General features: G+C 41.0%; 1 protein-coding gene, 2 long non-coding RNA genes and 1 gene segment (V, D, J or C); 1 reads left to right on the top strand and 3 right to left on the bottom strand.

The window, feature by feature from the left end:
* Positions 1–17,751: 17,751 nt before the first annotated feature.
* On the bottom strand, positions 17,752–27,240 carry LOC107319274. The gene is made up of 4 exons (XR_001557719.2): positions 27,000–27,240; positions 23,500–23,580; positions 20,031–20,171; positions 17,752–19,018 (listed from the first exon to the last, which is right to left on the bottom strand). It is a non-coding gene; the product is annotated as an uncharacterized LOC107319274 (long non-coding RNA).
* An 11,356-nt stretch (positions 27,241–38,596) lies between these two features.
* Positions 38,597–40,479, bottom strand: LOC107319185. Its single transcript, XR_001557657.2, has 5 exons — positions 40,157–40,479; positions 39,731–39,751; positions 39,532–39,583; positions 39,025–39,051; positions 38,597–38,710 (listed from the first exon to the last, which is right to left on the bottom strand). It is a non-coding gene; the product is annotated as an uncharacterized LOC107319185 (long non-coding RNA).
* Positions 40,480–55,164: 14,685 nt separating this feature from the next.
* LOC107319251 lies at positions 55,165–56,563 on the top strand. The segment is given in 2 exon segments: positions 55,165–55,435; positions 55,877–56,563. Coding segments are annotated over 2 exon segments (345 nt in total).
* Positions 56,564–61,141: 4,578 nt separating this feature from the next.
* Positions 61,142–62,917, bottom strand: LOC107319225 (trypsin I-P38). The gene is made up of 3 exons (XM_032447182.1): positions 62,869–62,917; positions 61,994–62,159; positions 61,142–61,448 (listed from the first exon to the last, which is right to left on the bottom strand). The coding sequence occupies exons 1-3, from the start codon at positions 62,906–62,908 to the stop codon at positions 61,142–61,144; spliced, it is 513 nt and encodes a 170-aa protein (XP_032303073.1). The 5' UTR covers positions 62,909–62,917.
* Between the last annotated feature and the right edge of the window lie 2,459 nt (positions 62,918–65,376).

Raw genomic sequence — 65,376 nt, 5'->3', positions numbered from 1 at the left:
GTGGTGTAATCTGCAGCCCCTCGAACTTAGTTTCATCCCACTGCTGCCTCTTTCCCTCGCAGCTGTGCTTGTATCACTCTCACCTTCCTGCCTTGTCTTTTTTTTCCTGCTCTTTCCAGTTTTTGAACAGCCTCCCTAAGTGTCTTTTTAGTGATGTTTCTGCTCTTTTGCAGTTTGCCATGTAGTCATAGTTAATTATTGCCTCTGCCTTGTGTCCTTCATTCCCTACGAGGTTCAAGCATCGTGCACCTCCATCTTCTCCACTTTCCTCAAGTTCAGCTTTGCTAGTCTGTGTTCACAGAATCACAGAATTGTAGGGGTTGGAAGGGACCTCTAGAGATCATCGAGTCCAACCCCCCTGCCAAAGCAGGCTCCCTACACCACGTCACACAGGTAGGCGTCCAGGCGGGTCTTGAATATCTCCAGAGCAAGTTCCTTGGCAAGGCACTTCTTAGGTCTAAACTTTCTGGCATGCCTGGGCCTCATTGAGTGAAGAGGAATTGTCTTGGACTGCGTATGATGTGTATATTATAGCTAATATATGTAAGTAACAAAACTCCTTTTATCTTTTAGTGAAGCATTTTGAGAAGGAGAACATCAAAACAGAACTAGTGGGATATTTGACCTTGGTTTTGTGAAACAAATGCATCAGTGCCTGGTTCACTGAAAGTGGTTGCAGTTCTTAGCGAATTCTTGGGGTGTTCGTCAAAGATTCTTGATGAAATTTTGCTCTTCCTGTACTCCAGCCTTGACAACATGTGTATACTGCCAAAAAGTGATGACATGAATAAGGTGTGATTGTGAAGCGAGAGCTATTTTTCTCTGGTAGGATCCGTCTGATGAAGCCTTTTGAGTTGAATATCTGATTACAATTCCATATATTCCATGTGAATCTTTGCAGGTGATGGACATCGACTGAAAATGGAGTTGTGCGTATACCAAAAAATTGATTATTTTTTTGGCAATCCTGAAACCTATTCTGTGATTCTGTTATGAGGATGGAAAGCATGGCTGCATGTTCACTGTTCACAGAACCGTGTTCAACCAATGTCTCAAAATGCATTAAACGTGCCAGAACTTGAGCTTGCCATAATTTAAATTTCATTTTAAATGCTGTTATGGTTTGAAACATAGCACAGATAAGTTGATTTTCACCTTGAAGATGCATGTTTAACTCATTTAAATGGGTGGTCATTGTAGTCAGAGCTGCTGTGTTGGACAAAAGTGTTCAGGTTTTACTCTCAGAAGGAAACTGAAATGCATTTTGCAAAAGCTGCAAAGTTATGCAAGGAAAAGTTAAGAAATACTAGAACTGAGATTACTTTTAAGCTTGAAATTCAGTCCCCCTTTGAGTAGGAATAATTATACATTTCTTAATTAGATGATCACACCTTCCTCTTCTCTCAGAATCTTGCCTTTATCAGTGAGTGAGCTGCTTTTCAGAAATCCATTTCAGCCTCCTCACTCAACACGCAGATCAAGCTATTATTTAATACATATTATATTAACACTTAGAATAGATGCAGAATTTATTGGGACTGCTTATTTAGCATCTTTATTCATGGTCTTGATGAGAGGATTGAGTGCATCCTCAGTAAGTTTGCAGATAACACCAGGTTGGGTGGGAGTGTTGATCTACCAGAAAGGAGAAAAGCACTACAGAGGGACCTGGATAGACTGGATCGATGGGCCAAGGTTAACGGCATGAGTTTCAATAGGGCCAAGTGTCGGATCCTGCATTTTGGTCACAACAACCCCAGGCAACCCTACAGGCTTGGGGAGGAATGGCTGGAAAGCTGCCTGATGGAAAGGGACCTTGGTGTGCTGATGGACAGTTGGCTGAAAATGAGCCAGCAGTGTGCCCAGGTGGTCGAGAAGGCCAGTGGCATCCTGACTTGTGTCAGGAATGGTGTGGTGGGCAGTCATCCTGCCCCTGTATTCAGCACTGGTGAGGACTTACCTTGAGTATTGTTTTCAGTTTTGGACATCTCAATACAGAAAGGACACTGAGGTTCTGTTTATACCCTGACTCCAGGTAAAGCTGCTTTTGCAGATCCTGAGTGAGATATGTCTTCTGACCATGTCAGGCTGGAAGCCTGCCCTTCTTGTAGAGTTGGGCTTTGAACCCCACTTTTTCTCTTGCTCTTTTACACTGTTGAGCATAGGTCATCATTCATTGTGTGCGGTGTTTCTCTCCTCAGGTTACTGATTCTTCCAGTGTTCCATGTGGGCTTCTCAGGGAATTGCAATCCATGTTTTGGATCCCCCAGGTACCTGCTTTCGACTTGAAAATACTTTGTGATTTTTGTGACCAATATTACACTTTACCCCCAGGGCTCTCATTCATAACTGTTGCCTCTCGAGTCCTATTATAACCTGAAAATCTGTGCTTGCATTCCTTTGTACAAAACTTGCTTAATCCACACTAGCTGTAGAAAAAGTATTGCTTTAAACATAAATCATACAAGAGATTAAAAAGTCATTCTTTATTTTTTTAAAATAAAGATTTTAAACCAATCTGTGCAATTTTTGTGTTACTGAAATTTACAGTAGTGTGACATAAGAATTCTAGAACAGGTAGATGGAGTCTATTGGATGATTTGTGGAGATGAATACTATTTTCTGTTTATAAAGTAGCTTTTTAGGGACCATAGTTTCTACTGAAGATTTTAAGAGGAAAATGGGAATTCTGAAGATTTTGCATAGTATGTGATATGCAGATTGAGCTAACAAGTTTGGTAATTAGAAAATGTGTTAAATGAAGCTGAAATATCTGGGGATGTAAAATAACTTCTGCAGTGTATTTCATGGGGGGAAAAAAAAAAGATGACTTTCAGTGAAGTGGAATGGGTTTTTTTCAACAGTTGCAGAGAGTAATATTTAAATACAGAATATCCAAATGATTTCATGAACAGAAATTATTTTCTGTAATATGAATTTAAAAAGATATTTTTAATAGTAAGCAGTATTTATTTATTTTTTTTTTCCCCTGGGGACATGTTTCATAAAATGCAGAAATTAAGAAATACCCCTTTTTCTTCCAGTTTTGGAAAATAAACACATTCAAGGCTGAAGAACTGACTTCAAAATGGAAAACATTCATCTTCCCAGGTCTAGTTGGAAATGTAAGAGACTCATTGCATTTTAATTGAGAATTTAAACCACAGATTCAGGGTAGAATGTGTCCTACAGTACACTCTTACACACATGCTACCATATTTAGGACCTTATGTTCACTACATCTGGTATTCATGTTGATGTCCTAACATTGTTAGTACAATGAACTGCCACATTTGAACTCTTCTCTTTACCTTCCATATTGAAAATTTAAGGTTATGGCATTCATGTAACAACAGTAACAACAACAAAAATTAAAATGTGCATTAAAATGCAAGGTTTGGTCCACTGAGTCAGTGGAAGAATTTGTTTGTGATTCAGCCTGAAGTGTATGATTGGATCTAAAATGTAGAGGATTGAATTACTGATATTATTTAATTTTACATCACAGTTTTCTGTAATCAATAGGTACTTCTCAAACACCTTCTCTGATATTGGTTTGAAGTCAGTTTGTTGACATTCTACAAAATCCAGCCACTTTGGCTTTGGGATATCTTGATGTTATATTTCTTGGGGAGCGAGGGGTGATGTTTTATTTGTTTGTTATTGAAAGACTTTATTAGAAAATATTGATAGCCTGTAAGACCTTTAATCTAGAAGGAAACAGAACAGTCTGTAGATAAAATACCCTCAGGACACAGCAGATGAAGGCAAAATGTTGCTCCATCAGCCTGTGTTCAGGGTACCTTTCAGTAATGACATAGGAGAGAAGCAAAGAATATCTAACAAGTATTCCACATTGAAACTATGGTAGTCTCTCTTAGAAAGTATAACAAAGTTTCAGTGGTAGGAAAGCAAATTATTCACTCCAGTAATCATTTTCCCTTGATCTTCATATTTTCCTGTGAGAATCTTGAAGCCCATTCTGAGAAACTTGATACTGAACATGGGACTTTTTTTTTTCCAGTGGACAATTTATCAGAGAATACAGTAAAATTGGATTATGTTTATCAATGTATTTACCCAAAATAAAATTAACAAAGTACATACAAAGGTTAAAGAATTCATTTGAATGTGCTAAATGTCTGTGTTGACAGCCTATGTTACACTGCTTCAGCATAGCAAATGAAGAACAGTCCATCGCAAAACAGCCCGTGGCTTCACGCTGTGCTAGGAAGTGTTGGATCAAAGGGCTGACACGCTCTACCAGAAGATATGTTTCAAATTTGGTTACAGTATCTGAGAATTACTGCCTATAAATAATGTTGGATACTTCCAGGTGGAGGGACTTCTTAAATGGGCTGATAGTGTTTCCAGCAGGACTTATATGTGACAAAATGCAGAAAAGCTTATGAGCAAAGTAATTTTGACTCTTTGCCTATCTCTGAAATGCCAAGAACCTGATTGCAGGCCAGAGCTGAAAGACAACACACTTGAGAAAAAGATGCTGCTTCCAGGGAATAAGAATTTCTTTGCTAAGAGATCAAGGATCAGACCAGTGGTCTTGCAAAGACTGCGGAAAATTCTCTGTTGATAGACTTGCATTTAAAAAAACTTTGATCAGTTCCCAAGTCTGTCAAAAACTGGATAGTTGACAAGGCTAAAATATAAGACTGTATTACCATGCCAGTATGCCTTTTAATGAAGAAACCAAGGAAAGAATTTAGCACAGGATTGCTAGAGTTGTTCTCAGGCTCATTCAGTCCCCAGAATACCTCTGTTGACCCATTACCCTCACTCACCATCCCAGTTTTGTACTGTCCTTCAGAAGAGGGCTCAGCTCTATGCAGAAGCTTATATTCCAGGATAATTCATACCCTTCTCTACAGTGGAGTATTTTCAAAGCATGCTTTAAAAAAAAAGTGCAAGCATTTGCATGCACAGACTAAAGAAGACACTGTGTTAATTTTCTAGAAGAAGAACCTTAAAGCCAACTGAACTGCACATACATCCACTGAACCTTCTTTTGTGTCTCTGGCTCCTTTCTAGGCTACTAAATAGTAGCTAATGCAGGGAAAGCCTGTTTGCCTACTTGTGACCTCCTGTGTCTTTTCCTTGCTGCACACACAGAACCCATCCTTTCCTTCTGCCCTACCTAAATCTACATAGGCTTCCTCCTCCATTCCTTTTTTTCTGGATGCTCCCTTTTATCACTTATCCAGCTAAGGCTTCATTGATTAATGTTCACATGGATTAATATTACCTAAAGTGAATTCACAATAGAATGTGTTTTTCTAACCGACTATTCAGTATATCTGGAAAGTCTTTATCAAGGTGAGGAATCTATTCACTCAAGCACTGAACTGTGAGGTGACAGTCATGCTGATTTTTTTCCATATATTTTATTATTTACCATTTTTAAAACACTGGATGAATGCTGGCTGTTGGCTGAAAGGAACAAGGTGTCTACAGGCTTGAGCTCTGTGATTCTCCTCCAGTCAGGGCTGCTCTTCAGAGACAACTTTTCTCGTATTCCTCTGAACCAGGTCCCAGTAATGGTAGCAAGTATACAAGTATCCTTTCTATTTACTTGAAAAGGAGCTTAGCGAGAATATTTAGCATCTATGGATCTTTAAGAGTCTGGAAAACTGTAGTGGTTTTGTTATTTTTGTGTAATTTTAATGGTATATTTTTATTCACATTTTGAAAATAAACATTTCACAGTAATTTCTACCTGCCAAAATTATTATTGTTTGCCACCAGTAATTCAGTATCTGTACTTAAAAGCTGACAGTGAATCAAAGTGACTTAAATGAGAAAGGAAGACAGACCTTCCAAGTGCAGCAGAAATGATGTTTGCATTAAAACTTGTAGCTCTTACATACATAGTGTAAAACAGAAAAATGTTTAAGGGCCAACGATGAATCTTTCAGTCATAGCCAATAGGTGGCAGTAAAAGTCGAGGAATAATGAAGATTAAACCTGTAATATAGAAATGGCTTGTGAATTCTCATTTCTATGCAGGGATTTTATTGGTGTCCTGGTACACTATTGTTTTCAGTGAGACTCAGAAGACTGCACTACATGGTTTTTTGGAGATCTATTTTTCCTTGTGATTTGTATCTTTCTCCTTAGGTTTTTTGGATGCATGGGAAATGTCAACATATCTGTACAATAAATGTTAACAGTTTAGCTCCACACACAAGACTCCTTGTAGAAATGTTGCAAGCGCAATGACCAGCTTATAGATAGAATCACCCACAAACTGCTGAAACTCAGCTTCCCCTCAAAGGCCCATTAACTAGTAGGTGTGATCCATCAATAGAACAACAGCTCATGGAGAAAGTGAAGACTACAGCCTGCTGACATACAGATAGCCAGTGGAAGCAACTGGGAGCCCATTTGTCCACAGTAATGTCTGGTCAGCGTTTGGATTAGCAAATTGAGTATAGCAAAGAAAAATAATCCCAGGACCTTAAACAAGTGCAGTGGTCAAAGCCCAGGCTGTGCATTTTATACAAAGCAAAGCCTTGTGCAGCAGAATACTGCATAGGCATGCATTGTGTGAAATGAATGAAACACTCAGCATTGTAGCTTGTGCTAGTTACAATGTCACTCTGCAATAGCTGAGCACTTCCCACCTGGGCATTAAGGGACATGACTATCTTCTGCCATAGCAAGAGAGGTGAAACATAGGGGTATCAACCTGGGGGGAATCCAGGGTCCCTTATGTTCTACACTGACTTTGCAGGTATTCTAACCATGTTACATCTCTGGAAGATTTAACACATTCTATCCTTAAACTAGTTTGTTTACCTTCTCCTCCTCCCCAGAATGTCTTTTAGTTATCACCTGTAGTGTTTCATACTTCTATGCTGTGCTCTGCTCCAGCTATAACATATAACCATATAAACTGCAACGAACATAAAGTAATTATGCTAATACAATATAGAAAATAGAGAATTAATGACATCTAAATCTGAATAATAAGATGTGCAGTTCAGATTGAAAATGGTTTGACATCTTTTCACACCTTTTCCAATAAGAGAAAAATTAATTGAGAGTTCTTCAAAATATGAACATTTTTTGACAGATAAAACTTTTCAATGAAAGTAGAAGCATCCATTCTACAGAAAAGTTTTCTCAGGGAAAAGCCATTTAATCACAAGCTCTATATAACACAGGAAATAGCATCCTTTGTTGAATCACTAGCTACCACAAAGACTCCTCAGTTTTCTATAGTGGTCCTGTCCCTGCTGAGAGTGAGCGATTCCTCATGTCCATGGCCCTGCAAGGGTTTAAATTAGACCTACCTTACACACATTGTGGGAGGCTGAATTTAATTTAATGGCTTCAGCCCAAAATCCAGAGGGGTACATGTTCTCTGAAGACGCTTCCACAAGACACTTTGGTAAGTACCAATTTGTTTGAATTTCTCCTTGAAATGTACTATTTATTGTTCCTTTGCCTTTCCTTTTTCACAATCATCTCCATTTTAAAGCACAGAAAAATTTATGTGGGAGGAAGGTTATCTAGTTCAATTCTCTGCTTAGAGTGGGGCAAACTTCAAAGTTTGATCAAGACACATAGATTTTCTTGTAGAGCTGAGAAGTGTAATACAATGCTGTAACTAAGACAACTGAAAAGCTCATTGAATGGCAAGGAAATTGTCGTGTTGTTTATTCAAGGCAGAATTGAAGGCATTCAGTGACACACCATTATTAATATAGTGCCTTGTTTCCGTTTCAGCCTCTACAAAGAACCAGTATAAACTGCACATGATTCCCCTTCCTGCTTTGTTTAAACTGGACTATGAGTTTACATCAGACTTGTGTAAGTTAGAGTGTATACAGCAGTAATGCATGGAGACACCCAGACAGATCTTTATTGATGGTATTAATTTCTTTCTTGTTTAATGCCATGAAAACTGTCTGCAAGTTCTGTTCACTGCCTAGTAAGGAGGTGGCTTTCTCTTGCCAAGTACTTTTTGCACTTAGATCTGGAGGTCAGTAGTTCTCTAGAGGAGTGTTAAAACTGAATACCAAATTAAGGTATGAATCACAGGGGAACTCTTGTGGAGTTGAATTACACCTACCCACGGGTGCTGAAAGAGATGGTAAAGATGATCACCAAGCCAGTTTTCACCATCAGTATTCCTAGTCAACCAGAGTGGTCGCTGAGGATTGGCAGCTTGCCAGTGTAGCTCTTATCTACAAGGAGGCTGGCACTGTGACCAGTCCTGTTTAATGTCTTTATTGATGATTTGGATGAGGGAATTGAGTGCACTCTCAGTAAGCCTGCAGACAAGTTGGGAGGAAGTGTCAATCTGCCTGAGGACAGGAAGGCCCTACAGAGGAACCTGGACAGGTTGGATCAATGGGCTGAGGTCAGTGGGATGAGATTCAACAAGACTAAGTGTCAGGTCCTGCACTTTGTCCACAAAATCCCCAGGCAATGCTACAGGCTTGGGGCAGAGTGGCTGGAAGACTATGAAGAGGAAGTGGACCTGGGGTCTTGGTGATTCTTGTCTGAATATGAACAAACAGTGTGCCCAAGTAGCCTTATGACTTTCTCCATCTCCCTGAAAAGAGATTGTAGTGAGGTGGGGATTGGCTTCTTATCCTGTGTAACAGTGATAGGATGAGAGGTGGTGGCCTTAAGTTGTGCCAGGGGAGGTTCAGGTTGAATATTAGAAAAAATTTCTTCTCAGAAAGAGTGGTCAGGTACTGGAATGGGCTGCCCAGGGAGGTAGTTGAGTCACTGTCCCTGGAGGTGTTCAAGAAACATTTAGATGTGGTACTAAGGAGCATGGTTTAACAGGGAAATATTAGTTGTATGTGGATGGTTAGACTAGATGATCTTAGTGGTCTTTTCCAACCTCAGTGATTCTATGATACAAAGTTTGTGTTTGAATAAAATCTGCCTGGAGATAGCTTGATAATGCTGTTATAGCAATACCTTGGACAAGCCTTATGTTTGCAGAAATCACAGCTACATGGAACAGTTTTAGAAACCTCCTGGAGCTAATCTACATTTGTATGTAAACTGAGTGAACTTATTTGGACAAAGGGCCAATTCAAATCTTCTGAGTACTGCAGGCAAAGTCATGTTTTGTTGTCCCAAATTAAGGTGCAAGAACCAGACTGCTCTTGACTTTGGATGTGGAATGTGGAAGGGAAAGGTAAGGGATAGAGTGCACGAGAGCTGTACTTGCCCATTCTGTCCGGGGAGAATGGCACCTGCTTCCCACTGGCACAATCATGTCAGCAGCAGCTCCCAAACCATCCTTAATGGAATACAACAAAACAACAGCAAGCCTGTTTTTTCTGTGCTGCTCCTGGATACTTCCTCCCCCAGGATGTTTGTCTTTGCTTGGGTCTATGACTGTTCTTGTGCATACTGTCTATGTGTTGTCAGCATCTGCAAGAAGTAAATGCTTCACTTGTGTTTGGTTTAGTGCTTGTCTCCTCTGTGGGAATAATTTCAGTGTGTCTGCAAAACAGCAAGGTATGGGATTACTCTGTGCAAGGGGTACAGGACCATCTCACCTACATCTAGCCTTCACACTTCAAGCTTCATGAGTAGCAAGCCGTTCCTCCAGCAAGCACCGGCAGCCAGGATGAGAGCTGATAAAAGGGGATGCTGGGATTCTTTCACCACCAGCTTTAGCCAGAGGCTCCATGTCTGTCCTGCCAAGAATATCAGTCCCAAGGACTTCTGGGAAGTCTGTTGCTCCTGTGTGGCTGAAATTCTCCATATTAATTTCTCCTATCATGGTATTTTCATCAAGATTTACATTTTCACTTAAGTGTTGTCTATAGAATGTGGTTTCAAATTGTTCTTTTTCAAAAGAAGACACAGGGATCATATTAAGAACCATTTTGTTGGTCTCTGAAAAAGTGTGGATAGGTTCAGTTGCTTGAATACAGCCATGTAATTCATCTGGGATTACTGCTGTTTCTGAGACAACTATACAGAATTGGCAGATGTTTTGCAGGATCTACAGAAGGTCTTTTCCTTCTGTGGAGGCTGACAGAGGCAGGATGTTGTACAAGATGGCTCTAGATATTTATATTTAGGCACCCCACTGGTAAACTGCATATGATTTTCATTTCTTCAGGATAATGTCTTCAGGAATCAGTTTGCTAATTTCAGAAATGAACAATTTTGCAGTAATTCAGTCTCAGATGGCTTTGAGCTCAGCCCTATTCCTGCTTCTAGCCTCCTTCTAGCTTCAACCTTGCAGCAACTTACAGGCAGCCACCCAGCTGTGATTACTATCTCTGGCCACCACTGGGTTGCCATGTTAAAATGGCCACTTACAAGGCTGAGGGTTGGGCTGTGAGCCTGGGAGCTTATTGCTTTACACTTCAGGCATTTGTAAGAAGCTGATTAACTGTTCTGGGCTGTCTGACCCTTTGCTGCAACCATGACTCTGTCATTTACTTTATTCCTAAGTTCTCAGTGACCCAGGTAGAGAAGAGCTAGAGGGAAAATAAAAGGGCTGGAAACAAGTTTTTGTATCTACAAATCCTTCTATATCCTAGAACTATATTTATCTGATAACTATTCTGTATTGACTCATCCCAGTACTCAGCTTCTGACACATGCCTGTGAACTGACAGGAAGAATATCTACCCATGTGTCTTCCAACCCACTGCTCTCCTTCCTATAATGTAGCAGTGCTTCAGAACATGAGAGAAACAGAACAGAATTTCTTTTTAACAAGACCCAGTGATACCAATGCAACAACACGGCGGTATGTTCCACTGGCTCTTTAAATAATGAGGATGTACTGAAATTTTCTGAAAATTGAAGTGAACATGAGTGGCATTGCTATAATCTAGAATAGCTAGACTTCTGTAGCACAGCTAATACGGTCCTAAACCAGAGACTGAAAGTGATTTGGTAAAATTATCTCATGTTCAGTAAGACCATACTTGAATAGTCTTCTTCCCTGTAGCAGATCTATGTATAGGCTTGCTCCTTCCTCAAACTGATTCAGACTCTTTTAAAAGGGCACAAATAACATGCTTGCCTTTGAAATTCATACACTGTGAATTTCCCAGCTTGATATTCCTGAGTATCAGTTCAGTTGAATATTCCCCATGATACTGTTTCTCATGTTACTTACGCTGGATTTCTTTAGATAATAGCTGCCTTCCTATCACCAAAGTATTATAGAATCACTTCCATTGATAAATCATTTTCACTATGATTTTTAAGTATATGTTATCATTGTTATACAGCTCTTTTTACAAGATCTGCATAAATATTCTCTTCATTTAACCACAGACTCCAGGTACAGACATTTTAAATAGGAAATAATTCCCTAGTTCAGTCTCTTGTCATCTTTACATGATGGATCTCCTCCAGCAGTTCCTGAACACCTCAACCAACAGGGATCCTCTACATCCCACAATTCCCTTTCACTAAAGTTCTTTTCACTTTATATGCCTTCTAGCAGCTACAGTCTAAACTTTGTGTAGTATCACTCATACGCAAGGATTTTGGACTACACAGGATTTTCCTCGGGTAAACTGAGAAAAAATTTCTTATATATATACTTGAGCCTCACTTTATAAACACTGCCTGGGAATACTCCTCATATTAACCAGTGAGATTAGTACTTAATTCCTGTAAGGCCTGAGAGCAAACTGGTAAATTAGGGATTCAGTAAAATACTATTCCTAAATGTATTATCCTTTTACCTCGTGACTTATCGTGTTTGTTGTATTTAGAGGTCGTGGTTAGGTACATCACTGTGACAAAGGAAGAATCTTTCCCTTTTTTCCCCCACTAATTATTATTGTCCAGTTTGTTTCTTTTTGTCTCCACTGTCTTCTCGTTCTTAGAATCCATGATAAATTCAGGAACTAGTCAGGATCAGAACAAGTAGCAAATGTGTGCTTTCTTTCCTAAGATAATAATAGCATTAAAGAAAGAATGCAAAAACAGCTGGCATGTATCTGTTTTCCTTCATTTATCCTTACTCTGAAAACTCTGAAATGATCATCTTTTGGGAAGAAGAAATATGAATTTCTAGTTAAAAAGATTTGGTCCAGGTTATCAGCATTTCTTTTGTCTTTCACCTTGTGATCAGTTTTACCACCTCTTCTGTCTGAAACATCAAAGCCTGTTTTCCTCTTCTCTTAAACACCACAGAGAATGCCCACATGGCCTTCCTCACAGGCCCAAATTAATCTCTCTGGGTGACAAAATTACATGTAGCATCTGAAAGGCTTCTTGCTTGGGGAGGCTGTCTTGAGTGTTGGGGAGGGTCAGAGCCCACATTACCTTTCTACCTTCCACCACAGTTGGTCTACTTTATCTTACATATACAACCATAGTAATTACAGAGACTGTGAAGGAGAATGCAAACTTTCTGTAAATGCCCACTATGAAGTGTGTGAAACCTTACAATCATAGAATCATTAAGGTTGGAAAAGACCTCTAAGATCACAAAGTCCAACACCAATCCATCCCCACCATGTCACTAACCATGTCCTTCAGTACCACATCTCCATTCCTTAACTCTTCCAGGGACAGTGATTCACCCACCTCCCTGGGCAGCCCATTCCAGGGCCTGACTACTCTTTCTGAGAATAAATTTATCATAATATTCAACCTGAATCTCTCCTGGCACAACCAGACTAAACAATCCCAGTTCTCTCAGACACTCTAACTTTGAATGCCTAGCTGTACAATGCAAAAGGCACTCATCTAAACTGAAGCTGTTGTGAGGAAAAAAATGTATATATATTAACACACACATTTTCCAGGTGTGTTTATATAATGTTGTGAATGAACTCCCACAACACTGGCAATAAGATGTCAGCTTTATAGCCCTAGAAACTCTCTGAGAATAAAAAAATCCTTCGAGTTGGAAGGGAGATTTAAATGTAATTTAGTCCAACTCCCCTGCAATGAACAGGGACATCAACAGCTTTATTAGCTTGCTCAGATCCTGGTCCAGCCAGGCCTTGAATGTTTTCAGGAACAGGGTTACCACCATCTCTCTCAGAAGCCTGTGCCAGTGCCTCACCACCCTCCCTGCAAAAGACCTTTTCTTCATATCCAACCTAAATCTATGTTCTTTGTGTTTGAAACCATTTCTCCTTGTCCTATCACCACAGACTCTGCTAAAGAGTCTCAATTACATTAAGAGGACTAACAGCACAGACTCTACTAAAGAGTTCGTTCCCTTCCTTATTGTAGCTCCCCTTTAGATTCTGATAGGCTGCTATCAGGTCACCTCAGGGTCTTCTCTTCTCCAGGCTGAGCAGCCCCAGATCTTTCAACCTGTCCTGGTAGGGGAGGTGTCCCCTCACTTGGATAATTTTTGTGGCCCTTCTCTTGATGTGCTCCAACAGATCTATGCCTCTTCTGTACTGAGGACTTCACATCTGGATGCAGCACAGCAGGTGAGGCCTCACCAGCACAGAGTAACTTGGCCAGATCACCTCTCTCCCTTATGGCCACTCTTCTTTTGATGCAGTCCAGAGTACAGTTGGCTTTCTGGACTGTGAGGGCACAAATGAATAAAGTGATATGAGTATACTGTGTTTGCTATTTAGCCACTTCTCCCAGAGGTTATGAGGTATTTGACCTACTTTTTGTTGCTTTGTTTTTTCAGCAGGCAAAGATACAGCAGGTAGTGGTATCTTCTCAATTGCATTAAGAGGACTAAGAGAACAGAGATCTCAGCCAGTGGAGGGCAGCAACAGCTGTGCCTTTACACAACAGTACCAGCTGAAAAGTGCTAAGTTTGCAGTTCAGCTTCAGGACACTGAGAAATATTTTAATACTGCTAGTGACTATTACAAAACCTGTTTATGTTTCTAACCTATGAATGAAGAGATGGACTTACAGACAGCATCATGGCTGCTTTTTGCAATGTGCTATTTACCCTTGTGCTATCACTATAAAACCACGTAAAAAGTTGATCCCCCTCCTGCTTATAAGTTCCCTTCAAGTACTGGAAGGCCACAATCAGGTCCTTCCTGGTACATTCTTTTTTTCCAAGCTGAGCAAGCCTAGCTTCCTCAGTCATTCTTCATAGGAGAGGTGCTCCAGCCCTTTGAAATCTTTGTGGCCCTCCTTTGGACCTGCTCAAGAGCTCCACATTATTCTAATGCTGAATTGTGCAAGTTCACAAAGAATGAAAGCAACCACTTACATCTGAAAACAAGTTTTGCTATAGCTTGTTATATCTTATATACTTTGAATGATCTGAAAAATGTGTAGAGAGTGTGTAAATCCCATGAATACTGAATTTTTAGGATCATAAAAACAAAATCAAACTGTTAAGAAATACTAAGTAACTAGGACTAAGTCACTAGAGAGTGAAGCAGCAGATGGCATTAATTGTTGAAAAATGGAAAGACATACATCAAGGAAAACAGTAATACACAGACAGATGGATTGGCTCTGAATTGTGGTCAATTAGGAAAAAGATGTCAGTCTAAAAACATTTGTGTTATAGTTGCAGTACAGGACATTCCTAGTTAGCAATTTTGGCATATATTAATTCATCAGATGGCAGGGCCAAGATAGAAAACATTGTGAACTTTTTGCATTTCATTAGAATACACTGTCAACTTGATTACAAAATGATGTACAAGCCCCAAATCTACATCTACAATAGGTAACTACATAAATAGGGTGAAAATCCTTTGATTTTGTAGATATAAATATGCAAATCTTTATATGGAAAGTCATTAACATATCACCATTAGGATGAGAAGCAGTATCGCTGCAGAATTACCCCATCCTTATCTTCCCTCCGTATCTGCTTTTGGCAGCTAAGTGAGAGAACATTCCAACAACGTAGGTAGATATACAAGGGCACTATGGCCCTCCTTGTACACAGCTTGCTGTATATCAAAAGTACATTGCTACTGACAGATACAGACCATCTGAGTGGCAGTGTAACCTTACGTGAGGGATACCATCACCAACTCAGACCAGGAAAAATGCTTCCTACAAAAGGAAACAAAACAAACATTAATTTAAATCCTGTCCAAGTTGCTGACATTGAATTTGTGAATGTTTTTTCCTCATTTCACAGACAGACACTGAAACTCATAGCATGTGAGTGTTAGAGAGTGTTAGTAACACATCACAGATTCAGGAGAAATTTTCATTGACTGGCTTATTTGAAAATAAAGCTAATAGGTCTGTCCCAGAACCTGTGACAGCCATTACTCACAGCCACCAGACTGTGCTGTATAGCAGCATCTTGATATCTTAAAAGATCTTACTACATTCTTCCATCATCTGTTTGCTTATCCATTCTTGCTGGTGCTCCTAGAGATGATGAAGCACTCTTACATCACCAAACACAGGATGAGAGGAAATGTTCCCAAGTTCTGCCAGAGAAGGTTCAGTTTAGATATTAGTAGAAACTCTGAAAGAGTGGTCAGGTGCTGGAATGGGCTGGCCAGGGAGATGGCTGACTCATGTCCCTGGAGGTGTTCAAGAATAGTGGAGATGTGGTACTAAGGAACATGGTTTAGTTGGATATATTGGTAGTAGGTGAATGGTTGGACTAGATGATCTTAGAGGTCTTGTCCAACCTTATTGATTCTGTGACTCTGTAATTACTTTGGGAGACTACATTTTCAATGACTTTTTGACTTGTTCATAATTTCTGTTGGTCCTTTTCAGTATCTAGAACCACACTCTTGTTCCTCCTTGCATAGGTTTCAGGCTATGTCAGCAAAGAGAAATAAGCCATACTGAAGATCAGATCTGGGCACAGAAGCTGACAGGTATCTTAGTTTCAGCTGAGAATGAATTGTTTTCTTTGGTGTGTCCAATATGATGCTACATTTTGGTTCTAGGAGAAAAACAATGCTGACAACACAACAATGTTTATAACTGCCTGCTAAGCACTATATAGAACCAAGGCCATCTGCAGCGAAGGGTCAAAGAAGCTGGGAGGGAACAGAATTAGGGCAGCTGACTTGAATTGGCCAAAGGGATAGTCCATATCATATGGCATCAAGTGGAAGAAGTTCTAAGGGGAGTAGGAGTTCATCTCATTTTTTTCCTTTGCTCAGGGGGCATTGGTCAGGTAAAGGTAAGTAATTTCTTGTGTGCCACTTGTTAAATACTTTCATTTATATATTTGTCATAATTATTATTTTGTTTTTCTCAATCTTAGTATATAGTTGTCTCAAAATAAGTACCCACAGACATATTTCTTTCCTTTGCTTTTGTTTTATGTACACTGCTTGCATCTGCTACAGACTTGGAGAATCTGTGACAAGAATAAAAATTGGTAACATGCAAGCTGTACAGCAAACAAAATTGAAAACTGTGTCAAATGAGGATATTTGGATACTTTTAAATGGGGTTTTTGGAGTTCTGTTTAAATTGATCTTGTTTCTATGGCATACAGCTAGAGAAAGTAAATAGATACAAACTTTCTCTCACTTCCAGCTTAATATAGCATACTAAAAGTAACAAATTCATCCCTGAGAGCTTCAAGAAGTTTTCTTACTAAACTAGGAGACCAGACTTAAAATGTTTAAATATTTTTAAGATGAAAAAATAGGAAGGAAGCAGCAAACAAGTTCAGTCCTCCTGCCTCTCATCATACTTCACAAATACGAATACACTAAGAAAGTTTTCTTCCTTCTTTCTATATGCCATAGCACACCATAGGAATCTAAGATGCGTGAGTATATGTGTGAGACCACTGGCAAAGTTATTTACATATAGAAGGGTTAAAGAAACAAGTCACTGGATGTACTGGATGGGAACAATGATTATAAGGAATAATTATAAGAAATAATTATCTTTTGTATGCTCAGAGTCATGCTTTCCAGAAGCCTTCATCTCCACAGAAAATTCCCAGCACTCTTCATTGTCTTGAAAGACATTCAACTGTGGGTCAGTGAGAGCTGTTTTGATCGAGGTCTGTCTCAAGCATGTGCAGTAACAATAACAGCAGATTTTTTATCAGTGCTTCCCAACAGCACCCTGGGTCTGTGGCTTGCCACAGTCTGTGGCAAACTGTGCTTGCATTGTTCTTTGCTCAGCTGCCTACAGCACCTGGAACAAGAGCTAGAAGAATCTCCTCTACAGATAAAATCTTAACAAGGATTCACCTATTGCAACATTTATCTCAGCTGTTTGTTTGGTGCTGTCTTATAAAGTACATCCTTGTGATGATGTGTTCTTTTAATTGTCTCCTTCAGTGTTCATATATACATCATGGAGTCCATGAACAAAAGGGACAAGGGGTAAGAGAATGTGTGAAAAGCCAGAAAAATCAGGAGAGCAGGAATGAGTGTCACTTAAGGCTCCAGGATATTCCTGAAGTAAAAGGTAAGGAGAGTGCAGAGAAGGAGGAGGAATCAAACAGTCTCCAGGGAAAGCTAAAGGGAAAAAGAGCAAAGGAGAGTGGCAGCTTTCTAGTGTCAGATTTACAGTCATGTTATATATAACATATGTAATGTGTATATAACCAGTGACCAGGCAACCTTGTTTTAATGATTCCGTGACTGATAGGTCACTTCCCCCTCAAACTGAATCTAAGAACCATGTGGTTGAGAGCAGGATCAGACCAAAGGTTGTTAGATTTGCCTTAAATAGTCTAGTGGGCTCATTGTCAAAACCACAAGTCAGTGTGCAGAGTTCTCAGTAAACAGCAAAGTAGTCACTTCAATTTTTAGAAGTTAGTTACTTCTCACTTTAAATAAACTACTTTATCTCCTTCAGAGTTACAAAGCAACATACAAAGCATCGCATGCACGCTTCTTACTCAGTTGTCTATGCAATGCACCTCTCAGATGGTAGGGTCTGCCACTGAAGTTCCCAAAGATCTGCTATGATTGCATTGTGAGGCAAGGATTCTGTCTTTAGAAAGGACTCATCAGATTAGCACCTTTCTTCATGATGGAAGCTCAGAAATGCTACAGTCATAGTCTTGCTAAATTTCTAACTACTGTAAGAATAAACATGAGTATGTCAAGTGCTTTGCTAGATTCCTTTACTGATTTTTGGTAAATATATGATAAAAACACAGAATCTTAACAACAGCAAAAACATAGCCTATGTACAGATAATCTTAGCCATAGGGAACAGTTCTACAATTATTTGCTATACTATGTAGTCCCTTCTATTCAGTAATTGCAAATCATTGACAACAGCATGTCTCAGAGGAATTATAATGGATGAAAATTCAAAATAAAGAAAAACAGACACCAAAATACTAATTACAAACAAATTTGTTTGAATCTGAGGTGGTTTAGCACTATTGAAGGACTCTGACTTAACTGAAGCTACAACATTTGGGAAAAGAATGGAAAGAAAAAATGAACTACTGCTCCAAGACAGAACCAACGTACTGTGACTCTGTGAAACACTCCTCTGGACAAGAAGAACAGAATAATTTTATTCATTCCTATGGGGGAATGAGACTGAGACTTCTCTGATGAACTAATTAAGTTCCTTCATCTTCAGTACTCCACTCTTATAAATCTCATCAAAACCCATCAGAACAGTAAAAATCACATATGGGTATGGATCTCACTAAGAAAAACACCCACATAGTGCAACCACTTACATTCTCTATTTTATCCATGTATTTTTGCACTTGATCATATCAAAACCTAAAAGCTTATCTACATGACAGATTACTGTAAATTCAAGTCATGTGAAATAAAAGTGAGGTTTCCAAAGGGTCCTCCTGGTCATTTGTGTAGGCAAGACTTAGATCCAGCTTATGATGCAGTAGCTTGAGCTAAAGCCTTGTTACATGCACTGATACCAAGTGGTGGTTGCTGGTATTATTACATCAATAATATATATATATATATATATATATTTTCCCATATACAGAGAGGTTAAAGGTTTCATGAAAATCCTGGAAGAAGTAACTGAAGAGTGGTCAGACTGTAGGCATGTCTTCTTCCATAGAAATCTATGCAGAGGAAAAAACATCATAGTTATTCTTGTCTTATTTTGTCTTGTTTTATTGAAGAAGCAGAGCCTTTCTGATCTGAATTTCCTGGGAAAACAAAAACAAAAAGAAAAACATAGCTAATAGAACATCTTACTGAAGGATCCTCTTAAATAAAGGAAGGGCACTTGTGCATTATGGGGACCATGGGTAAATGCACCACGCCTTGACATGGAGGCCTGGTAGAGCAAATATGATGGTGAGCCACTGCCCCTCCTGTTGTGATTTAGTTGCAGTGAAGAGAACACTGCTCAGTGGCAGGGGCACTGCTTTCAGCACAGGATCTGAGATGGAGTCCTCAGCATAGCTATTGACAGCTGCCAGGGAGGGCAATGCAGTGTAGTGATTAAGCACGCTTTATAGCTCTACAAGGAGTGTGTCTTAATACTAGATCTGCTTGCCATGCAATGTGTCCTTTTCCCAAATGATTTACCAAAAGGTTCCCAAAAAGCACGAACGTGAGATAGGCACGGATGCTTATGTTTGCTCTTTTTTATCCATATGTCCCATATCAGCTATGTTGGCATGAAGGTGTCATTGCTTTTCCAGTGTTGCCCACAGAGGACCCTGGTAGCTGTTCCCTGCCATTTCTGGTCCAAATTGGACAATTGTTCTTCAGGTTTCCTTCAAAAGTCAGACTGATCAACAGAGCTTGTTTATCTCATGCCATTCCAGTAGGTCCCTGTTCATCCTGGCCTGAGCAGCCATTGTAGGCATCCTCTCCATCTGCACCAGCAATTTGTTAACTTTGCTTCATGGAAGGCTGGTGGGGTTATTTCCCTACACAACTGAGAGGTGCCTATGATTAAACAATGAGGCAAAACTGAAGACCTGCTCTGAAAGGCAGTTCTGCCAAAGCACTTGGCTATTAAAATGTGCTCAGTTACATGCACTATGTATCATCAGCAGGGAGCTAGAGATTACCTAGCATGACTGTGAATTGCTAGCTGGGTGGAGTTTTGACAGAAACTTTATCATACAGGTAGAATGCTTCCTTTTACCTCTTCTGGTAGTGTCAAAGTATTAAATGAAAATACAAATATGGATAGAAATGTCTTACCCCATTTGTCAACAGTGCCATATCATCTGTCTCAGGGCTAACATTTCAGTGCTAAGAGGACCACAGTGATGAGTTGAATCACTGCGAGGAAGTACAGGACGATGGCAACGTAACACCATTGCGCATTCTTGGAGCAGGCTGCTAGTGAAGAGAAAAGAAAGAAAGCTCTCACAACAGACAAAAGCAACTGAAGTCTTTTCTCCAAGTTATGTATTGTTCATGGTGAGGAGAGAGAGGGCTGGGGGAAAGAGTCTTGCTGGAGGGAAGCTGTCTTGTCACTGTGATCTACACATCTAGTGCCTGTAGAAAGTGAAATTTATAAGGATATCTACAATGTGCTGTAGATACAATTGAAAAAGTTGGGTTTGCTTTTTGTTATTTCCCAGTTAAATGTATTTGTAGAAACTTAATATTCATTTTGAAAATATTTTTATTAATTTTAGTTATAGCTATAACTTCAGTTATTAAGTGAAAATAAAACCCTTATTTATGTATGCTTATATATAAACTCACATTTTCAGGATCAAAAGAAACTGGCTAGTTCTAGTTTTTGTCGTGCTACATGCTGAGAAGATGCCTAAAAACATGACCTCCCATTTTCTGAAGCTGTGCACAGCTTTGCCAGCACTCCCACCTTACTCTGCAGTTCATCAGCTGTGGCAGCACAGCTCTGCCAGTGCATTTTGCTCAGCAGTGTACCTACCTGTACCTACCTGTTTTGTTCCTGAGTAACCTTCGGAAAATGGCTCATAACAGGGGTGCTAATGTGGTTTATTATTCTGAGTTTATACAGCTGAAGACTCAGAAGGAAATTATGATGTCCTCCTTCAAGCTTTTTGAAAAAGCTTTCATAGGTAACTCAGAATTCTACAGACTGCTTTTCCAGATAGGCTCTTACCACTAAAACCAAATATGTGTTTAATTAGTTCTTGAATCCCTGCCTCCATCATTTTCTGCTTTTGGCACTATAATCCTGCCCTGCTTGTGTTCTTCTGATCCCTATTCCTTCACACTTTTCATACGGATCTGTATGATTAAAAAAAAAAATAGTATAATATAAATAAGAATTAGAACAGGCACCTGATTTCCCTAGGGCTCTATTTGAGAAACAGTTCTCTTTAATATTTTCATAAATGACTGGGATAGAAGGATGTTTTGAGTATTTTTGCTGGCAATACTGATTTAGTAGTGGAGTATTAGGAGTTGCTGATTCTGTCGAGGGTGGAGAGGCCTTGCAGAAAGATTTAGACAAATTAGAGGGCTGGGCAATCACTAACTGCATGAAGTTAATTTAAGAGCAAGTTCCAGGTTCTGCACCTGAGAAGGGGCAATCCTAGCTATGTGTACAAAATAAGGGATGAGATTCTGGAGAGCAGCCCTGCTGAAAGAGATTTGGGGGTCTTGGTCAGCATCAAGTTGAACATGAGTCAACAGTGTACCCAGGCAGCCAGGAAGGCCAACCATATCCTGGGGTGCATCAAGCATGGCATTGCTAGCTGGTTGAAGGAAGTGATTGTCCCACTCTACACTGCACTTATACAGCCTCATCTTGAGTACAGTGTGCGGTTTTGAGTGCCACAGTACAAGAAGGACATTGTTACTAGAAGATGTCCAAAAGAGGGCTAAAAAAAGGGGAATATGGTAATAGGGGAAGAATATGAGGATCAGCTGTGGTTCCTTGGCTTGTTCAGCCTAGGGGAGACCGAGAGTAGACCTCATCATGGCCTACATCTTCCTCACAATAGCAAGCTGAGGGGTAGCACCGATTTCCTCTTTCTGGTAACCAGTGAGAGAACCTGAGGGAAAGCCATGAAGCTGAGACAGGGGTAGTTCATGTTGGTTCAGATAAATGTTCTTCACCAAGAGGGAAGTCATGAACAGCCTCCCCAAGAAAGTGGTCATGGCACAGAGCTTGCCAGAGTTCAAGAGAGTCTGAACACTCTCAGACATACAGTCTGATGTTTGGATGGTCCTGTGTGGAGCCAAGAGTTTGACTTTGTGATACTCAAGGGCCCCTTCCAATTCATGTTATTCTATGATTCTATAACAATTCTCTGATTCTAAAATTCTGCAGACCTGGAAATATGGATAGCATAGGCAAAATCAGAGAAGAAAAGGAAGTGAGGACCGAAGTATAAAAAGGCAGTCAACAAACATAAGATGACAAATAATCAAAACAATACATTGCATCACTTACAATAGTTATGATTCTGCAGTACAATCCCAAATTCAACAACACAAAATAAGAGTGAATTTAAAAGAAGCCAGTAAACTGGTTTTATCTTTATGACAGCAGGACTGAGATATGCATATAATCCACTTTTCTTTCTCACTGACTGCCACTTTTAGTAACAGACATTGCCTGAAACTTTCAGTTTCTTTTTCCCTCTAGTAAGGCCAAATTAACCCAGCAATGGGAACATTTGTTCTCACTTAGCACTTTCTGCAGCTAACATTTTTTTTTTTCCCTAAAAATAGCTTGCTGTTCTGCTGTGTTGCATGAGTGCAGATATTTTCTTTCCATCTCTTACTCGTTTTCACCTCAGATCCGTGAATTAAAACTCATACCCAATATATTGTTTCACTTTGAGAAACAAAATTTACTTCAAGGGCAGGTCCCAGTTTTTGAAAAAATAATGCAATGTATCTTAACATTTGCACTTCAGAAATCCTCGGATCTACTCGCTAAGGGCATGAGACAGCAGTTTGTCTGCCACTTGCTGTGCTTCAGGTCCTGATTTTCCAGCAGACTGCAATGCTGCACATTCATTTGCTTCTTGGGTCCTTCTGGGATGATCTAACTGGATCCTTCTGGGAGGAATCCCAGTTATATTTCACAGAACCACACCCTTTTAATTGTGCAGACAGGAACAGTGACAACTCCTTCTCCCCAGAAGTGATCTACAGCACTATACCATAAGGATATTACCATACGACCATATTACCATACCATATTACCATGTGAGAATGTCATTCAGTTCCTGGCAGCATGTTACAGTGTGTTCTGTGCCATGCTGTAGAAGCCAACCAACCCAACAAAACTCATCCAAGTAAATCACCACCAAACAAACAACAGCAACAAAAACAAGCACAGAAAACAAATAAAACAGACAAGCAAGCAAACAAGCAAGCCATACTTTTTCAGTGTTTAAATTTAGACATTTCTGAACCAAAACACAACTGAAGAAGGCAGATCAGAGGCCAGAGATTCTACTGAGCTGGTGTGTTCCAGGCTGCATGTAGTGAACAACAGAGGCACAACACTGTCTACAGCAATGTGCCCTAAGGTCACCTCTTGCTCCCAGGTGAAATGCACCTAAACTTAAATTTACCTAAACCATACCTACATCTCTCTGGACATCTAACACCAAGCAACTCTTCCATTACATGTAAATGTGTAATTACAAAGATAAACAAAGCAGATAACATGTAATGAAAAAGTTTTAGACTTCCTGCTGTGTTGCAGTACTTTGATGCGTAGTCTTTGGTACACTGTCCGAGGTGTCAGATTTACGCCTCCTTTTCACCTCAGCGTAGGTTACTTTGTCACCTGCAGAAACAAGAAGTACTCCAGTTAGAGGAGCTGCCTGAGACTAAACCATTGTGGTTCTCATTGGATCCAGCACCCTCCACCTTCCTGCGTCAGGCTTTCTTGGAGAAAATGATAAGAGCAAGAACACAGACCAGAAGTTGTTTTTGTTTTATTTTTTTCTGGTAAACTTTTTGTGTCACCAGATGAATTCGTCAAAAAGGAAGTACTAAAAGAGCTTTCACAAATAATTGTTCCATTGGGCAGATTTCCAAATAAGTACAGTAGAAGTTAGTCAGATATTAAGTTTTAGGAAATTTTAAAGAAGTTAATACTCCTATACTTCCATATCTTATCCACACATGTATGTTTTCTGTTGGCATTTAAGCAACATGGCAACATGTGGGGGGCTATTTTTCTTTCTGTGTATTTCTTAATAAACCTTTTATTCCTGGTGATATTGGATCTTTGACAGAGAGGCAAGCTATTTTCCCTTATGAATTAAATATCACTTCCAACAGTTGATTGTGTAAAATCACGTTAAATATTATGTAAACTGTAAGCAAACTATTTTCATTTCACCCACAGATTATTCTTCCTTAAATTCTTTCTTCCAGGTATTTAAAACTACCTGGTTTCAGCAGACTGCTTGCAGATATTGGCTGCAATGAAAGAATTGACTTGAGCTGACAACATTTATGCAAAACAAGCTATGACTTTTCTCTTACTGGGAAGCTACTTCCATGAACAATAGTATTTCTTCATGTTACGCATAGATTCTCCAGTGTTTTGTATGGCACAATCTCACATTAGGTTTTCAAAAGTGACATAGCAGAGGATGGTGCTCCCTGCCACTCACTGCTGGAAGTCTCCCTGTTCCATGCCTAGTGGTCAGTCAGTAGGGAACTCACAATTGTCCTCTCTGAAGAAAGAGAACTGTTTGCTCAGATTGTTTAGCCTTAACTTCACTGTACTCATAACCTTTAGAGACCTTGCCTACAATTGTCAGTTATCTTCAATGAATGTTTAAGCTAGCATCTCCATAACATTTGACATCTCTTTCACTGTAATAGTGTCATTTCAGTAACAAGTGCTAGACATCACAGTCAAAGCAGTCAAAGATGTTTAGGTACTTGATTTCTACTTCCATCATGTTTTCTTTCTGCATCATTTAAACAGTGCTTTAAAATTCATATGCTTATATGTATGCTGGGAAGACATCTGTCTGCCTAGACTCTGCACAGACCCATTGACCCAATTAAGCAACATCGTAAAATAAGAAAAGCTCACAGTAACATATATAAGGGGTTAGATAAGTTAGATCTGACTTCAGATCTAACAAGGTGAGGAGCTGCCCTATGGCACATTTTCTCTTCCATCTTCTGTTATTAAATCCATCCACAGATTGTCAGAGTAGGAGGGAGAGGGAAAGCAGAGGATGACAAGGACATACCTGACAGACCTCTGCAGTTTTCTATAGATGTGGCCATGGAAAGAAGAGAGGAAGAAACTGTATTTTTTTTTTTTATCAACTGCAAGTTGTTTATTTTGCATCTTTAGTCCTGTTTTCCCAGTTTGCGTACAGAAATAAAATACTTTCTTAAGAGAGAAATCAAAGAGATTTTTTCTCTGGAGTGCCATGGAGAAGATGAACAAGTGAAAATTTCAGCAGCACAAATATAGGACTCAAAGTGGAGACTAATAGCTCTTGCCATAACATGCAGAACTCCAAGGCAGCAGTGCTGCTGAGGATAAAGGCAGAAGAGAAGCAGGGTACAAACTGGTGGGAATTGGGCATAGTGCTCACAGGGCAGTAGGCCAGACCTAGTGTTCTTTAGTAAGGAAAGACAGCTCAAAGGTATCCTTCAGTACGAAAACCCTTTTCTTTGGCTTCTAAGTTATTATTCCTGTGTTATAGGAGCAACTTTGTTCTTTTTCATGTCATATCTATGATGTAATATAAAACGTACGTGGAGTTAAGATGGCAGCTGCTGCTTCTTTTGCACATTGCCAGGGAAGCATCTGGCCTCACAGAAGTATGGCAAATACCAAGCTTTTGACTAAAGGAAAGCATCGTCCTCAGAGTGCTAGAGCTTCTGAGGTCAGTGTTAGGCTTATGAAAATTTGTGAGTCTAAACCATATTAATACTAAGCATTATTAAATCGGTCATGTTGAATGCAACATCTTTCTCGCACAGAATGTGGGGAGTGACAAGAGTTCACAGCACCTAGCACAAGAGGAGGGCCACAATTTCCTCTGCTGTGCTGTTCTAACCATTGAAAGCAAATGAGCACATGTATAAATCAAAGATGGAGCCCATAAAAATATGTAATGGGTATGTATGTACGTGAAAACATGAAAGAAGAGTATTAGTTAAATCTATCAGCTGTTTTTTCTCCACTATGTCTCAGTAGGATGCATGGATAATAGGTGGTAAATTCGAGACTGATTTAAAGCATTTCTTTATGCGAGATCATGCAGCCTAATGGACAAACAGACTTAACATATGAAAGCTGAAGATAGACCACTAATTCAGATATTTTTAGTACTATGTGCAAAACGGAAAACCAACAGAATTTATTTTTATAGAATAAAAGCTGCTTTTATTCTGTAAACATTTGACTTCCATGCTATCACCTCTAAATATAATCTTATATAGTTTTTTTTCCGTGTTTAGTTGTCTCATAGCTAACAAAGGTCCATTTTTTTTTACTGAAATAATAAAAAGTAACTAGATATGTTTGTTATAAAACATGAGTGATATCCATTAGTGGATATCTTTGGCACTTTATTGAAAATACATTTTTGAAGAAATGTAGTTTTATGGTGGAAGGCATCAGTAGGTCATAACACATATGATCATGTTACAGAAATATCTCTTGATTCTTGACTTGTGTTTTTCTCAACGTACAACTTGCAGAGAAGGAAGAATGGCACTCAGACAAGGAAAGAGAGAGAAAGAATGAATGAAAGAAAACAAAGGAAGACATTGTTTTACAATTAAAAATGATTTCTGGCATTTAAGAAAATTAATCAAAGTAAAATTTCAATTGTAGCTTATGCTGTAGGAGAAAGAAATAGATCCAGTATCCTGAGTACACTGTAACTGCACATGTTAATGATTTGTATTAATATTTTGCATTTCTGTGTATTTCAGAAGCAACACTTTTCAGCCATTCTACTGTAATCCAGAATGGGATTTTAGAGGCAAGTCTTTACTTTTCATGAAATTCAGTCATTCTCCTGATAAACAACATAGATGTTCCAAGTGGATTAATATGTAATAGACAGATAAATAGGAATATTTCTAAAAATGCTTAGAATAAGATTTCAGCATGTTATGGATGTTTCAATTGAAAAGAAGAAAGTTTTAAGAACATATTGCTGAAGAAAAAAGAAATATATATAAGTAAGTAATATTAAGATAGCCATTTGTTACCTGCATTTGCAGTCGGTGAAGTATAATGCACTCTCTGCTCAGGTGATAACTCTGCATAAATCACCTTATTTGCCATTTTGAAGAAATGTCTTCAGATCTGCGATCGAAATGGACACACTGAAGCAGTAATACCCCGTATGACATCCTTTCTGGCCTCCTCCCACCCATCACACCACAGCAGGTCAAAATAGAAGTTTAGCCGTTCGTAAAATGGAAGGAAACTGAGATGCTTTTCTTTTTTCTCATGTAAATTCTCACATTTTATCATTATTTATAGCCCCTCCTGTTGATATATCTCCAATAAAAACACCACAGTTATGATTTTTAACAACTTGCTTGTTATTTGTGACCTTCAGCCCACTCATAATTTTAATCTGGGACGTGACATGCCATTGTGCAGAGCATGCTCATATCCTGTTCAAACCAACTGGGCAGTTAAACCTTTTCTAACAGAAAGAAAAAAAAAAAATCAGTATGTGATTTTCAAGTCACTTCCCCCTAAATTTTGCTAGTTTAAAATTGAAACCAGAAAGTAATGATGAAGGAAGAAAGACATTGATGAAACATCTCATATATTGATATATTTTTCTGCTTCATTATTCTATAATGAATAAAATTTGGATTTGAAAGAATGCAATCCTATTATGTCCACTCTTTTTTTTATTTTTAGATTTTCCTCCACACATAAATTTCTTCTTATTCTTTTTTATGGTTGTATGGTAATTTAATATGTTGCCAAATCTTTGAATTCTTTGCCCAGAGAAATTTCTTCTCTTCAGTCAGCTGTAGATGATGTGCTGATACCTATGACCCAGGTGTATTATTAAGATCAGAACTGAATAAGAGCTGAGTCTGCCCCATGAGTGCTTTGCATGTGGCTCATCAAATGTTCCCATTATTGACAGTCAACATCCTAGTTTTGTTTAATCCCCTTCTATTAGAAGAGTGCATTCAAGATGAAGTCAATGGAGTTATCATGATAGTAAGTTAAGAAGCTCGATATTCTGCCCTCTTGGGACCAGCCATGAAAGGATATTGGCTTTTTCAGCCTAGATCATTAAACACTTTCAAAAATGGGCTGTCATGCTGTTAATTACCCTAGTAACAAAAAGACCAAGTGTAATTTCCTTAAGAGGATTTGTCATCTCTGGGTCAAACCTCCAACTGTCTCATGATGTCACAGGTACACCTATGCTGTTCAAGGATAACTTCTCTGGAGGGACCTGAATGTATTCACCCTGCCTGTTAGCTGGTATAACTGTTTGCACTCTGCTTCTTGTATTCCACAGGCTTCTCCAGTTTGTACCACCCTAACAACTTACCTGTATCATGCACTAAGATTTTGTTCATTCAGTAGGATGTTTAAAGGTGAGTTTACACTTGATATCATACCATCTTTGAGCAGTCTGTAGGGGAGGGGAAACTCATTTGAGAAGGGCATTTTTAGTAGCTTGACCTATCACTAGTCTAAGCCATGTATAGTTTAGGACAGTCATCCTCTACAGAAAGGTTTTTAACAAGAAAAATGAGCGCCATTAGATTGGCCTGCTTTGTTTTATGCACCTGGGATGATAAGCAGTGCACTTACTTTGAAGACAGCTCCTCTCCTTTAGCACCTCTTTCTCCTGTTGGGGACATTCAGGGGTCATTCATTTTGTCTGTAAGATAAGATTATAGTACCCTGGAGGCACTTTCTCTCTACTGATTGGAAAGTAAGTACAAGTAAACAGCTTAGACGTCAACACCCTTAGGCACCTAAATGAGGAAGCAGACAATCTCAAGATGACAGCATTTCTGTTGAAAGGAGCCAACTCCTCCTTCCCTGCCGCAAGTGATGGTTCAATTGTTACCTGATGTTGCAGTTAAGATATTTCAAGGCAAAGTCTTTACTTCAGTAAAATAGTGTGAGGAATGTATTTGTATTGGCACTTTGGCACTAAACTGTGCCCTTGCTGCCAGTGATGTAAACCCAGATTGACTGGAAAAAGGAGAAAATAGGCTTTGGAAGCTCAGAAACCAGTGACATTTGGTCACTGTTTTCCTGTGCACAAAACTGACAAAATTACTTCATCAGAGGATTTGGGAAAAATATGTTAAGATGTATGTACCATTAAAAGGCTAATTCAAGGATTTAGAGAAGGTTTTTTACCTCTTACAGTTGTCCTTTTTATTTAAATAATACAAAATAGTCACTAGATGTCTCCACTTCACCACAAAATGTATTACATTCCATTTAAACCAAGGAAATGTTTGTATGCTTACACAGCCTTTAAAAAAAAACCAAAAAACTATTTCTACTAAATAACTTAATGGAGATAACTAGAGTGTAAAAAATAAAAAGGCAAATAAGACGAGTATTGGATACAAATTCCTGAAGCACAGAAGACAGACACAGGCATTTTCTAACTGATAATAGCAGAATAAAAGAACTGTAGAGATACTGAGATACAAGTGCACACCTGTAACTGTCATATCACCTTAATTAAACCACCTGAAATTTAAACCAGTCCCAACAGAGGGACAGGAGGAAGAAATGGGTGGCCAGTATTGCAGATGAATGAGGAATAGCCATCTCCTGTGATTAGTTATGATAGTGGTAGAGGTGGTGGAGGGTGTAAAAGATCACAGTACATGTCTCAAGACATTTGTCTAAGCAGATCCTGAAAGTGGTGGCAAGTCTTCAGCTACAACAAAGAAGCATGGCACAGCAGGCAGCATGCTGGCAAAGGTCAGAGAAAAGCAAGCTGAAGATAACTGCCCTCAGGCTACTCTCTGCCACAGGCAGCAACACCCTTTCATCCTAAAACTGACTCATTTGATTTCTTGCATATATTTTCGCTCTCTTCTGGGACTTAAAGCTCCCACATAACAAGTTGTTAAAGAAAATCCCTTGTTTTAGGCTTGTTTTATTTTTTTCCTCCCTGAAATAGGTAACATTAAGTTATCACTGTTTCACTAGGACAGAGCAGTAACATGACAGTTTACAGAAGCCCTTTCACAGCCCCTCCTTTTTTTTTTTCCCAACATTTTTTAAATGATTTTTCCTTGATTTTGAACTCTACATCAGGGAGAATTAATTCATATATGTTTGTATACATTATACAAACATACCCAAAAACAAAGGTATAACTTAAAATTGTAAATCTCAATGGACACAAGCTACTGCATCACTTTAAATCTTCTACTTCTGAGCACAAGCTGATGAACTAATTAGAGCTAAACAGGTGCATATGACAGAAGAAGCTTATAACAGTGCCTTCTAATGGAATACAGGCACTATAGAGCAATAGCAGGTAATAAAGAAGGAAAATTGGCTCACTCCTTCCAACAACTAGTAACAGCTCAAGAGGAGCTCAACTTATAAAAAAAGCTGCTACTCCCTTAGCTAGTAACTCTTAAATGAGCGTGAGGAGTGATTGATTCAGTATCAAAGTATAATAGACAATGTTTTGGTTTTATTTATTTATTTATCTATTTTGCACATGTGGTGTTGGGTAGAAATATCTCTTTATCATCTTAATCAGCTTCCACATTCTGAAAAATGATACCTGTGTTTTTTCCTAGCACTATCTGAAAGCCTTCTAAAAGAATGATTATGAGTATCCACTAGACATGGAAGTGTTAGAGTTCAAACACTGCAGCAACTCTAAATGTTCAGCTGTGCTGCACCCAAATTTGATATTCTCCAACAACCTTTACAGTATGAACATTGCAGCCCTCCCAGGTCAGGTCTCCAATGCTGTCTTTCACGGTGAATAAGGAGTAGTGAAATAGAACCTGTCTCATTTGTAGTTTCTTCCCTTATGTCAGGGATGAAGTCTATTCACACCCACAATTTCTCTTCCTTCCTCTGATAACTCATTACATCTTTAACTGATACTCTGTGGAGACTTAACAATTAGTGCAGGAAAAGCCAACCATGGTAGTTAGAACTATGCCTGGGATCAGACTCTCTAACTTCCCTTTGTAAGGATTCCTGTCCTAACAGAGACAGCACCTACTGGAAATAAATTGCAAGTGAGATGAAAGAATAAAGGATAAGACGTCCTTGCAAAACACAATCTGAGAAGAACTGGTTAAATAAACATATCTTGCAGGTATATGGCAGGAAACGTTGGCTTAGCACCTGCCTGTGAGTCTCACTTGCTGAACAGAACAAAGGGTGATAGACTTCATAGGATACAAAGATTGCTCTAAATGAGCAAAACAACAAACTCTGAACCCAGATTGCAAAGTCTGTACAACCAAAGGAAACAAGGGGGGGTACCTACTGGGGGTGATGGCTGACAGGCAAACCGAGAAGAACGTGAACCCTGAGTTCTCTACTTGTACACTAGTTACAGTTTTCTGTTGTGTTCTAGTATTTGTACTTGGCTTAATAACAGGCATTTACAGGAAGAGCTCTGGAATACTTGGGAAGAGAAAACCTGATGTATCTGATGTATTCAGGTTTTAAAAATTGTGAAGTAACAACCTGCAAACTCAAAGTGTATTCGAAATCAGCCTGGTCTATTAAACAGGGTGCTGCACTATGGACAGGGTACCAAGTATTCTTCCAGCCTCTGCCACCAGCCTGCTGCGTGAGCTTAAATAAGTCCTATGTTTTTTGCTCCTCCATCTGCATCCTAAGAACAGTGACACACCCTGAAAAGTGCATTTGGAAACACATTCTAAAATGTTGCTCCAAAAGTGGTACTTGGTGATACACAAGGGTAAGACACAGGAGTTTAATGAGACATGAAAAACGGGTGATGTCTGCATGGCAGAATAGAGAACACTGCAGAAGGCGATACGTGTGAAGACTTCATTGATAAGTCATGTTACAGTGCTGCACTGTTCTGTAAGGTTGGACCAAGCACACTGCATCATAGGTATCTGTGTTAACAAAGATGTGTTGACTTAGCCACAGTACTGGAGTCAAACAAGAGGGATCTGCAACTTCGTACCAGAACATCTGCTATGACCTTCTAGAGACATCCTCTGTTGTATGAAGTATTGGCTGCTGTTTTGTAAGTTGCACAGTCTGCAAAAAGATTCATAACACTTTTTTTTCCACCAGCTGTTCCCCAGGTCACAGATATGGGCATTCCACAAGACCAGAACATACCTTTAAACACTGCTAAGCATATGGATCCCTGTGGAAGGGGTTCTGGCAGGCTCACTGCTTCAGTGTTCTGGAGAATAAAGGAAGGAGAGAAGGCAATATGGCAGTATGCTGAAAGGGGTGTTCACTAGATATTTCCTGGTATGTCATCTCCAAACAAAAGAAAAGTGTCTTTAGTTGCAGTAATCACACCGAATTTGTGTTCTGTGTGCTGTTCTTGCACTACATGTTCATATAGGCTTTGCTGTTACACGGGGTTTAGGATCAAGGAATTACTGGATGAGGTGCTCTAGAGAACTGTTCTTAGGGACATAGGAATGGAGTAGAGACAGCAGCTATTTAAGGATAATTTTCTGAGAGGACAAGAGCTCTCCAGCACCCAGTGTGGGAAATCAAGCAGAGGAGGCAGAAAACCAGCAAGGCTGAACAAGGACTTGATGGTCAGGCTAAGGGGAAAAAAAAAGTGTACAGGCAATGAAAGCAGGGATGGGTGGCCTGGGAAGAATAAAGGGATGCAGCCTGGACATGTAGAGATGGGGTCAGAAAAGCCAAAATACTGATAGGACTGAATTTACTAGGAGTGTATACTCCCTCTGATAAATGAGAAGATAGATCTGGCTTCAAAAGATGTGAAAATTGAGGTACCCAACAATTTATTTGCCTCAGTCTTCACTGGCAGTTAGGTCTCCTATGTCTCTCGTGTTCCTGAACCTCTAAGTATCATACAGGGGAGCAAAATCCCTCCCAGTGTAAGAGCAGAGCAAGTCCGAGACCACCTCATGAGGCTGAATGTGTACAAGTCTATGGGGCCAGACAGCATGCATCCCAGGGATCCCAAGGAACTGTCTCATGTGGTTGGCAAGACACATCTATGTGGTCCTGAAGGAAGTGGCTGATGTGTTTGCTGAATCACTCTCTATCTTATTTGTGAAGCTGTGGCTGTAAGGCAAAGCCCATGGGGACTAAAATAAAGGAAACATCACTTCCATTTTTAAGAAGGGGAGAAAGAAAGACCTGATGAACTAAAGACCTGTGAGCTTCGCATCTATGCCTGGGAAGATCATGGAGCAGATCCTTCTGGAAGACATGTTAAGGCACATGTGAGATGAGGAGGTGAGGCAGACAACACACCTTCACCAAAGGCAGGTCATGCCTGATTCATCTGGTGGCCTTCTGTGATGGAGTGACAGCATTGGTGAACAAAGGAAAGGCAACTGATGTCATCTACCTGGACATGTGCAAGGCCTTTGACATAGTTCCATGCAGTATTCTGATCCCTAAATTGAAGTAATATGTATTTGAAGGCTGAACTAGTAGGGAGTACTAGGCAGTAGCTAGTTAGTTGGATGGTCACAGTCAGAGGGTTGTTGTCAATGGCTTTATGTCCATGTATAGTCTGTGATGAGTAGTGCCCCCCAGTGGTCTGTCTTGGGACCGGTGCACTTCAACATCTTTACCAAAGACATAGGCAGTGGGATGGAGTGCACCCCCAGCAAACTGTGACCTAAGTACCTAAAGGGAGTTCGTAACCAGAAGGGGGACTGGCTTTTTACATGGCCTAAAAGTGATAAAACAAGGGGGAACGTCTCTAAACTAAAAGAGGAGAAATTTAGGTTTTCTGTTAGGAAGAAATTTTTTACTCAGAGGGTGGTGAGGCACTGCAACAGGATGCCCAGAGTAGTTATGGATGCCACATGCCTGGAAGCATTCAAGGCCAGATTGGGTGGAGCCTTGACCAGTCTAATCTGAGGGTGAGGAGGCACCAGTCCATAGCAGTGGGTTGGAACTGGATGATATTCAAAGTCCCTTCCATCTGAAGCCATTCTATGATCCCCCAGTTCTGTGATTCTATAATTCTATAATTCCCTGATTCTGAGATCAAAACTCAAAAGGGATACATGGGAGTTAACCATTTCAGTTGGAAGTTTCTATGTTATAATTCATCCCTAGGGAAACAGGGAGTTCAACTCTGAAATCAGAGCAGTAGTACAAGTCAAGTCATGTAGTTAAATTTGCACCACAAGTCAGATGGATTCCTGGGCTGAACTGCACATCCTGTTACAAAAGGAGTTGAATTCATGTTGCTATTTCATCTGCTTATGTCTCCGCATGCAATGGAGGACATACTGTCACTGTCACACTCACAGATAGGGTGTCAACTGCAGTTGTTAGCAGATCTACTCTGTGCATGACTTGAACTGATAGCGATGCTACTCCTATAATGTCACTGACTGAGATTACTCAGCAACGACCATTAACAGCAGAGAACGTGTCTAAGTGCCTTTGAGAGTGCACAGTGAAGAACCTGAGCTCATTCATTTGGCTGTCTCTGCAATGCCACTTAAGTTCCAGACCTTCAAACTCCAAACACTGGGCAGAGCAATCCCAGAAAAAAAAATACCTTTTTCTGAGACAATGAATGCTAAAAGCAGGTCTGAACTGGCACATATTTTCATGCTTTGCCAAAATTCTTACAACTCAAGACCAAAAAAATCACTCCTCCCTTCAACCTCTGATACATAGCTGACAAGCACACAGTGAGCCCTGTTGTTTCATAGACCTCACCAGAGTTTGTATACTGCTAGCTAAGTGTATTAGCCAAGTGGCTGAAAGGAAAGAGAGTGATAAGAGACTCCACTTGGAAAAGTCATAAGGCATTAAGTGACTGAATCCTCAGAGAAGCTTGGTCAAATGGACACACAGACCCCAGAATACAGCTGTGATCCAAGTCTGAAGCATGGAGTTATTTAGGCAACATTTTTCCCCAGTGGCAATGAACTAAAAATACTGCAACTACTGAATCATTAGATGTGAAAAGATGACAATGAGGTCATAAGTAGTCTGAAAGAGGCTGAGCTTCTGAAGCATTTATAACTGCAAAGCTGATCAGTAGGCAGTAGTATGTAGTCACAAGCAAAAGTTGTGGTTGGATTATGGTGATATTAATATTATGAAGCTGCAGTTGTGCCTCTATCTCAGCAAATCAGGATAATTCTGTGTAGTTGCATTTACAAAAAATATCAGTAATTTATTTTAAGACACATAGCACACAGTGAAAGAAGTTTATTTTTTAAAACTTAACTTTAGTCTGCCAGCTCCTCTGCACTATTTTGTCATGTAATACACTGGCAAGGGGTCAAAGGGAAACTGCAGTCAAACACTTCCCACAGAGACACAACAAAAGGACCAGGAGCTACACATGAACAGCAGCCTGGGAGACTGTGACTGGACAGAAGGGAAAAAAATCTTCCTCATAAGAGCAGGGCATTGCTGGGAAAGTTGCCCAGACAGGCCATGAGAGAGGAGAGGAGAGGAGAGGAGAGGAGAGGAGAGGAGAGGAAGAGGAGAGGAGAGGAGAGGAGAGGAGAGGAGAGAAGAGGAGAGGAGAGGAGAGGAGAGGAGAGGAAGGAAGGAGAGGAGAGGGAGAGGAGAGGAAGAGGAGAGGAGAGGAGAGGAGAGGGAGAGGAGAGGAGTAGGAAGACATTGCCTCAATGGAAATGCTGTTTTGTTTTTTTTTCTCACTAGCTCAAAAAGTCTCACATTTTCCTAGAGTATAGGTGATTGGATCTTGATGGTTTTGAATCATTTAGGAGAGAGTCATGTGATAAAAGTCTGCTTAGGTATGTATGAAATGATGGAAAAGAGAGTCTGAGAGCTCAAGAAACCTCTTTGACCTTTTAGTTCTACATTATGGACATAAGTACCCTGCTGTAAATGATGCTAAGAACTTTAGGGACAGATAAAGGGCAAATGCTCTGCATCACATTTAGACCAGTCATGCCTTTGGTATGCTGGTTGCTACCTAAGTTGCTATGAAACAAGCCTTATCAGTATCCACCTGACACTATCCATATCTACATACTGATCAACAACAATTTAGTTATATTGCATATAAACTGTACATGAACAGTACTTCTGAGTAATTTGTTCCATAACTACTTAAAGGTTCATTTTTCTTCCCTAAATACTCTTGTTTCTGCATTTAACATAGTTACTTAACACAGTACTGTCAAGAGTAGGAAGGGAAAAGGTCAGTAATGTAAGATCAGAAAAATTAAACTTTATTTTAATCTATTAGGTTACAATGGCACCACTGAATATATCAGGAAACAGGAATATGCTATTTAACAGAATAGAAACATGGTTTTCCATCAACACATTTAGGTTTGTAGAGCCTATCTATGTTGAATTCTAAAGGAATTTTCTAAGTGGCAATAAAGCACAAAACCAATAATGTAGCTCTTAAAAGGAAATCTCAGATCTTTGTATGCACAGGCTTTGAGTCTTTATGTTATGAAAAGTATTTTTAAGTTTTAGAAGGGCCTTAAGTTCCAAATCAAATCTGTACAAATCTTTACAAATTAGAAGACAGAAACATTGCCACCAAGTATTCTGCAGCAAAGATGGGACTCATGAACAAGAAGTTAAAAGCAACTCAGATCTTCTGTCTGTGAACTTACTGGGTGAAGCAGGGAACAACTCAGACCACTTATGAACTGACACCATAAATACCACTTAAACTGAGTTAGTAAACAATTGTAGTACTTAGTGGATGGAGAAAGGTCAGAAATTGCATTGCCTTTTAAAAGCTCTAACTGTGGTTGTGATTACATTAGCCCCAAAACATCTCTATACCTTCTTTATATTCCTTTTTATGTGAATAAGTCATGTAGGATCACTAAATGAAATAGCTTCCTTCTTTATATCTAGTTTTCAGCCTTCCTCAGAGCCATAACACGGCATATGTAAATTTCAGAAGGCAGGTAAAGGTAAATGCACATATGTGAGAGAGAGACAGAGTGCTCATACTTGAGAAGGAGTTTAGAAAAGATTATATTATAAAAATAAAATAGGACCGACTATGATGATCGCTTGCAGCGCCTGGCCAAACAAGCATACTAATTGGCTGCATTTCACATGTGACACTGCTTTTCTACACTCTTCCAGTCTGAGAGCCCTGTGTTTCACAGCCTTATTTGTTAGGATGTTCATCCTTCCTAGAAATGGCACCTGTGCCTTGTTAGCTTACAAGTTATTGTGACTGGGAAGTTTGTTTCTTGTGATCATCTTTCAACTTAGAAGTTCTCCATCAGGTGAAAACATTCCTACATTTATATCTGCCCTCAGAAATTAGGGTGAATGATCAGACTTGGTTTCCATCACTTCTTCCCTTTAATATCCCTTGTTGCCTCAGAAAAAGACCCTTGTCCAGATACACTTTAGAGAATAGACATTCTTCTACATACCTGGCTCTAGTTCTCTGATCATCTCCATGGCCCTCTCCAAAATCTCAACATCGATACTGAGATGGGGGACCCATACCTGGACGCAGTACTCCAGATGGGGCCTCACCAGAGCTGAGTAGAGGGGGACAATCACCCACTTTCCCTGCTGGCCACCTGTTTTTTAATGCAGCCCAGAACAGAATTGGCCTTCTAGGCTGCAAGCACACACTGCTGGCTCATGTCCAGCCTCTCTCCACCAGGACCCCCAAGTCCTTCTCCACAGGGCTGCATGTAAGGAGTTATTTCCCCAATTTGTATAAATACCTGTAATTTCCCCAACCCAAGTGCAGCACTTGGCCTTATTGAACCTTATTAAGTTTTCATGGGCCCATTTCTCCAGCCTGTCCAGGTCCCTCTGTATGGCTTCCCTTCCCTCCAGTATACTGACTGCACCACTCAGCTTGGTGTCATCTGCAAACTTGCTGAAGGTGCACTCAGTGCCATCATCTATGTCACTGATTAAGATGTTGAAGATCATCGGTCCCAAGACTGACCCTTGATGGACACTTGTGTCCAGCCTCCACCCAGACACAGAACTGTTGATCACAATCCTTTGGCTGTGTCCAGCCAACCAATTCTTAATCTACCAAACAGTCCATACTTCAAATCCACACCTCTACAATTTAGAGAGAAGGATGTGGTGAGGGGGTGTGTCAAAGGCTTTGCAGAAGTCCAGGTAGATGACATCCATCGCCCTTCCCCCGTCTACCTAAGCTGTCACTATATCATAAAAGGCCACCAGATTGGTCAGGCAAGATCTGCCTTTGGTGAAGCCATGCTGGCTTGGGTCATCTCTTCATCCCATATATGCCTTATCATGGTAACAAGGAAGATCTGCTCCATGATCTTCCCAGGCACAAAAGTAAGGCTCACTGACCTGCAGTTCCCCAGGTCTTCTTTTCTCCCTTTCTTAAAACTGGGAGTAATGTTTCCCTTTTCCCAGTCACCTGGGATTTCACCTGGTGAACCAGAAAGTTTCTTCCAAAAGGTATGAAATCCCTGAGATACCTTGGATGACAATGCGGTTATTTCCTACTTCTACTACTTTAGGAACTGCTCTGATCCAGATATCTGAGCAACTTGCAACAGTCTGGGACAAGCCTGGCTGTGAGAAGATACTGGTGACTCTGGAGAATGATGGATATCTGAAAAAGTCTCACACACAAGAAAAAAAGTCCAAGACACAGTGGTGTAAGATACAGGTTTATTTGCATTGCACTGGGAAAAGGACAAAGGATCTCTGCGTTCCTAAGCGAAATTCTTCATCATCAGGGTAGATTTAGGATTATAGACTGAGATCAGGTGGAAAATATTCAGAAGTCCTATAATTTAAGGAAGAGGATTAAAATAATCAGTGATGTTCAGAGATTTTCTTTCTCCTTAACCCTCTCTTGCTTTAGGCTGCAGAGACAGTCAAGGCCAAGGGCTGTTTCCCTGGCCTGGAAGGAAATTTGGCTTTTCTACACTTCTCCAAGGGCTAGAAAGGGGCAGATTCCTTCCAGCTCACTTTGTGATAAGTTCAGTTTAATGAATTATTTTATTTTATTTTATTTTATTTTATTTTATTTTATTTTATTTTATTTTATTTTATTTTATTTTATTTTATTTTATTTTATTTTATTTATTTTTTACTTACATAGATGACTGGTGTCACAAAGCTGTTCTGTAAGGGAGAAACAGATGTGTCAGCACTGAAAATAGACTGTGCAGCTAAGGCTCTTAGTTAAACTGGGTAGTCCAACTGCAGCATGATCACCCCTTCATTCCTCAAAATCATGAATGAGCTCAGGAAGATGAAACTCTTTGCAAAACCTTGGGGTACCTTGCAGTCATGGTGCATGACAGTGTGGCTTGCATGTATTAAGACAAGCTGATAGGGCCAACCAATAGATTTTTACTTATTTTTTCTGCACCAAGGAGGGAAAAAATGATTTTTTGAAAGTCTGAGACTAGCTGGTAAAGAAGAACTCGTCAAAATAAACAATCTAGCAGAGACCATGGAAATGATGGACATATTAAGCTAGTGTTGATATAATTCCCTGCTTCACACTCCATTTTTTTTCCCCTTCAAAGACACACCATCTTGTTTAACAGTGATAGCAGTTTCCTGCAATCTTAAATAAAAGAAACTGAACATACTCACTCCATTATCACTCTGTCCAACCGTCTTGATTGCCATTAAATCTGCCACCGTTCTGCAAGAAAAACACAGCTTTAGTAGGGCTGCTCAAGAGCTCCTGGTGCTCTTTATCCCATGTAGTACCAAGCAGAGACAACCCAGGAGCTGTTTGTGTGTGGGGAGGGTAAGGAGAGAAAGGCTGCTTGAGTGTGGAAATACTCACCACTAGGGTACCCTGAGGATCCTGAGAAGTTGAGAGAACAGGGTGTTATGAGAATCTTACTTTGCTACTACATCTACCCCCTTTGTACATTGCCTACCCCTCCCAGATTGTCCAGAACCCTGGGGCTGGGGTAAAGAAAGGAGTTCAGGTTACGAGCAGAGTTACATCTGTGTGGAGGCTCTCAGGGGAAGGAGCATAGACTCTGTGTACAAGAGTTGGACCAAGAAAAAGATGTTCCCAAAGCCCACTCAGCTCTTTCCCAAACCCAGTCCAGACTGAAGCAGCAGACAGACCTCAGGCCAGTGCTGACTGCTCAGGGATGCTCATGGTTTTCTTCCCCCATGCCCAACCTTAAGAACACAGGGAAAGGACAATTGTCCATCAGTTCCATTTGCAAGGGAAGTTGCAATCTATTTCAATACTCACATAATAGGTAGGGGGTTCGAAGCCAATCTACAGAAGAGAAGGTGAAGACAAAAAGAGAGAGAGGTCTGTGAGTGCTAGAGATTCTGTGAGGGCAGAAGAGGCGGGGAAGGAACAACTGAAAGTACAAGCTAGTTCTAAAGTGAGTAACTAGTCAGGCCCAAGTCCTCGTTGTCACGGCCCTTTCCAGATATAGAGCATCTGCCCTGACATGTCAACTGGGCTTAATGCAACAACTATCCACTGCAATATGTGGGATACAATAGCAAGATTAGAGCTGTTTTCTTTTCTTGTTTGTACTGAGATGGACAAAAATGAGCACAGGACAAGTGTGGGCTCCAAGGAGAAGGAGATGACACCATAATGGGGTGGATGAAGCAGAGGCTGCATCCAAATTCTGATACCTTCAAACCTACATTCTCACCCTCATGTGCCAGTGCTACATAATATTCTCCATCTCCCAGTACACAAACAGTGTACCTGAGACATAATAATTTGTGTTCCTCTATCACCCCAATTCTTCCTATCTCTTTAATCTCCTTTTTCAGTGATCCCAATGTGCTCTGCTTTGGGCAGTTGTATAGTTGTTTCCTCATCTTCATTTATTTCTGAGTTTGCAGTATCTCACAATGCTCCTCCTTTCTCTTTCCTCATGTCCCACTGTTTTGAAGTTTCTCCCACATCTCACAACCCCACAGTCCCTACTATGCTTTCAGTGGTCTGGGCTTTGTCTTAGACAGCTGTCTCCTCCATTCTACAGTAAGATCAGCTTCCAAGAATCTTCTAGGACCTCCAAAATCAGACATATTTTGCTGAAGCCAGAATCACCCACTGCATGAATTTTGTACAGAAATGTACACTTCAGTTCTCTCAGCTCCTATCACCTCCCAGTTCCCTGTATCCTCGAAACAAGCAAAGTGGAGAGGCAGAAGTCAACACTCCCCTCCCACACTAAAGTCAGACTGCAGATTGCACTGAGGAAAACTTCCTGGAAGGATTCTATGAAGGGCATTATGGCAAGCAGAACAAGTTGGAATGGCTTGGGAATCCCACTGTGAAGAAAGAACTACTCTTTTCTTGGGTAGCCTAGTACTGGTGGCGCCGGAGCAAGAGGAAGGAATCAATCTACATTTAGTGAGACTTTTGACAATGACAAATGTCCAAGAAATTAAGGGCCATTCTTTACTCTGCACAGAGGACAGAATGGATATTCTGTGGGCTTCTTTCCCTGGACACATTCTCAATTACTCAAGAGAGTGCATCAATTCTTACCCCATTACTGAATCTCTGTCCACCGAGCCCGTCAATGTTGCCACCATTCTGCAAGAAAAACACAGCTTTAGTGGTGCCTGCCCAGGAGCTCCTGGTGCTCTTTATCCCATACAGGGCAAAGCAGAGACAACCCAGGAGCTATTTGTGTGGCGGGGGATAAGGGGAGAAGGTCTGCTTGAGTGTGGGAATACTCACCCCTAGGGTACCCTGAGGATCCTGAGAAGTTGAGAGAACAGGGTGTTATGAGAATCCTACTTTGCTGCCATATCTACCCCTTTGTAAATTGCCTACCCCTCCCATATTGTCCAGAACCCTGGGACTAGGGCAAAGGAAGGAGCTCAGGCCATGTGGGGAGTTATGTCTACGTGGAGACACTTAGGGGAAGAAAGTGTGTAGACCCTTCCCCCATACCCAAACTTGGGAGCACAGGAAAAGTTCAACTGCCTGTTAGTTCCAGTTGCAGTGGAAGTTGTGGTCTGTTGCAATACTTACATAGAAAGTAGGGGGTTGGTAGCCGATCTAGGAGCAGAGAAAGTGGAGAGAGAGAAAGAGAGAGAGAGGAGAGATTTGTGAATGCTTATGCATTTTCCTGAGCATCACCTAGCGCTGTGATGTTGGGTACTTCTGGAATCCATATTCTTCCCAATTTTCCCTGGCTTTATCACCATGGCTTTTAGAGACAGGTTCTGCCCCCTCCTGCATGGTTTGATTCATATCCCTGTACACTCACCCCGTTGTTGAAGCCGCCATCTTCAACTTGTTTCCAGTCCTGAAAGGAATATATACAGTTTATAGCTGTAGTCCTGTCATGACTAGAGCTAGGAACCATCAGGACCAGATGAATAGCATGAGAATAAAGTCCCCGGAGTGCTCCAAGTTCTAAGACCTACTACAGTTATATGTTGGATGTTCTTAGTCCCTTGACCACCTCCTCCCCATCATGGTCTTTTCGCAATCCTGCTAGCAGTTTCCATATACCCTGAATTACCCATCCCCTACAATTTTTCCTACCAGTGGAACTGCCTTCGTGCCTCCAAGCACTAGGAGACAAACAGCCAGGACCGCAAGAGAGATCTGTCCCTTCATGGCTTCTTCCTTCCAACAGAGTACTCAGTACTTCAGACTGGGTCAATGCACAGTGCTGGGCCTGAGGCTAGATTTATAGGGTGCAGCCAGATTTTGCCACATCAGCCTTGACTGAGCCAGCCCTGATATCCTGACCAAGCCCATGTTTTTCCTGCTCTCACGTGCCCCTATCTTGGCTTATCACTACCTCCTAATCTCCCTCCACCACTCCTTTTTGCTGGACAATACCTTTATTTTGATCTTTCAAGGGAGATGTCAGCCATTTCACACCCAAACTCCAAGATCTACCTTTGAGATTAGATCACTATATTTGAGCTCTGGGGCAGCACAGTTTGGAAATTTTCCACAGATGAGAAAACATCCTGATTCCTGGCCCCAGATCCTGTCCCACAACTGCCTGATTCCAGTGGCAAATGATTTGTTCCTCCGAGTGGTGACATCTTGTCACTCTGTGGAATATCCACAGCCTTCCTGTAGCTCTGTGTTCTGACTGTTTGGTTTTAGTAAGTCTCCCAGGCTCAAGATGAACCTACATATTAGGCTTTAGCTCTGCTAGTCCTCCTCCCTATCTGGGAGAAGTCTCCTTTGTGCCATGTTTCCCTGGGCCCTTTGCTGAGAATGACTTTCCAACAACCTTGGTTGTTTTGGCAAAGATTGTTACCAGCTTTGACTTTCATCAATTTTCGGACATAATGGACCTGGCAGTGGTTTTGGCAATGACTTTGAGCATGGCCTCCTCCTGGCCAGAGCTGGCAAATAGGACAAAAGTATCTCCAATAAATATTTGCCAGTGTTATCAAACAAGGTGCCCATTCAGAAAGAAAGCTGTACCTAGAATGGCCCAGGGGCCTCATGGTAATTTCACAGTAATAGGAGTGTTTCTGCAGTGGCCACCCTGGAGCTGGATGTTTGAAACTTTCCATCCCCTCATCCCAATAGACTGGGTAAAGCTGTTCCAGGAGGCAGCTCAGGAGAGGACTGAGGCTTGTTGGGACAACACACTACCTCCCGTCAGAATGGTGCCCTTTGGCAATAAACTACCATCCCTGGGGCTCTGATAGTCAGAAAGGAGCTGTCACAGGTCTTCCACCCTGCTCCACATTAGGAGCTGCAGAGATCTTGGAGATGGCATGAGATGGAACAGGTGGCAGGTGCAAAGAGGCTGAGGGTTCTTGGTTTGTGCAGCCAGGAAGCAAGGATCAGTTGCAGTCTCTCTTTCCTCAGACAGAGCTGAGAAGGGGTTAGAGACAGACCTGGAAGTGTGCAACAAAGGACTGAAAGTTGATAGGCATAAGCTGGGTTGGGAGTTATCCTACTAGGGCAGAGAAACAACCATTTGCCAAAGATATGGTAAGAGAGGGATTGGTTTGTACCTGGAAACATTTTTCAAACTGCTCTCAGCCTGTGTGAGATCTGTCCTGATGCTGCTCGAACTCCAGCAAGTTCACTGTCATGACTATTTCTCTGGGGAGCCTGTTCCAGGGCCTGACTACCCTTTGATGAACAATGTCTTCTTAACAGCCATCTTGACCCTCTCCTGACACAGCTCCATGCTGTTTCCTCACTTGATTTTACTGCAACCGGAAAGAGGACATCATATCCCCCTTTGTGAGGAAGCCATATGCCTCAATGAGATTTCCCCTCTGTGTTCTCTTCTCTGGGCTAAACAAACCAAAGGATTTCAGCCACTCCCAGTACATCTTCCCCTCTAGACCTTTCATTATCTTTGTAGGCCCTCCTTTGGACACTGTATAATAGTTTAATTTTGTTTTTGTACTGTGGTACCCAAATCTGCACACAACTGGGCTGCGCCATTGTGGAGTGGAGAGCAGGACAATCACTTCTCTTGATGAGCTAGCAATGCCGTACTCAGTGCACTGCAGGATATGGTTGCATTGGGAGGCAGGATAGCTGTATTCTCACCTCAGCTTGGAGAAGAAAATAGGAAGGGACAAGGAAGTCAGATGTTCATAGGAGCATGACTTTATCTGCTAGCCAAAACCTATTAGCCCAAACAAACTGAATTCAGATTTGACCATATCCATACCCAGTCTGTCATTTTCAAGTGTTCCTATGTTCTCTTACCACTCTGAGAGATGTATTCTTGGATGGCTGTAGGAGGAGGATGAAAAAGAGGAAGAGCAAATACAGGGTCCAGAGTTTCACCTCCATCGTTAACTCAGTGTGGGGCTGATGGGAACCAGAACTTCGGACAGATGGCCACACTGGATCCCTCCTCTACACCAACAGAGAACAGTTTGACCCTTGTCTAATGTGCTGGGCACTTTACAGGCTCAAAGCGTATTATATATGTTAGCAGAGAGGTTTGTGCCTGGAGAGGGAGGAGGGATAGTGGTAGAGCAGTGTGAGAAGCTAAGTCTTCAGCTTAATATAAGTAGTGTTCTGAAACAACTAAAATGTTGGTGCATTATAAATATGATTTTTCTACTAAATCCAAAAGAAGGCACCATACCAGCCACTATGGACTCTATCCCAGCAGAACCCAGGACAATATTATTTTATATCATTCATCATACTGGAAAGTATGTACCCTTTCCAGTACATACTCATTAAATATCATCACCCTTCCCATTCTTTGAAGAATAAGTACCATTCCCTTACTCTGTGAACCATCCCTTTAAATTGTTCCTTTAAAATATCTGTTGAGCTCACTTTAGTGCATGATTTTAGCTTCTATCAGTTGTAACAGTCCCTTCGGGCTGGATAGTTTGAGTGTGGTGGTTGACTGTTGTATGCTGAAAGCAGTTTTGGCTTCACCACAGCTGCATTCATCAGGTTGTATTACCACTGCCCATTGCTTGATTCCATCAAAATTCATTCTTCATCAGTCTCGGTGACTCTTAATGGTACTACTGGTGATATGACATATATCAAAGTTAAAGAGGGTAGACTTAAGTTAGATATAAGGAAAAAGTCTTTTACAGTGAGGGTGGTGAGGTACTGGAACAGGCTGCCCAGAGATGTGGTGGATGCCCTGTCCCTGGAGACTTTTAGGGTGAGGATATATCAGGCCTTGGGCAACCTGATAGAGTTGTGCATGTTCCTGTTCACTGCAAGGGAGTTGGACTAGATGACCTGTAAATGTCCTTTTCATCTCTAATGATTCTATGATTTTATAATTCTATGATTCTAATGGAATTGCATATGTCAACAAGAAGGGTTACTATAAGCACATCAGTGACAATGAGGAAAATGTGGATCCTCTGCTGAGTGAAATGGGAGACCTAGTTACCTAGGACATGCAGACAGCTGAGACACTGAACCTGACCTTGATTGCCTCAACCTTTACCAATAAGACTAACCTTCATTAAGGAATCCCATGAAGTGCTGGGACAATGGGACTATATATAGAACTTGAATGAACAAATCAACGCAATAAAGAGACCATAGACTCATAAAATCAGATTGATTTAGAAAACCACTCTGGTTTGGAACTGTGTAGAGAGTGGAATTATGGTAACTCATAAAAACCACAGAATCAATTATAATAGGGTCCATCCCAGGAAGCACTCATCTCAAGCAATAAATCATATGAATTATTAATAAATAGGGATGAAGAAGAGACAAACATATATATACCTAAAGCAAAATCCTAGGATTGAAACAAATAATGTTGGAGATGGCAGCAGGATAATTCCCTCAACACTAGGTGGTAGTAGAATAAATCCATCGGCACTTGGGAAGGTGATGGAAGGGTTGTTCTGTAAACAACTTGCAGGCTTATGAAAGAAAATCATCTGGAGTATCCAGTGTGTATTCACTGGTGGGAAGTCATGTTTGGTCGATCTGCTAAGTTTCTGTAAGGAAAACAGCAGCCTGATTACTGAGTGTGGAGCAGTGACATCTGTCTTCCTAGACTTCAGTTAGCCATTTGACACTGTCCCTCATAAGATCCTCATGAAAAAGCCATTGAAGTATGGGCTAAATGAACAGAGAGGGGTAGATAAAAAACTGACTTCAGTCAGGGAGAATTAGAAGGTGGTGGTGATATAGGTTGGTTTGTTTAGCAATAGGGATTAGTACATTAGTTTAAGAACCAATATATTAGTTTAGCAAAAGGAATCCATGAGTGATAGTTCTAAAACTTTCCATTTCAACTTTAGTGGGTGAACAGTCTTGTTTTCCTCAATAATTTTGCACTGGGGACATAATAGAATACTTTTGTCTCAATGATTTTGCCTCATAAGAAGCACAGGAGACATAATACTATAATTATAAATAGAATTCTTTCTTTTGCACCCAGTAGGTGCAAAGAATCTTCCTTAGATTCCACACACATTTTCTCTAAAGTTGCTCACTCTGGTCTAATAAATTTTCCAAACTGGGGAAAAGCAGCTGAAAGTTATGAATCTTTGAAAAAAGAATGAATACTTATGCCTAAGTGCTGCATGTGTATGTCTTAACTGTTTAAATGTAGAACCTGAACTGTGAGAGGGTGCTTGTCACATCACCTGGCATATATCATGAGGAATAAAGGAATGCTTTCTAACACCACATTGGAGTTAGAGAGTTTTCTTCATGGATTTTGGATGACTGTGATTGCGGTGCAAAGTCTGGTTGGAGGCTGGTAACAAGTGGAAAATCCCAGGGTTCAGTTCTGGGCTCAGTGTTTAACATTTTCATTAACTATTTGGATGATGGGGTAAACGTTTGTCCTCCATAAATTCATAGATGATACAAAACTGAGGGGAGTGGCTGATTCACCACTAGGCCATGCAGTGACCCATAGGGATCTCAACACACTGCAGAGGTGATCTGACAAGAGCCTCACAAAGTTCATCTAGGAGAAGAGCAGAGTCGTGCATCTGGGGAGGAACATGCCCAGACATCCTCTGAGAGAGTCTTGAGAGGATCTTATCAACATCTATAAATACCTGAAGCAAGGGTGCAAAGAAGGCATGGCCAAGCTCTTCTGGGTGGTGTCCAGTGCCAGTACAAGAGGCAATGGGCACAAACTGAATCGCAAGAGGCTCTTAGAATAGAATCACAGAATCACTGGCTGGGTTGGAAAGGGCCTTACAGGTCATCTAGTTCCAATACTGTTGCCATGGGCAAGGATGATGCCCACCCACAGACTAGTCTTCCCAGGGCCCCATCCAACATGATCGTGAACACCACTTGGGATGAGTGTCATGTCAATAGTTTAATTTTGACTTTGCCCGCTAGAGGGCACAAAGGCTTTTGTTGTGGAGATTCAGAAACGCCTGTCAGCCAGAGTCCCCTAGGACTGTCACTGGGCAGATTCACATTTTCCCTTTAAAAAGTTGATTGATGGGAGTGACAGACGTGACTGTTCTGCTTTAACATGATACAAGGTATCACAGTATAGTTAAGCTTGCTAATGTTAGTTGATGGATACCCCTGTTCTGCAATTTGTTTAGATTAAGAACCTTGTTAAGTCTCTTCACATTGATTTCTTTGTTTCAAAATACACCCAGTCTCAGGTGTTCTTCACTAAGAAGTGAGGCACAATGCTTTCCAAAGTTTCTTTATCGTTTAGCATGTTCTTAGAGCAACAGTTCCCATTGTTAGGTATTGCCAGGGATTTTATGATTTCCTTTTGATCCATTCTCATAGAGTAGGTGAAAAAGGTTGTTTTGTCCGGAAGGAACAAACACTAGACAGTCCTTTGTGTGTTGGTAACACCAGCCCCTCACAAATAAGTCCATAGTCCATGCTCCACCACTACTAACCCACACAGGGTGTCCCATAGAGGGTATGCTGAAAAAATTATATCACAATAATTACATAGACAAAGGAGACCAGGTATCATTCATTGAGATGGTAAAGTTAAGACATGCAACCAAGATGAAGGGCTTGAGCTATTGGGCTCAATCTCTGAATTTCATATGTTCATCTGCTACCATGACAAATGTCAGTACAATTTTAATTAGAGTGTTTCGGGTTATCTGAACTGGAAATATTGAGGTTTGCATATTGGATATTAACTTGTATGGAGCTGTCTGGTGATCTAATGATTCCTTCACAATCAGTAGACCAGCTGGTGATTTTCCTGTAATTCCAGTGTTGTAGTGATTGCCATGTTAAAATTTTGGTTTTCAAATTGTTATCAGTAGCAATAACACAGTACTTCAAACATAAATATTAACCAGCCTTAAGGACCCTACAGCTCAGTGTAGAATAACCCATCATCCCAGATAGAGTTTCTTGGCACCAATATTCCTGTAAAGAACACAAAGTGAAGACAGTCATATGAAGAATGACAGGTGTTTAAACATGGGTCACCTGTGGTCATTTCCAATGCCACAGCACTATAGTTTCACTCACTGTTTTGCCTATAATGTGCTGTATTGGAGAACCACATACCCTCTTGGGGTTGCTGTCTTTCTTCTTGTATTGGAGACAGCTTGCTTGGCAGTGTTTGGAATAGTGAAATGCTATCTTTCTGCACTGTAGATACTTTAACACTGCCTTCTTTAGTAGACATTATTTCATTGGTACTTTCCAAATGGGCATGCCACTTACGTGTAGGCTTTTGGTAGTTCATGCTGACAGTTCAGACTGTATCTAGGAGAAAGAAAGGTATCAGTAAGAGTCTGGGACCTCAAGTCTAGCAGCCTCTTGGTTCCTCCAGATGCTCTTTACCATTGAATGCAACGGGAGCTGTGTTCACCAAATCTCCACTCTGTACTCTGCAGTCTGTTGGACTGATGTACTGGGCCTAGATATTGGAATAGCCTCAGTTCTCTTATCAACAATCCTAACAAGTTCCCATGTTGCTCGGTCTTTTCCTAAGATTTTCCTTTTTTTCCCTTTTTAAGTTAATCATATAAGATATAAGAGCAACACTGGAAAACAAAACCAAAACCAGAAGTAGCCTAGAATTCCCAGTAGTTGCTGTAATTTCTTTAATCCTTATTATTATTATTATTATTACTATTATTATTATTATTATTATTTTCCTTAGATGGTATCTGCTATTTTATTCCTTCCAGAATGTTTGAGGAATTGGAAGCAGCTCATTTTACCCACTAGATCCCTGAAAAACTCAACCTTCTGCCCGGGTCCCTGGTATTTGGATGGAGGAATGTCTAATCTCAAGGTAATTAATTTTGCTCTCACATCTCACATGTAGTATCACCAACGACATTAGCACATTCCCACTTATTTTTCCTTCCATGTTATCAGGCAGAGCTACAAGGCATGTATCCTGGTAGTTTAAATGAGGATGGAAAGGTGTAGGGATCAGCTGAAGTTTTTCCTCATTCAGAAGGTATGTGGAAGTTCTTCTGAACAGAAACACCTGCAGATACTGTGGACAGCATGTCTGTGCCCTGAATCTCCTGAGTATGTGAGCAGAGCAGTGGAAAGCTACTGCTGGTAAATCACTATCCAACTACTTCCAAGATCCTAGTGGTGTTACCAACTGCATCCTATTGTGTCCTCTATACTCCCCTGCTGGCCACACTCAGTCCTGCCAGAAAAGAAAATCACCTTGTCTGGAGTGATTTACAGGGCAGAAGGGAGCAATGGCACACATGGTCTCAGTCATCAGGTGCTTCTTGAATTTGTCAAAGTGTGCTTGTGAAACAGAACAGCCAAATGCCCTTGTCTGAAGGCAACAACAGACCAAGACACTTGGGGCTCCACAGTTTAGCCACAGGTCTCAGGGAGAAGACACCTCTGAAGAAACTTGGGCTGCTGCCTATCATCAAGGAAGGTGGAAGGAGCCATCCAGATCCCCATCCCAAGCACCTCCCTTCCCTCACGCCTTTTGCTTTAGTCCACACTCTTCATTCTCTTCCTCCTCACGGCAGGGCGCTGACTGTCCCTGAAATATGCGCCAGCTTTTAGCTTCCTTTTTCATCCCTCTCATCATCTCTGTTGGACCAGGCCTGAAGGGGGCACTGATCTGTCGCGTACCTCTCATTCCTATCACAGTGATCAGTGCAGCGGCTTGGAGCGCTGGCATCGCACAAAGATGGCTGAAGCAGGGAAAGGCTAAGGACTCCGAATATCTCCTGCACCTGCAATTCTTCTGTGGAGGAAAAAGAGCTGGGGACAAGATGACAATTTAGAAAGCCAGTGCGAGTTTATTACGGCGCTTGATGCATTGTAGTCTTTCCACATAGTGTGCACAACACTGAGCTAAATCACCCTCACTGTATACATTTAACACAGGAATTTTCTATGAAGTGCCCACCTATTCTATGAATTGTCATGCATATGAAATCTAACATTGCACCTGTATCTGCCAATCAAGGAATTCTTGCAATGGATCTTTCAGTTTGTCCATATACGATTGCTCTGCAGCACTGGGAGGTGGGGAGCCACCTTGTTCTTAAAAATACCTCCTTGAATGCATATTCTTATAAATTCTTCCAACTCTCTTCTGAAAGGGAGCTCTCAGCACTCTCCCGTTTAACACATAATCAGACTCTTCGTGAAACCTCAGATATTCCTGTCTGTTCACTGCCTACCTGGCACCATTTCCCCTTCCATCTCAGCAGTGTCTGTATGTTCCTGTGATTGTACACATCATCTCGTATGGTTACCAGCCAGACAATACTTTCTTATATTTCATGCTTCCCCATTGCTTTGTCTAGCCCCAGTGTGTCTCATCCTCCCTTAGTTCTTTCTTTTCACACACTCTGGGCAGTTACAAAAGACAGGTCCTTGACAGGACAAGAATTTTTCATATGGTTCTGTGCTGGTTCTTTGTGGCCATGGTGACCCCTATGAGTAAGTGAATTCAACACATCTTTGAGCATCTGCATAGAGTCCACTGCTTGTCTGACCTGCATGCCACCTTTCAAAACTCCCTATGTTAAGAGTAGATTTTGATAGTGTTAAGTAGGAATCTCTGGATCTCCCACATGAGGAATATAGGAATACTGCTTTCTAACACTAACACTGCATAGAGAGTTTTCTTCCTGGACTGCAGATGATAATGCATGCTTTGTAATCTGGGTTCAGTGTATGCTGTTTTGCCCAGCCAGAATTATTTTCATATCCTGTAAAGTCTATTTGTTCTGTCAAGCAAACAAGATTTACACACAGGTGCTAAGCTAGCATCTCCTGCCATATACCTGCAAGATAAGTTTGTTTAACCAGTCCTTCTTAGCAGATCTTATTTCAAAAAGATACCTTATCCTTTTTTTCTTTCATCTCACCTAGTTCATGTTTTTCCTTTTTGTCTAAGTTCACATCCTGCCCTGCCCTCATTTCCATATCAACCTAATTTCTATATCAACTAATTTATTTCCCTTTTCTCAACACTTCTGCCTTCTAGCTTTGGCTCTGGAGCAGTCCTCAGACACAGTCAAATGGCAATGCCAGTCTGTAAATCTGTGTGGACTCAAGATGAAATCTCCCAGCACAGCTATGTAGGAATACAAGCTGCCTTAGGGGAATGAGTCCAGGCTGATCTTAGTGGCTGTTACAATAGAAAGTGGTAAAGTAAATGTTGAGGAATTTCAGTGCCACTTCAAGAGCAGAGAGATTCAAGGAGGTGGGAAGACATGAGATGGAGCATGCCTTTCTCAGAGACTATGGCATATATTTCTCTGTCAAGAATGAAGAAGCGTGGCTAGGTCTGGAACAAAAGGGGACTACTATCCTCATCTGCATCGTACAAAGGCAGGACATTAACTTTTTACATATTACTGTCTCTACTCCTTAGCCTTCCCTTATTTCTGAGGCTTTTCCTGCTTTCATTCAATGCCTCCTTCTTTGTTTACTCTTATTTATGTAATATTCACTTATGTAAGTTCAATTCTACCCTGCTTTGCCACTCTTCTCCCCACCTTCTTTCTGCCTCCTTTCAGTCCTCACTTAAATCCATTCCCTCCCAGTTTTCTGGCCTCTTTTGACCTCTGTCAAGGTTCTGGCCCAGTTCAGCTTATTTCTGAGACTAATGGGGCAGAGGGACCCACAGGCACATGCCCTAGGAAAAGGGAGAATGGGGGTAGAGAAAGAGTAGAGAGATGGGCCAAAAAAGTCTCACTACTCCCATTCAGTTTTATCTTTCCCTCTGAATGGAAAACAGAAACAGAACAGTGAAGTCTTCTGGGAGCTGTAGTTCATTCTTCTCTTCTGAGACAGGTACTCTGAACTATTGACAATCCATGGAACTGCAGCATTAACTCTTCAACTCCCGGCACACTATGTGATGTTATGATGTTGTTGGAAATATCCAAATAATTTTGTCAGTACTGTATCTCTGATAAAAGCAGATTTTATTCGCGATTGCAATGGCGGGCACCCTGTAAGCAGGAACACCCCTGAGGACACAATGACAGCTTTTGTACCTTGTTCCCCCCCTTTCCTAACCCTGCCCCCATTCCCTGTTTCCCCATTGGCTGTGTACTCTAGATTCACAATCTTATCGAAGGTTTATATTTATTAATTTGTGTGTTATGTGGTGTCAGTCAGCAGCCATCCTGTTGTTTCCCAGATGTCTCAGTACTATTCTTGTTGTACTGATATGGTGATTTTCTTCAAAGTCTTTGTTAAACAATGACCGCATGAAAGTGGAGATTACTCCATGCTAGGGTGGGAAGTATCTGACTGTCTGGGTTATTGAAGAAGATGTGATGAAGAATCTGAGCCTAAAGGAAAGAAGATCCTCCAGTGATATGTGTTGGTTTGTTCAGCAATAAGGATTAGTATGTTGGTTGAATAATCAATGCATTAGTTTAACAAAAGGAATGTATTAGTGATAGTTCTTCAACTTTCCATTTCAACTTTAGTGGGTGAACAGTCTTGTTCTCCTCAGTAATTTGCACTGGGGATGTAATAGATTACTTTTATCTGTTGTACTCAGTAGGTGTGAGGACATCTTGAATTCCACATACATTGTTTTAAAAGTTGCTCACTATGGCTTAATAAGCAATGGAAATTTTCCAAATTGGGAAAAGCAGCTGAAAGTTAGCCAAAGGTCTCAGTGATGAAGCTGATGGTGGAAAATGAGGAAGAAGGTGGGCATTCAACCACCCTAGATATTACCAAGCATGCTGTCACGGTTTGAACAAAAAATCCACCTGCGTCCGTGACAGGGGCCGTGGGCCCCGCAGGGGCCCTAGGCCGGAAGGAAAAAGTTAATTAGGAAAAGAAAACAGCGGCAACGATCTAAGGAGGCACACTTATTTACTAAATACTATATCGAAATACAGGATAACACAATATAATACAATATAATTGAAAACTGAGCTAACGAATCAAGCAAAATAGGAGAGACAATGAGTCCCGTAACCGAGAGGCCTACTGTGAAATCTAGGAGAAATGGTGAAGGCTCCCACACACTCCCCTGAACGCCAGAACTCGAAAGATGTCAGTCTAGCCTGCGGCAGAGTTAATAAAGTGTCCAGGTCCTGTGACCCATCTATCTCTGACCGTGTTGTTCTTTGGGAGACGTAGTCTTCTTCTGTAAGTTGCAGATTCAGTAAAATTATTCATGCTTTATATGATGTTATGATGTGGAATACTGATAGCAAAATTACAAAATTATTAAACCATGACACATGCCCAGAGGGACATTAGCATATATCAACAAGTCCTTGAAAAAGAATATGTGTCCCAGTGTACTCCATATGTATGTCTTAACTGTTTAAATGTAGAACTTGAGCTCTGTGTGTGCTTGCTGGTTGCTGAGCTGTTGCTGAATAAAAGAAGGCCACTTTGTAACACCACACTAGAGCTAGAGGGTTTTACTCCCAGATTTCAGATCACATCAAGACACACAAATTTGCAATGGCTTTCTTTAGTCTTCCAATAAGCTGTGCAGTGACTAAGACAGTTTCCTTCCTTGGAATTACCTCCAAGTGCTGCAGCAGTGCAGTATTACAGGGATCTGCCAGCGTGCAGGCAAGCAGCAGCACAGCAGATATAGAATGGCAGGCCCTCACTCTGCCGGATGAGCACAGTAGCTTCCCCACTGAACCCACATCACAGCTTACATTTAGCACACATGGTTTTTATAAACAACAGATGCAGTGCAAGCAGAGGTATTCTTACAAAGTCCAATCTTATGTTCTCTTCCCTTGCAGTTTCTCTGAGTCAGCCTTGCTGTCTCCTCAGACTATTTCTTCACCTCTCACACAGGACTGATGCCCTCTCACCACCTCCACTTCTTCCACCCAAATGCTTGCAGTCCCTGTGAAGCAAATGCCCTTCCTTTCAGTGTCAGCACCAGTACGCTTTCATAGCCTCAAAGTGCTTACTGACTGAGACAGAATGCAGTCAGAGACCCCACTGGCAGCAGTAAGAAGGTAGAAGGATGGAGGTACACTTCTACAGTCCTGTAAAAAAGCTGATGACTCTCACACAGAAGTCACTGACAGCCCGGAGCAGGCAGAATGATGAACAAAGCACAAACATGCCATGAACAGTATGGGACTGAACAGAGAAGATCCAGAGCTGCAGTGTGTATGGTCAGGATCGTTGAAATTTCAGAAACTTAGATGTGGGGCATGGATGAAAATAACAAAGCCCCATTCCTCTGTATTTTTTTTTTTTTTTTTTTTGCATAATATCTCTTCTGTGAAGATTTCAGCTGTTTCAAGAGGAAGAGAGGAAAACCCCAAAACATTTCTATGCCTTGTCTCAAACTCAGACTCCCATCCAGTCCCCACATGTTCCTGTGACTACACACATACACATACATGCATGTAAAGCCAGCTGTACAGGGTTTGTACCTCCTACTACTGTCTATATTTCACACAGTTCCCAGCCAACCAAATGCTTTCTAACTAACTGTTTTCAGGGCAGCCTCACGCTGTCCTGCCCACTCCAGCATCATGCATTTCTTCCTTCCTCAGTGTTTCCTCCTCGCTCATCAGAGCTACTAGGTCAGTGCTTCCACCACAGGCAGATTAGTTGAAGAATATAAGACTTTCCCCATGTTTCCCTGTTGGTTTCTTATGGCCTTCCTGGCCCCAATAGGTAAGTAAATTTTGTTCTCCATTGAGAAGCCTTGCTGTTTCCAACAATGTGTTCAACTGTTGGTAATGCTCCATTCCCCAAGGCTTCCTGTGGAGGATGAGCAATGAATGAGGTGAATTTTTCCTCAGTCTCTTACTCAAAAAAACTCTGCAGATCTACACGTGTTTTTTCTGTTTGGTTGGTTGCTTTCTTGGTTTATTTTCTGTCATATTTTAATACTTCAACCAAGGGTGGTGAAGTTATTATTTAAAAAACATATATATTTTATAAAAACATTATTTCTAGTACATTTGAAATGTTTTTTTTTTCTGTCTCCTATATGTCTCTTTCAGAGAAATGGGACAGTATCCGACATGCTGGCATCCCATCTATTAATTCAAGGATGCTTCTTTGTGTTTCTTTTAATTCATTCCATTCCTCACAGTTTCTTTCCTTTTCCAGGCTGGGCTCTTCAGCAAACCCCAGACACACTTGTCCGACTGGGAGACTCTCTGACTCTGAACTGTTCTCACAAGGAGAGTGGAGCCTGGACTATGTACTGGTACAAGCAGGCAGTGGGGAAGAACACCACTATGCAGCTGATTGTACGTTCAGTGGAAGGTACCAAGGCAGACTTTGAGGAAGAATTCAAAAGCCGCTTCCAGAGTAGTGGGACTAAGGAGAACTCCTTATCAGTGACGATAGATCGTGTCCTACTCAGTGACTCAGGCACTTATTTCTGCGCTAAGCAAGATACACTGTGACACGAAGGCTGGAGCAGCATAGCACAAACCTCCCTCCACAGAAGTGGAGACCTGCCCCCAGAACACACAGTCCATCGTGTACCAGTAAAACTATTTTTCCACTTCTGACATTCAGCTCTGTCCACTTAATAAAAGTAGTAGTTTCCTTTCTGTCTTCTGCTTGTTCTCTGCTTTTCTTTTTTTTTTTTTTTCCTTTTCCGTCTCTGAAGAATTGTTGATCCTACTTTTGATACAAATTATAATGATATTGTTAAACCTGTTAGCATTCACTGAATAGTAGACCTGCAGTTTGTTTGGATAATGGGAAGAGTTGTGTCTTTGCACCGAGTAGATAAGGAGAGTTCTGTTAAGTCTTTGTACTGTGGGAGACAGTGTCAAAGGTTTAGCTGAAGTCTAGGTAGATCGTATCAACAGCCTTTCCCTCACCCACCGGATGGGTCACTAGATCATAGAAGGAGATCAGGCTGGTCAAGCAGGACCTGCCCTTCATGAACCCATTCTGGCTGGGCCTGATCCCCTGGTTGTCCTTTACATGCCATGTGATCTTCCTCAAGGCAATTTGTTCTATAACCTTCCCTGGCACTGAAGTCAGGCTGACAGGCCTGTACTTCCTTGAATCCTCCTTACATCCCTTCTTGTAGATGAGAGTCACGCTGGCAAGTCTCCAGTCTTCTGGGACTCCTCCAGTTGACCAGGAACACTGATATATCAAATGAAGACTCTCCCTTTATTCACATAAAGAAAGCTGGATACTCTCTTCTGTCTCTTTTTGCAAAATAAAATAAAATAAAATAAAATAAAATAAAATAAAATAAAATAAAATAAAATAAAATAAAAGTATAAAAATAGAGCAAACCTATTAAAGCAGCAGGTCTGGTATCATATCCCCCTTGATGGGGCCTTCTATTCCTTGTGGAATAGTCTGTCTGACAAACCCGGTGCCACATAGGCCATTTGGTTGTCAAAATAAGAACCAAAGTTCTGGTGATGGCACCAGCCACAAAGCCAGGTATTTAAAGATAAGATCCTTTGATTTGTTTCCATGTCCTTACCCAATACAGGAGACAATTCCTTCAGCCATCATCCCAAGGCCCTGAAGTCCCTTTTGATAGCCCTTGACCCACATGTAGCTGCTTCATCTCTCCCTATATGGAAAAGCAGTAAGGGGTTGTGGTCTGATGGCTGTACCAGGCTAGGTAGTTTCCTGGTGACATCTCTCACCTGAGCCCCAGGAAGACAGCAGACTTCTCTAAGAAGGGGGGGGGGGGGTCTGCTTGGTGTATTTTCAGTTCCCTGCAGGGAGGAATCACCAACAACTAATATCCATCTCTTATTTTTCAATGATGTAGTCTTGATGTTGGGGAAAGGTTTTTGTGGTTTGGTTTCATTAGTTTGTTTAGACTCAGTGGTTTGTTATCATCCACAGATGGGCCCCCCACATCCAAGGTCTCATACCTGCTGTGGAGAAGCACCTGCGGGGAGAGAGGGGGGCGGGGGGGGAGTGTGTCCGCGGAGAGTGTGTCGACCCTGTACTTTGCGGGGGTAATCTAATGAACATCTCTCTAGCACGCCGGGTATTCTCCCTCCCTGCCCTGCTCTGCTCCCTGGCGGCAGGTTTTGTACACGCAGGAGGTTCTGCCGCTGCCACCCCCGGCTCCGCCGCACCGCGTCAATGCAGCTGAATGTCAGGGAAGTCCCTTCGCAGCGGCTTTTTCCGCTATGTTTTTACCTTTCTGTGCAGACTCCTTCGGTGCAAATTTCTGCTATTCAGCTGACTCGCAGAAAGTCTTCTCTAAAAATAACGTCATACAGCATGGAATGTCCCCTTGGTCAGTTTTAGGTCAGCGGTCCTTGTTAGGCCCCCTCCCCACCTCTTTCTCACCCCCAGGCAGCATACTGGCCTTTGGTAGTGGGAGAGGGGGCAGTTAGAGAGGCTGTGCAAGCACTGCTTAGTGTATAAAGGCAGGTTTAGCAATAGGGATCAATGCATATTAACTTAAGGACCAATGAATTAGTTCAGCAAAAAGAATAGATACGTGCTAGTTCTAGAATTTTCCAGTTTAGCTTTGCTTGGTATGTGAACAGTCTTTGTTTTGAATGATCTTTCATTCACTGAAGTGCCAAAACCAGAATGGACTACTTTTATCTACACAGCTTGTACTGAAAGCTTCTTTGTACCCACCAAGTGTATTTTGTATTAATTGCATTGAATTATATTGTACCAAAATAAAAGGTTGCTCTTTATGACATAAAAAAGAAGGGAAATTTACCAAATTGGGGAAAAACAGCTGAAAGTTGGACGAAGGTCACTGTGAAGAAGCTGAAGATGAAATAAAGGGGATGAAGTAGGTGGTCATACAGCCTCACTACACTTCCAAGAAGAGACGTTGGTGTATATTGATAAGATATTGGAAAAGAATGAATAGATGTGATGTTTCTGGGAAATATTTTGCATCTGTATGTCTTAAGTGCTTAAATGTGAAACCTGAATTCCTAGAGCACGTGCTTCATTTGTCAAGTTGCCTGGAACATATTGTGAACTAAGATAATGTCACTTTCTAACACCACCTTGGAGCTAGAGAGTATTCCTCCAAGACTTTCTGAAAAGCAGTAGGTAAAACACTGGTGTGATAACAGCCTGTGCAAAGCACAGTGCTGCATTTGCTTCCATAGGGTCAAATTCCATTCCATCCAGATGCAGTAAAAGTACAGAAAGGGGACATCTCTGTTCTTTTGACTGTTCCTGGAAAACAAAGCCCACCAAGTCCAATGAGCAAAATGGTATGGAGAGTAGCCCCAGCAATTTAGTAAAATAGCCTTGGTAGGTCACAGTACTGGCACATGAGAACAAGCCCTAGCAAGAGCTTGCCTTCATTCCCCAGTTAGAGCTCTCAGTCATTTTGTACTAGGAAATGTTCAGTCTAATGACGGTGGGTTGGGGAAGATCAGGAGTGCTTGTTTTGCTGCCTGCTGTTTTCTGTAATAGAAGGACGTTGCCTCTGTAGGTCACCACACTCTTTCAGCTGCTTTATGTGGATGTGTAGCATTTGACTACATGATTATAAACAGAAAATATCTTCTACCCCAAAATGCTTGTACATAACCGACTGAAGGACTTCTGAAGTTAAGGCTAAAAAGTGTTCCAAGATTCTTCCAGTTGAGAGACACTACAAATATTAGATAGATCCATAGATAGACAGATATTGATACTACTTGTCTGTGTTCCCCAAGTGATAACGCATGGAAGAAAGCATCAGAACTCTGCACAAAGTAAGGCTACCAGAAAATGTTTATTTTTTGTTAGTTTTTGTACATTTTGTTCCAAAGCAGAAGGAAACGAGGAGGAGGAAAAACAGGTCAGGTAAAATGAGTGTCTCAGTTGGAAGACATAGTTGATTGAATCCAGGAAACATAATTGCAAACCTTAGTGTAAACACCAGGATAACCTTTTTGTGCACATCCATAGCCCCAGGAAACAATACCCTGAAGCTGTCCGTTGCAGACTACTGGACCACCGGAATCCTTCTGTGCAAATAAAGATACAGGTGCTCAGCAAGCGTTATCAGCAAGAAGCCATATTCCATATCATAATCAAACAAATTGAAAGGGATCCACAGAGTGGAAAAATGACCAAGTGTATGGACAGTGTTAAGTAATGGGTGGAACCGGTGACTGAGAACCTGGACAAAGGACCCAGTTAGCCCTGCGAGCAAAGGTGATGATAATTCAGCTGTGTATGAAGAAAGGCTGGAGCCTGGCTGCATCTCACTTAGACCTCATTTAAGGGATGACTGCCTCTTAGGAAGACTCTTTTTCTAGAGATCCCTCCATGGTGAAGCTTTTCCTGCAAATCTGGAATCTTCAGATGCTAGTGAGGAATTTTTTCCCTTCCCATATGGCACTTCTCTATTGTGCCAATCCTTTTGTCATCACACCTTTCCCTTTGTATTGATCTGTTCAGTTGCTACATCATCTAAATAAGCAACCTCTACTCTAAGGCTCCATGGCTAGTCAGAAAATGGTTTCAAACATGCCACTGAGTGTCTGTCATGTGGCATCATCCCCTGCTAGGGGAAGACAGGATAGGAACAGGTAGGAGTGGCAGATGTTTTACCTGGCAGGAGTCCTTTCCTCCATTCAGGTATCCTATGCAGATCATGTTACTGGTAATTTGACCAGGGTAAGCGCTGCTGCACTGGCTTGAGGAGAGTACAGGGGCATTCAGGCACTGCAAGATATCTGGGTATCTAGCTACAAGGAAACAAAGAGAAATTATTGTTGGTGTATCTGCAGTAATTTCAGGTCATGGAAAAAAAGCATCTTTCATTACAGAAAAGTCATTGCTGGACACACTGATTTAGCAGTTCTCATTTGTCTTTTAAGCTGTAGCTCTATGTGTTTAGATGAGACAAATTCAAGCCACGGGCCCTCTGTTCTACCCTATGTTTAGAAAGTAATCAGATGGTGGCTTTGGAAGGAAGAACTCCTCTTTCAGATCATATGGGGAAGAAATCTTGTGCCTCAGGCAAACTAACCCCTCTTCTGGTGCAGGTTTATTTTGGTCAGAGAATTAGAAACTGGTCTCCACCCACACCTCTGACCATCAGTGGGAGAGAGTGGAGCTCTCCTGAAGCAGTTTTAGATCCACATTCACATGCTTTTGTGATATTCTCAGAACTCCGCTAATTAAATCACTCGTGCTTGGACCTGAATAGCTGATGGTGCCAGGACTCAAAATGTGCAGCAATGTGGACATCTTAGCAAGGGGTACTTAAATGACTTAAATAATGTCATCTTCCCAAGACAGAACAAGATTGCAGATCTTAGAAAGTCTTGCTGTCTGGGCAGCGGAATGATTGTTTTCCTGCATGGACTGATAATTTAAAATGCTTCGCCAAGAAGGCTTGCCCTGCAGCACTTCTCTTTTCTTTACCCTGTACTGTTTGGGCTTAATTGTGGGCTCTTAGACTATCTCCAGGGTCCTCAGGATGCTATCCGTTCCCACCCAGTACTCACTGCCACTGCTGAGTGTGTTGCCCCATCCGGAGATCAGGCACGATGTTCCAGTGGTCACACAGCTGCTAGGCAGAGGAACTGTGTTGACATAGGAGTTGAGTGTGGCTGGTCTGGATAGTTTGATGAGCATGATATCGTTGTTGAGCGTGTCGGAATTGTAGCCAGGATGGCGGATGATTTTAGCTGAGCTAATGGTCTGCTCACTGCCGTCTTGGGATGCCAGGTTGTATTCACCAAGCTTCACTTGGATGGAACTGGAAAAAAGGAGGAATGTCATTTACTTTACTGCCACAGCCATCATGGGTATGAGAAAGCCGTCTATCAGTCACTGTATCTATTAACTCTTTTCATGCTGGGTACTTTTCTTGTCCTTCAACAAATTCCAGGGAGCCACACTGAGATCTTATTTCCAGTTCTGGTGGTGAATTTGTGAAGGATTGTTTTGTGACTAGTAGAAACGTTCTGGAAGACAAACTGGTACCACCATGAGGTCATTCCTCTTCCTACTCTACTCTAATTAGGTTTTAACAAACTAATGCAGTTTCTAAGAGACCACACTCATACCTTGCTAGATGACCATGTTGTCGTTTCAGAGAGTACTCTGCATTCAGAAAAACATTTGCAGAAGGGGCAAACCTCTTCTGATGTAACAGCCCACCTTTCTGAATGACCACTCATTTCTCAATTGTCTTCTGTGAGAACTGGGTTATTTGTATACCCGTATCTCTCAGCTCTAAGTTCCTGTTAAAAGTGATCTGAAGAAAAGAGGTAGGTTATGGAATGTATGTTTTCCACTCACGACTTGTAGCAGTGAGCAGCTGACAGCACCCATTGGCTGCTGATGAGAGAACCTCCGCAGAAGTGATACCCAGAATTCAGAGACACCTGGTAGGGTACAGCGTTCTTTGCACAGCTGTAGCCTCCCACAATCTTGTCATCATCCCCATCGCTGATGGGGAGGGCAACTGCAAAATAAGAAATTGCAGAGGTTAACATCCGGCATAAGGAACTCTTTGGTCAGTCACTGACTGAAACAACTCACGTAGAAGCTCTGGCTCTACAAAAATACACAATAGAAAGTCATGATCAGCTCTATGGGATATTTCTTCCCTTCTCTCTAAGATGAGCTGATTGAGTTTAGGTTAGCAGCCTGTATATTTGTGTCTAAAGCCCGGGATGATGTTTCCGCAGTGATCTTAATAATATAGAAATGATGTTGTTGGATAAGATGAATGGTTTGTCTATCCCAGAATCTTGTCTCTTGTTGCGGTGAACAGCAGACAATGAAATTACGTGACAAATCATCAGTGATATTCCCTTGGAACACTCCTTCATATTCAAAGAATTTACAGCAGCTTCTGGACTTTCTGAGTAAGAGGTACGTTCTAATTCATTTTTGGTGGAGGAGACAAGAATATATGTATTCTTTTTTTTTTTTTTTAGCCTCTGTAGGCTTTTATTATCCTTGGTTCAAGAACAATGAAGGCATTCATGTTTGGTGAAAGAAGGTATTCTGTATGGATAGTTAGTAGTAAGTAGAAGTGGAAGCGCTCTGCCTTACGCCTTTTGCAAATGTAAAGTCAGCTTTAACTTTTCATGACAGACTGTGCTCCAGAATTCCTCAGGAATGAGTTTCATTTTAAACAGCAAAAGCAGAAGTAAAAGTGCACTCACCAGCCACACCCACGAAGGCGAGAAGCAGTAAGTATTTCATGATCTTGACACAGCCTCGATCCCAGACTGGTGGACTGGCAACGGGAGCTGCAAGAAATATATTCTCTGAAATGGCTTATCTTTAACCCAAGGTTTTCTGCAGGAAAATATAACAGTGGAAATCTCGAAGATCTAAACATAGGCACTAGAAGGTAGTGACAGTCATTACAAATAACATAGCAGTTAATCATAAACCTTTCCTAAGATACAGAGCTATCTTCACTTATTCCAAAGAACAACTTTCAAAATAGAGGTATATATTTTTTTGGAAGATGAGTGGTTTCTTATTGCACCAGTTCATAGTAAACCTTTGAGATCTCTCTGTGCTGGTGCTGTCAGAAATAAGAAAGCAGGATTTATCCAGAAGCTGAACGCTGTATGTAGTGGATTAAAAGATACTGTACATTTGTTGAATGTACATAATTTCTATCATTTTCAAGGTCTGCTTTTAATAAATTTGTTTTCCATCATATGGAAGGAAAGCAACAGCATCTCCTACTTTTCAATAGGATCAAATTTTATTCCCTTCAAATGTAAATTTATTCCTTAAATAAATGAGAATTAAAAACACAAAATCCACTGGGATAGAGAGAGACTGTTGTAAGCAATTTGAAATATTCATCCAAAAATATAAACTCAGTAAATGAATAGAATCAGGGTCACCAATATTAGAGAAGGAAGTGAGCAGAAGACGACGAACGGAGATAAATAATTGGATATGCTACAGAGTCGACTCACTTTGCAGGAATTCAAACATTACAGATACAGATCATATGGCCTCATATTAGATGTCCTCCTTTTCATGGATAGGAGCATCTGTGCAATACAGACTTCTTTTATGTACACATTTGGGCACATCCAGAAGAATGGGGTTGGAATAGGGAAGCTTGGTTAAAATCGGTCTTTATCATAACTGAAGCGGCATACAGGTTGATCAGGATGGAGGTTCATTGCTGGAAAGTGTGTAAAGTACAAGATCCGGGAAACCTTTTTGCTCTGGAACCAGTTTCACCTTTTTTTTTCATCATGGGCTCAACACTCTTCTTCTCTGGCAGGCAGACAAAGTTAAGTTCAGTTGCTTCTTGCAGTTAATCCAGTCCAAAAGCCATTTCTGAAAGACTCACATCTCCACATATCACTTCTGTGGGCCTTACACACCCTGGAAACCTGTGCTCTTCTGACTCTATGAGCTGTTCAGCGAGGAGCATAGCACACCGTTCCTTGCAACCAGGGAGCACTGTTTTGCTCTGTACAACAACATCAGGGCTATGATTTCCTCACTGCTTGTATCAGGAAAACAAAACACAATGAGGAAAGTACTGGGACAGCATTGTCTCTCACATACTGACTTGCTTACACACTTCTGCCTCTTCTTTAGAGATCATTTTTACCATGTTCAGTTGCCATTTAGGGCTTATTACAAGAGATTGCACTGGCCTGTGAAAGCTTTGGGAATTCTGTTTTATGACACATGTACTAAGCCAAACAAACACTGTGGTGGCTACTTTGGGAGTGACATCTGAGTAATTTGAGTTGTTGTGGTTATTCTTTTCTTTTGTAGTAAGCAACTAGTTCCTGAAAATCGCAATGTTGCATACTGTTGTATCTCACATCTTTTATATGAACACTCACAGAATCACAGAATCACAGAATTGTAGGGGTTGGAAGGGACCTCTAGAGATGCACGATGTGAGGAACCGTCATCCTTCACTAAAGTACAACAACTACGCAGTAATAATCATAAACCTTTCCTAAGATAACCTAGAGACTGATAATTCAGCCTTACCCTCATCCGAACGAAGCAACTTCAAAATAGAAGCGTCTATATATATTGATTTTGGAAGATCAGTGTTCTTATAATTGAGGACCAGTTCATAGTCTCAACCCTTTGATGCATCTCTCCCTTGTGCGTGGTCGACTGTTCAAGAATAAGAAAGGCGAGGATTAATATAGTCATGAAGTGCTGAACCGCTGGTAATGTTATGTCGGACTAAAAAGGCATACACTGTACATTTTCTGTTGAATGCTTACATAAAAGTCATCTAATGCCATTCTTTGCAAGGTCAGCTATTAATAAATTTGTTTTCTCATCATATGGAACGGAATAAGCAACCACGCATCTCCTTACTTTCTCAAACATCCGAGCAGTCAATATTATTCCCTTCAATCGTAAATTGTTATTTCCTTGAAATAAAAGAGAATCAAAAACACTCAAAATCCAACTGGGATAGAGCAAGAGACTGTCTGTAAGCAATCTTCAAATACTTCTCCAAACCATACAAACTCAGATAAATGAAGTAGAATCGAGGGTCACCATAGTTAGAGAAGGAATGAGCAGAGAGACGACGATACGTGGAAAAATAAATTACATTGGATAATGCCTACCACATGTCGACCTCCACTTTGCAGGAATTGTCACATAAGCGAGTTACAGGATAACAGATCAATGGCCTCAGTATTAGAATGTCC

Source organism: Coturnix japonica, chromosome 1, assembly GCF_001577835.2.
Source record: "Coturnix japonica isolate 7356 chromosome 1, Coturnix japonica 2.1, whole genome shotgun sequence".
Taxonomy (NCBI): Eukaryota; Metazoa; Chordata; class Aves; order Galliformes; family Phasianidae; genus Coturnix; species Coturnix japonica.
This window is presented reverse-complemented; position numbering and strand designations above follow the sequence as displayed.

Excerpts from the sequence above, each read along its gene's own strand:
- LOC107319225 (XM_032447182.1), bottom strand. The coding sequence starts at position 62,908 with ATGAAATACTTACTGCTTCTCGCCTTCGTGGGTGTGGCTG. Across the intron at positions 62,160-62,868 it reads CGCCTTCGTGGGTGTGGCTG|TTGCCCTCCCCATCAGCGAT; the intron begins GTGAGTGCACTT and ends CTTATTTTGCAG. Across the intron at positions 61,449-61,993 it reads GCTGCTCACTGCTACAAGTC|TTCCATCCAAGTGAAGCTTG; the intron begins GTGAGTGGAAAA and ends CCTTTTTTCCAG.